The sequence below is a fragment of the Coptis chinensis genome, chromosome 7, assembly GCF_015680905.1.
Source record: "Coptis chinensis isolate HL-2020 chromosome 7, ASM1568090v1, whole genome shotgun sequence".
Classification (NCBI taxonomy): Eukaryota; Viridiplantae; Streptophyta; class Magnoliopsida; order Ranunculales; family Ranunculaceae; genus Coptis; species Coptis chinensis.
The window spans coordinates 51,627,861-51,699,949 of NC_141462.1; the positions used below are offsets into that span (position 1 = coordinate 51,627,861).

Genomic DNA, 72,089 nt, shown 5'->3' on the forward strand with positions numbered 1-72,089 from the left:
GTCACTCACAAACCGTCCCCAACTCTAGGTGGTAGCAACCAAATGAAATAAAGAGTGGAACCCAATTTTATTTTATAATTATTTTTTGTTAAAAGTGGGCCCCAAGTTAGTTTTTTAATTATTTAAAAATTCTTTTGGCCAAAAAAGTGGCAATAATTTGTTGAAAGAAAACCCTCGCGACAGTCCCAAAGTCGCCCCTATAAGTTGAAAAGTCAAAAGAATACTCACACGACATTGCCAAAGTCGCGCCGTATCCGCAAACGAAATGTCAAATTTGCGAATACAAATGCGAATATAGTGGTTTGAGGCTAGATTTGTCTCTACCTAGATATGGAATTTTGGTAAAATCCGAATTGGTAGAGACAAACCCATGTATTTGCCTCCACCTAAAGACGCTAAGTACCTATATATAATTTGGAATGGCAAATACTTATATTACGCAATTTGTAATCACATAAGTACAATCTTTGTTAATGCCACACCAAGTTTGGTCTCATGACACTAAATTGAAAAAACAAGACACTAACATAATTTTGGTGTTATTTTTTCAGATGTTGATCCTCAACGCCTAGGGGTACAAATGGATAGCCGAATATCCAAATCCGATTCGTATTCGTATTCGAAAAATAGGATATTATCCGAAATTTTCGGATATCAGATTCGGATTCGGATAAATTTTCACATCCGAACAGATTTCGGATACGGATACGGATGCTGGTACTATCCATCGGATAATATCCGAATCCGATTTAATTAATATAAATATATTATTATATTAAAACTATAAAATACAAATACAAATTTAATTTAGTTTAGGGTTTTTTTTCTTTCTCAAAGACTCAAACCTAATCTCAACGCCGCAACCACCACTCCTCTTCTCAAATCCCAAATTTTCAAATCTCAAATTCTCAGCGCACCACTAGGCACCACCGCTCCTCTTCTTCTTCCTCAAAGCACCACCACGCAAAGGTATGTCAAATTCTCAAATCTTCTCAAATCTTCTTTCTTTTTAAAACAATATTCGCCTGTGTCTTTAATCACCCACACTTCGAAAGTTCGAATACACTCAAGTAAATGAAAAGCTGGACTATGCTCCCAAATCAAACATGTGGACCACTCCCAGATTTTGAGTTTTGACCCAACAAGTGCTTTCTTTACACGAAAGCATTAGTGCCCAGCCGCATAAGAGTATAAGACCACAATTTTCATCTATGGTTCCATCAATTTATGCTTTTCCTCTATGATTCGGTCTCTTCTTCAATAATATAAACTTATGAAGTCTGCAATTAGACAAAATTGTTGTTGTTAAATTTGACTACAAATTTGAGTATTTTCTGAATTCTCCAGACAAGGTAAACATACTCATAGTGGTAGTTCACCTTAAATGACAGATATTTGATGTGCTTCCCAGTTTTTTTTTTTTTTAAATTATACAAGAGTCCCGAATTGAATCGCAATCATGCACAATTAGGGACGTACTTATTCTGTGTTATGATCTACTCACATTTTTTTTAATCTGGAATGAGTCCAAGAATTATTAACCATGAGAGAAAGTGTTCAGTGTTCACTATCTCACAGTGTTAAGACATTTTCGAGTGATTTTTGTTTTGATGATGGTCCCTAGTAAGTTGGCTATATATATAAGACTATACACAATTATATCATCAGAAAAAGGGTATGCTACTGTTAGTAAACATATCATCCAATATGTGATATTGTTAGTCTTACAATATCAATAGGAAGGTCCACTCTAAATTGTATAAAGTTACTATCACAATATGCATTTGGTCAATTGTCGAAGATGGTTGTGCACTTGGGCTTCTTTAGCATTGTTCTGGAATTAGATGTGTTGATAGAATTGTCCCTAGGAGTTACCTACTTACCTCAACTTGTTTTATTAGTTGTCTGGTGCTAAAAAAAGTGAATGGCATTTTTGGCGATACTTCTGTAATATGTACAATGAACAGTTTTTTCTCAAGATGTTTCTAAAAGTGTTGTCTGTAAGTCTGTGTCTTTAATATTGACTCTATTTATTGTATTATGTAGGTGGAAATGGCTACCCCAACCCCAAGCAGTGATGCATCAGCTCCTTCACCTAGTGGTAGTGTGAGCCATACGCCTATCAACGAGCCTACGCCTATTGATGTCGATACTGCTGCTGCTAGTATATCGTCAGATGAAGAAATAGCTCTTGCTGAAAGTGCTGATCCATTGAAAGGTAAACGTTCAAAAGTGTGGCTAGAGTTTCAAATTAAAAAATTAGGAGATGGAACCTCTAAAGCTTATTGTAAACATTGCAAAAAGAGTTTTGATCCTAGTAGTAAGTTGGGTACTACGCATTTGAGAAATCATTTGAAAGCTTGCAAGATAAAGAAACGTTCTACTTCGGGTCAAAAGCTTTTGTGTAATTCATTTAGCACAAATGAAGCTCCAAAATTAGCAAGTTGGAAATATGACCCACGTACAAGTAGACTTGACTTTGCACGTATGGTTGCTAAGCATAATTACCCTTTTCTTATGGCTGAGCATGAATACTTTAGAGTTTTCATAAATGGTATTTGTCCTATGTTCAAATGGGTCTCAAGAACCACTATTCGAGAGGATGTCATGCAACTTTACAATGAGTCAAGAACTGAGTTACAAGATTTTTTTGATAAGTTGCCATCAAAAGTTAGTTTTACAACTGATATGTGGACCCCTGACTATCAAAATATTGGTTATTGTTATGTTACTTGTCATTATATTGATGATGAGTGGGTGTTGCGAAAAAAAATCATTGCTTATCTTACTGTCCCTACACCACATAGTGGTGTTGTTCTTAGTGAGGTTATCAAGGCTCAAGCGTTGGCATGGAATGTTGATAGAAAGTTATTTGCCATAACCATTGATAATGCTTCTAACAATAATATGTCTTGATGGTAGTTTGTTTCATATAAGATGTAGTGCCCATATTTTAAATCTTATTGTGCAAGATGGATTGAATGTGATTTCTCCTTTTATTGTTAAGATTCGAGAGAGTGCTAGGTATGGCAAGAATTCTCAGAGTAGGCATGAAAAGTTTTTGAATGCATTAGCTCAAACAAGGTTAACTGGGAAAGGGGTTTCTATGGATGTTCTTACAAGATGGAACTCTACTTATGACATGCTCTGTAGTGCCATCCGAGTGCGTAGAGCCTTTGAGCGCTTGGTAGAGTTAGCTTCCGACTATAAGCATTTACCTTCTCCTGAAGAGTGGGAAATGGGAACTAAAATTTGTGAGTGTTTGAAAGTTTTCAATGATGCTACACTTCATTTCTCCTGCGTCCAATACCCAACTGCAAATTTGCATTTTAAATATGTTTGTGATATTCATCATGATATTCTTGAGTGGTTAGACTCTGATTTTTATTATATCCGTGATATGGCAAAGGCTATGAAAGAAAATTTTGATAAATATTGGAGCGAATGTAATTTATTGGTGAGTTTTGGTGTTATACTTGATTCTTGCTATAAGATGGAGTTTATTGAGTATGCTTTTACTATGATTTATGGTAAGGAGTCTAAAGAAGAAGAAGATGTGAAAAAATCTTTGAATGAGTTGTACACCATGTATGCAATGTCCGATTCTTCTATGGTTGATGTCAGATCATCTTCTAGTATGTTGAATTCATTTTCTGGTGACCAAGGGAGTTCTAAGATGGATGAAGGTTTCCAAAATTTCACGAAACAACATTCGGAAAGTTCAAAAGTTCCGAAAACAGAGTTGGAGAAGTATCTAGAAGAAGATTTATTTCCATTTGATGCTAATGGGAAAGGTTGTGACATATTGGTTTGGTGGAAAAACAATGGTCCGAAGTTTCCTATATTAGCAAGGATGGCACATGACATTCTAGCAGTTCCTGTGTCGAGTGTTGCTTCAGAATCTGCATTTAGTTCTGTGGTAAAATAATTACCGACTCTCGTTCATCATTGGGTGTTGATTCTGTGGAGGCGTTGGTATGTTTGAAGGATTGGTTGCCTAAACTTAATGGTAACTTCCTTCTCTTAAACTTTATTTAAGAATATATTTATATTCAAGAATTACATCATGTCTAACTTTCTTTATATCTTAATTCATTTATGCATTAGTACCGATTGTTGTTGGCTTGGATGCTTGACTTGTGATAGAACAACTTTTAGTCTCGACACTATGAAACAAGGTAAGAATAAGACTAGTAAGGTTAATTTATATCTTGTCTACCTTTTTAAGTAATTAGTGATACATATGTTTCTTTATGTTTTCGTGAAGTATTTAATTATTTATTTTCAAATATAATCTCTAAATGAGTTGGTCGTGATTTTACCTCTATGCAGGTGTTAATGTGTTAATTGATTGGAACCGTTTTGGATGCGAAAAGTGTTGTATGGGCAAGGGCCAGATTTCTATGTTTATGTAATAGAGATGATCACTAGTTTGTAATAGATTTCTATGTTTGTAATAGGTTATGAGTGTATTTTCTTTAGTTAGAAGTATTTTCTTAATTAAGAGGTTGAACTATTGAAGTTTGTTTAACAGGTTGATTTTGTGAATGAACTCAATGAAGCATGAACTGATAAACTGCTGCTATGTTAATGTTAATTTAGCTTTTGACAGGTGGTTTGTTACTTTGTTTAACAGGTTAATTTAGAGCATGATTTGGACCTTATCAGGTGATAAGGTCCATGAAATTACGAAAGGCCATCACGAAATCATGAAAGCCCAGAAAGCCCATGTTTAGTGATCGGATCGGATATTATCCGATATCCGAATCATATATTATTTTATACATCTGGTCGGATTCGGATGTAGGCATATCCGAATCCGAAACTATCCGTCTACATCCCTATCAACGCCCTAGCTTTTCCTTCCTATTTTAATGCCACATCAAGTTTTCTTTAGCAAAAAAAAACATATAATGCAACAAAAATGGGCATATTCTAATGTCAACTGCCCTTATTGCTATATGACGCATAATAAATAAATTATTTTACCAAGAAAAAATCAATCTAAGTATAATTGATAATATTGAGATTATAAATATCACCTTACATATCTACATCCAACTTATGACAATATATTCATCATACTTTAAGTTACGCTAGTTATTTTCTCATAAACTTAAGTATGTCATATGAAATGACATTAGAATTTGGGCATGTATGAATAAAAACTACACCAATGTATGCTACATGTTCTGTCATAACCACAACATATTAAGAGGAATTGTCTTCACTCCAAACGTGAGCTTAAGGGCCATTAGCTTCCTGGTTCTTGCCCCATCTAGGCTTAATATTAAGGCTAATTTATGATGGTTCTTGCCCCATCATATTAAGAGGAATTGAAAGATGTAATTGTAGCATGTTGAGTCTTCTTTTGAAGCTTTTGAGTCTTCCTGGTGTAACTCTTCTTTTGAAGCTTTCTCCACAATAAATTAGCCTCGAAATACGCCACTTGTCCTCGCCCAGTTGTTGAAACACTCACAATAGTTAAATCCTTATATTTGTAAATAAAGCCAAATCCACCTCCACCACATCGAGATACACAGTTAAACCAAATAAGTTACCTAACCTATAGTAAACATCGAAACTCTATATAACCAATCCACATTCTTTTAAGGGTTAGTTAGTTAGACTTACCCCCCATTACTAGTTGCAGTTAGTATTAAACCCAACCCAACCCCAACCCCTCCCCAGTTGCAAAATCCAACAGCTACGAGATGACCCTTTTTTTTTTTTTTTTCGGATGAAAAACATTTTTTTGTTGGATACCAATCATAATAATTATTAAGGTATGCAGCTTCAATCCATAACGGATTTGTAAATAAAATCCTTAGAATATGGTTATACAAATATTTGAACTAACATCATCAAGAGTAGAGGAGTAATTGCATTCAATAAAAAATAGTTCAGTAGAAACACAAAGATCTAAAATAACCAAATTAATCACCACAATAAAACAGTAATTAGAAATACTACACAAAATGTGCTATTGATAAAAATGTGTTCATAACATGTACTAACATTAGATGCCTCAAACTGCTATAAGAAAAAACACACCAAATTAAACTGTAAAAGGATGAAAAAAAACAACACATCTTTAATTTTTAAAATCGTCGACTAAAAATCAATGGCACAATCTATAAAGTGTTATATTTACAAAGAAGAACACAAAAGACCATTAAATCTTGAGCTTCTAGTGATGAAGATGTAGGCTAGGAAATTTAACCTGCCAACAACTCGACTAGCCCCGAGAGTTAACATACGTTCATCAACAAAAACATGATGCCTTGATATATGCAACCAATAAATAATCCCCATGCCAGATCAATATATACAACAATTTAACAAGTATTATGTCGTGAACATAAGTATGTCTTATGTAATGACATAAGTTTCTTGTATGATTCAAGATTATAAAAAACTATGAATAGTCACATGACGCATTTAACAATATAATAAACTGCTTCCGCTACAATTATAATTGAAATAAGCAACCCAAGAAAGTACTACCACAATATCATAGGAAGCTTTAGTTCAATATTTTTTTGGGTTAAATTTAGACACCTCCCCCCTTTTGATTAGCCCTCCCCACTACAAGAAAAAAAATTATCCCTCATATTTCAACTCTCACATTTTTGTTTATCTTTTTGTATTTCAATCATTGTGATTAGCAATGTCTCATGTAGTCTTCCAAAAACATAGGTTGAAAAAAGAGTGAAATTAGTTGCAGAAAAACATAGAACTAGAGGGAAAAGAAAATCACAATGAATTACAAGCCATCTTCAAAAAGAATCTGTCACGCCCCAAATTTTGTAATGCCTGAATACCAAAGACACATAGCATTTACAGTTATTACGAAACTCAGAACGTGATATGAGACAACCAAGCAAAACCCAAACTAAACAAAAACAAAAGAATCCTACAAAAATTTCGACAAAATCTCTTCTGTATTTTTTACATTTCATAAACTTAAATCTTGTCATAACCTGGAAATCATAACAATATATATTTTATTGCTCAACCTAACTACTTAACCGTCTCAACGAATACCAGAACAGTTAAATAACTCTCACGCCTCAAAACAATTTAGTTCCTTCTCTCGAAAGGCATTAGTTTCTCTAGCGCATCTAAAATCTACTAAAAGCATTATATAACTTACATCAGGACAGTTAGTTCCTCTACACAGTGTGAGACGTCATTTTTTTTCAAAATTAATCAGCAAATAAAATAGATTTACCTTGTTCAAAAATCTGTATATGGTACACCCCTACAAGAAAGTTAGTATACTTACCATTCTACAAAACATATTTTAAACAAGTGAAACTAGTTAACATTTATAATAATTCACACTTAACTACATATCTGAATTCATTATAATATTACACACAAATATCCCTAGTCGTGACCACAATAGTCACCTCTACACACTGCTATGACTGACACATATATCCATTTGTGTCTTCACCATAACCGACTCCCACTCTCAAGAATGAGGAAACCATCTCGGTAGGGATATCGACTCGGGCTCCGCGAGCGCTAAGAATTTGGATCTATGCATTCGCGTGCTAAATCATATCATAAATATCACAACAGCCACTCTTGGGCTAACAACCACACTTGAGCTAATATATATAATCACACCTCAGGGAATACAGCTAAGGAATTTCGTGATCAAGCAAGCTAAGAATTTTACCATGTTAACTACACCCCCAGAAAATTCACCCGAGGAATTTTCATACAATAAAATCAGTCATTACATGACTTTCATATCAAACGAGTCGTAGCGGACTAGGGATTTACACACAAGCATACTATTATTCTCAAGGAACCAATGAATCATATCAAAATAAAACTAAAGTGAAACCAATATCACTACAAGCTCCAAGAGGGTATATTGTTTAATACCCAATAATCAATATATCAAATAATACAAACTTCATTATGGTATACCATTCAATACCCATTGTTCAATATCCATATAAGCTTTATCTATTTCAATTTTCGTATCTTGGAACCTAGAGGTTTCCGTTGTAACACCACCACTAATAAATATTAAATTTCCACAAAATCCAAGTGTGATCGCCATCACATATAAATATAATACCACATGACCACCGTTTAGTTTAAACAGTTTAAAAGCATACAACAATACTATTTAACCCTACATCAAGACCAGTAGTTCCTCTTACTTTTCGAGACTCACGTGATAATTTCTCGTTTAAGTAGAAACATATAGTTTCTTGACTTATACGTAAAATACAAATTTATTTACAAATACTACATCCATTGCACACATATATTGGTCGCAAAAACTAAATATATAAAATGTACTATAGCGGCTACACTTTCACATAAGGCTGCCTACGTACAGTGTTCTAAAAAACAGTCTAGGCGGCCGTCTAGGTGGCGCCTAGCCGTACTGATTTTCACCCTAAACGGTTGATAAAATGGTGGACCGTTTAATCGGGACTAGGCGGCGGATTAATCGGTCTAGGCGGAGCTGGACGATTTAGAAAGTCCAGTTTGTTTTTTTAGCCCAATTTGTTACAAGCCCAATTAAATTTAAAATCCTACAGGCCCAATTTAAATTTAGTTAAAAAAAAGCCCAATAGGGCATTTAGAAACAAACAATTGGGTTCTCTTCTTCAACAAAAAATCAACTGCTGCTCTTCTTCTTCTTCTTCTCGGTGCTGCTGTTGCTGCTCTTCTTCTTCAACAAACAATTCTGTCGGTATGTATTTCTTCTCTGAGTTCTCTCCAATTCTGCTCTCTTTTTTTCTTCTCTTTTTTTTTTCTTCTCTTAAAATAGCTGAGGTCAAATTAAACAATCCTCACAAGTAAACCATAGTGCGACTAACGAATCTGTACCCACTATTCCATAATTGTTGATGGAACAGTGCGTTGTGCGCCACTATTCATTGTTTTTAGCAAGTGTACGTACTACACTACTACTGTGTTTGTTTGCTTCTATTTGTCACTTGTCCTTTTCTCATGTCTTATATTTAAATTCCAACAACTTTGATATCAAGCTAAGCCTTGAGGTCTTGTCACATATCAAATAACCTGTTCTATCCAGAGAGAAAAAATAAATAAATAAATAAATAAATTATATATATATATTTAAAAAATTAATTAAAACCGTCTAGGCGCTCTCCTACTGACAACTACCGCCTAGCGTTTTTTAGAACATTACCTACGTATCCAATCTTTCAAGATTATAATCAAGCCTTACGTAGCTCTTAACCAAAAGCATAATTGCCCTACAGAACCGTGCTCAAAATAATCATTATTCACACTTTAGATAATATTCATATTCAAAACATCATATATAATCCCCAGGGCATATCCAACACTAGCACAATGAAAACATTTTCAACAAGTTCAACAAACATTCGTTATGATATAATTGTCCCATTTCAGTAAGAGAACTTATCTAGAACTCACCTTGGAACTCTATAGCACAAAACAGTCTCCACGACATCCAAGCATAAAATTCCTCCAACAATAAAGAGAATCCGAAAACAATAATGTATAAATCTCATTATGTTTACAAATAAGGAAACCAACTGCTTAAATCATTTAAAAATAGGTACAACAAGTTCCAAATATCAGCCCTAGTGATGCACAATAAACCTATAAGTCATAATTGCTCAAAAACTGATTTTACTATACTTTCAGGCCTCCAAAAACTATCTTAAGATTCATGTCAGTTCCAAACAAAACCACCATCTAAAAGTATGTTACAAACGTTATATAAAACACCCAAGAAATTTTTAAGAAACTCTTTGTTCATTACTAGACATATTTCCCAAAACAAGTTCATGCACATAAAAAGATAACACGATAGTTTTCTAGCTAACTTGTCAATGCTATAGTTTTTTCTACATTTATCCAAATGAGACATGACTTGATTATTTCGAAACTAGGATATGTTTGAGCTGTGAATTCTCTCTAAAATGACATACTTCTTTGCTATCAAAAAGAAGACTAGAAGTTTTGGTTAAGAAATAAATGAAAAATGCGCAATAAGTAACCAGCAGCTACCTTTTCTAAGTTGATTATGGAAACCATCCACTAGTGTAATGAAATCAGACTAAAGTTAAATAGGTAGATGGAATTACCTCTATTATTAGATCTAGCAAATTGTGTTCCCCTTCTACATTGGTATTAGTTCATATTTCTTTACTTGGTCGGCTGGTGAGAACTGTAAGAGGGCAACCAATATCCCAACCGCCACAGTCACAATGTCCACCAGACCGCCATCTCTCAGTAAGACTAGATGGGCCGCCATTTCTGGTTCCGGGACCACCGTGAGCACCAGCTGGAATTATAACATTCATGCTTGTAGAGCAATCACCCATATCTCTAAGTCTACTTTCCTGTGAAGGCTCAGAAGAAACAGGTGCTACTTGAGAAGTATTAGCACATCCAACCCGTGCTTTCTGAAGAAATTTCAATCCCCAACCTCCAACTACTGTTTCTTGATGACTGCCATGGGCTTCTTCTCTTAGAACAATGGCAGCAAGCTCAACATTAGGTGGGCCTGCTTGAAATATCTTGGCACCCAACCTACCAACATTGCTTGATGTATCTGCCTCCCAAGAAAAATGCTCACGCACATAGCTTTCTGTACCAAATTGAGTGCACGATTTATGCTTGGGCAAATGCTTTGGCCTGAACACATCTACCATTTTGCTTACTGACACTTTAGTTTTGCCAAGGATATGATTTGAACATGCAATGTTCCCAAACTCTTTTGCATCAGCACCAAATAAAACCCATTGGGTTTCCATCACTTTCGAATTGTCAGAGTCTGCGCAGAGGGTCAAAGAACTTGTTACATTCATCTTTCCAACAAGATCCAATGACTTATCACAAATTCCCTTTTCCTTTCCACCAACCTTTTTCTTATAGAATAAATATACACAATCAAGAGGCATATTTTCAGAAAATTCAGACTCCACAGTTTTAGAAACATAAACTACTCTTTGATCATCTACCGAGTACTTAAAGTACGGAACTCCATTCTCCCACTCATGCTGAAGTGTACCTTGAGAAAAAGTGGCTGAGGAAGACAATGACTGGTCTGAAGATGTAGAGACACCATTTGAGATAGCAAAAATGTGTTTATTTAATGATTTCGATCCACTTCTTGGATTCTCAACATACACTGTTCCTGTCTCTGGCTTCTGCAGTGACCTAAGACTGGGTCTAGAAGGAAAGCTCATAAAACCGGAGTCTTTTGTTCCTTTAACATCAATCAGTCCCACTCTCCCCATCACATTACTACCTAAAGCCCCCAAATGGCAAAGTAATGAATCGTTCAATACGTTTTTCCCACACTCATTCTCATTAACAGTTTTCAAAATCCACTGTCCACTCCGGGTTGCTGATGGGCAATGAACAACAAAATTACCCAAATCACTTCTATTTCTTCTCATGTTTCGATGTGGCTCCAAATGGTTGTCATAGAAAACCTGTTTTGAAGACCTCAGGTTCACAGCAACATTGCACGGTACTGCTGGACTACAGATCATACTTAAAGAGTTGGCTGCTCTAAATTCTACCAAATCCAAGCAATGCTGGAGAAATTTCTCATCCAGACTTACAAAACGTAGATATTTGGGGATTCTATGGTCTGCTACGTGTTCACTTTGAAGTAATGACTGCTGTATGCATCTTTTACTGATAAGTTGTTGCTTGGAATCAGATGGCAATTGTTTTTCTGCTTTTACCCTTCCTAGCAAAAATTTGAATTTAGACGAAGCAGTCTCTGAAATAAGCTTTTCTGCTAATTCTTTGTCATTGTTCAAGCTACAGTGTGGCTCCTCCCCTTCTCCTGTTTTCGTGTCCATAAATGCCTCTTCAATCTATAGTGATGAGCATATGAAAACACTGGGTAAGTTCAATCACATCTGGAAATGAATCGGAAAAGAAATTGTAAGAATTATCAAACATCCATAAAGAACTGCAGTAACACTCTAAGATTTGAAAATTACACACCATTGAATAAAGAGAAGATCGATTTTTCAATCCACAACAAAAAGAAAGAAAAAAGAAGAAAAATAATCCGTAACCAGGAAGAAACACACTTAGAAATTAATGCAAAGATTGCAAACCCGTGAGAGCTACTCGCTTTATTTATAACCTTTATAGAGAAAACTATAGTAGTCTGCCAATATGTTCAAAAGTACACGCAAATTTTTTAATGTGAACAGTTTAATGTAAGGAAACTTATAATGTATCTTCTTTAAAATTCCTCAGTAGTGGTAATGTGGTACACTGTTTCAATTTGTGGCCCCATAAATCAAATCTTGTAAAGTTTGGTTTGGATCAACATATTTGGTTCTTGGCTCGGATTTGGATCTATCGTGAATTTGTGATCCATTCATTAAGGGATCAAATTCAAATCAACCTTAATCCACTCCGTACTGACCCATTCTCTTTAGTAAACTAAATATGTAAAAAATTGGTTCAGAGCTATGCTTATCTGTAGATTTTGATCCTGTTTTGATGATTGTATTTGGATTGTACAAACTACAAGTTCTTATTGTGTTAGGATCAGAGTGTATCTTAGATCACCCTCACTATGATCCAGGGAATCCATTGACAGCCCTAGTTTTGAGAGTAGTTGTCTTGTTGATGGACAACAATTTTTTTTATGGGACCTTGTTACTGGTTTTTCATTTCAATTCTGGACAACTTTGTAATTTAACTAATATCAGGATTCAGGAGTTATAATCTAGTCATTTTGCACCGTGACGTAAGGGACGTTTTTACTTTATTCCAGTTGGAAATTCACTGGTTTATGATTCCAGTTGCAAATTCACTGATTTATGATTCCAGTTTCTAAGCTGAGGGAGCTAGAACGCAGAGACTGGGGTTTGGGTCATAGGTGTTATCTCGTTGATTTGTACTGGTTACTGCACTTGTAGTATTGTGGGTGGGGGTGGTTATGAGGCCTTGGGGAAGGACTGTAATCTTTTTTGGTTTTAAGAATTAATATCTTTTGCTTATTAGGAAAAACATGAATAAGCAATATACTGATTTTCTTTTAACAGTTTTCTAGCTTTACCTTAAGGGGTAGCACGGTTGGTTTGGCCTTGGGTTTGCTCTCCAATGGTCACCAGTTCGATTCCCCTCAAGGCCACTGGTGAGGCAGTATCTGGTCGAATTTCCAACCAGGGCCCCGGGATTAGTCGAGGTGCATGTAAGCTAGCCCGGACACCCAGTTCGAAAAAAAAATGAGGGAAGAATTTCCTTCACTTTGAAAAGTTGAATTGATCTATATTTGAGGATGTGCACTCACTTCTTTTCTTTATATAATAAATGAGTAGTGTTTCCAATTATCTAATTCTAAATAAAAAATATCATATAAAATGGTCTCAACAAACCAAAAAAATGGGACGATGGGAGCAATGGATTGGGGGTTACTAGTAAGTTTCGAGCTGAGGTCGTGGCTATACTTGAAAATATTGAACTTGCTATAGAGAAAGGGCGTGTATCAGTGTGGGTAGAGTCTGACTCTTTGTTTGTGCATTCGGTTCAATTATGATCCCTTAGGAACTAGAGATTGCTACACGGTGAAAGCAATGTCGGATGAAACTCAAGTTTTGTATGATATACATACATGGAGAAGCCAACTTTGCTGCAAAACAGGTAGCAAAATTGCAAAAAGATGTGTTTGTTTTGTATGAAGAGAAACCCCTACAAATCTATATGTGGGAGGACCCTAATGTTGTTTACTCAAGATTTTCCTGAATGCCTAAGAAATTAAATGTCTTGTAGTCTACTTATTGTTACACTAAACTTGGGAATCATTCTAGGAAACCTTGTAATCTTCTCTTATCTTAATCCATTCTATAATATAGAAAGCAACTTAACTAGCAAAAAAAATACACAACAAGACAAGAAATAAAACTTTTAGTCCCACTAAAGCACGTATCATATCATTTCTGGAAAAGAACATAACAACATGGAACAATATATATTCAAAAAGTACTTTCGCGTTGTTCTTAACATGAAAATGGACAATAAACCAGAAGAATTAAGAAGACATGTAATTTTATGTTTACACATAAGACCCATAAGTATAGCATAATAGATGCTAATATAATATCAAATATAGATGCTTCACAACCACCAAAGAGAGTGTATATGTTAATCAACTCTTCAATCATTTGAAGGACCCTTATAGTGCAAAGTGCAAACGTCAAAAATGGAGTTTTGATACACATGCAATAACTTTTTTTCTTTCATAAGTTGAAAGGAACAAAAACAATCAATCCCCACCATGTGATTTTTGAAAATCTGAATTTCAATCTCTGAACCACCCACCTTGAATTTTAAGCCCTTGGGATGCCTCAACGAAGCTTCTTGTCTCCCATAACACTCATTTGACTCTCGGGATTCTAATCATGAGTACTATCTATCACATTTCTCAAGTTTGTTGCATACCAAAAGAAATATGTTTTCCTTTTACCAAATATCCAACCCAATTCAAAAACAAATTTTAAAAACTTCATCAGAAGAAATAAACAAAATTTATTAAAAAGTGTAGAAGAATAACTTACCTAATTTAAAGAGCAAAAACCATACAATCTCTGTCGTATGATGGGTAAGTCTATGCAGCACATCGTCCAAAAAATTTGTTTCCACAATCTATGGCTTCCGGCTCTCTAAAACAAAAAAACCCCCCATCACTATGATGAAAGCATGCATAAACATATTTTATTCCCGAAACATGCATATAGCATCTATAATTCTATAGAAATGATAGCCTATACATCATGGACTCATGGTGCATGTTCCGAACAAAATATCAATCGTGCCATTACTTTATATAGCTAGAGAGGCGAAAAATATCCATTCAATAAGATATGATCATTTAGCAAAAAAAAAAAAAAAAAAAAAGATGCATTTCAATTCTCATTGCTATGAGAGTAAGACTTGAACTTTGAAACTTAGAACCATCGCTAGCGCCCTCATGTATGGCCATATCAATTACCATTCCAACTATGTATAAAGTCGATTATCATATTGACATTCTTGAGACCACAAAATCGTGAACGATGAAACCAAAACCAAGTCGTGAATAGAAAATCGTGAATCTGGAACAAAACAAAGAACACTTAAAATTATCTCTATTTTCCTTGAAAACTAGAGCGCCTTCTTAACTATTACAATCCTTTTTATTTCTTTTTTAAGCACCCGATCCAAGAGATTTTAGGACTTCTCTACCCGACCGTGCCCTAATGCTATTACATCCATTTCGACTACAATTACCGACTTGTCCCTATTAAACTGGTAAAACTACTTGTGGTGGGAAGAGAAAATGAAGCATGAGATTACCTCAATGAAGTCCCTAGTATAGCCTCAGTGTAATCAATGCTAATCTTGGAGTAAAGATTAAGACCCTCCCTCCCAACTCCATGTTTTTCTTTGACATTAACGAACAAATAAAGGTCACCTGCTATGCCCATAGAACAAGAAAATCATGTGACCAGCGTTCATCAGCAAATAAGTGGTTACATTGACTATCATTCAATTATTACAATCAACAACCCTAAACCCTAAACGGCAAAGAGTCATAAAAAGGCATTGAGTGCACCCTTTACTAACACTTCAGATAATAGAGGGTATACATAAAAATATATAGGTCCATGAAAAATCTAATATGATAAATGTTTATTTTGCAATGAAATAATTGATAAATGACAGGGCAATAGAGAAGGTATTAGAAGTACCAATACTATTGGAGTTAGTGTTATTATATGTAGTTGCACTTTACGTGTACAGCATGTAATAGCACAAAGGGCACTCGTGCAATTTCAGAATACACTTAATATATAATGTGGTATTCTCTCATTTCAGAGAACCCGGTACTTATCACAATCCTCAAGTAAAGGGAAGAAGGTCACTCTGAAGATTTTTGAATTGGATCGCATGAAGTTAATAAGATCATTAGGAAAAATTGACACCGTTAGAACTTTCGGGTAGCAAATCCGTACTTGTGATCAGAACTTAAGAATCTAAATCCTCAATAATTTTCTTTCGGTCCACTTCTAAGAAGGGTAGAATGTCGCTCTGGGTGATTTCTACTAATTATTTCATTTGCATGATGATGATGATGTGAATCATAGAATAGGACTCAAATGCAAGCCTTTCTTTATCAATGTTCCCTTCTCCTTGAACTTTCATTGTTGCTCCATCATTAACACCAGGTGGGATAACTACTTTGATACTTCGCTTCAATTGCACTTTTCCTTGCCCATCACATCTTCAACAATAATCAGTTATTATTTTTCCATCACCACCACATTTTGAACAAGTGGACACCTAGATAACACATGACATATACGAGAAAGTTGAGTAAATAACATAAATTTTCAATGTTGTGAATAACATCACATATTAACTATATTGGGAGTACATTTAGAGTAGAAAAACAAGATATCCTTTATAGCACAGCAAGAGTTTAATAAGGTTCAATAACACGAATAACAACATCGAATAAAGTGAAAATTGATTTGGACATATTTAAGAAACAGTTGTGTTGGAACTTTTATCTTATAGGAGAAAAACCTGTAACTGCATAGTTACTCGACTAGTCTTTTCCAATCACCTACTCGTGTATTAGACTGTGGTATGAAGGCTGCCTTTTTATATGTTTATACTGCTTCTACCAATATTACCCACCAGCAGAGAGAGTAACCATCAAAGTCTAATTAATCTTATTTCCTTATGTGTCTTTACTTTTTCGACAGGCATATGTTATACAGTCTAATTACTGATACTCCTATGTTTGTCTCTTATGGTCTCTGTTTGTCCCTTCATTTTGCGCAACTCAAGCCAGTTTCAGTGATGGGACCACAGGAACAAACTTCAGCATCCTTACGAAAAAAATAAACGAGAAAAATCTGCATATTACAACTCTCATAAGTTACCTGTGACATCACACCAAATGGTGTCCTCTGACTTTTCATTACCCCTCCTCTACCCCCACAATCCACACAAGATTTTACACAACTGCTGGATTTTGCACCACTCCCATTGCAATGATCACAAGTTTCAAAACAGGAAACTTCAATGTTCTTCTGTCCTCTGAAAATTGACTCTTCGAAGCTCAAAGACAGATCATACCTATAACATTTCAAGATGAATTAGAGAGGAATTAAAATACCTGTTAAAAGATGAAGGTTCGATAAATGATAAGTGAAGGGTTACCGGATATCAGGACTTTGGTTGGGATTGTTTCTGAAACTGCTTCCTCCAAAAAATGAACCAGATTCTCCAAAGTATGTATCAAAGACATCAAAAGGGTCCACCTGATTGTAATTTTATAATACATGGATATGAAAGTTGTTTACCTTCCAGTGTACCATAACGAAGTTGAGTATGAAAAGAATTTATTACCGTAATTTATAAATTTAGGTATTGGGGAAAGTACAGAGTGGTTTTTGAATGGGCTCTTACCCCCTGTGAATTGAAATCAGATCCATCATGCTATCCCTGTACACCAGGCTCACCAAAGCGGTCATACAAAGATCTCTTTTCATCGTCTGATAAAACCTACATAAAGGCTTCATTACAATATACGAAAAACAAAGGAAATGAAAGTAGTATGAGTAAAACTTAAGACATGACACAAAAAAATAATAATTAGTACTTGAGTGAGTTGGAAGAGAGTATATGAGTCTGAGTTAAAGGATGAATTTTGAGTAGAACAATGAAAAGTGTAAAGAAGAAGAAAGAGCACCACGTAAGCAACACTGATCTCCTTAAGCTTATCTTCGGAGCCAGGGCTCTTGTTCATATCTGGATGATACTGTGTTCAACAAAGCAAAAGACATAATAGTAAAGGAAGCTTAATAGTGATGCAAAGAGTAAAACAACAGAAGGAATGCAAGCGGAGATAGTACAAAGTAGTAAACATATTGGGACATAAACACAAACACGTAGAGATCATGACGCATGGCAGCAAAGAAAAAATGATTGTTAATTAATTGTACCTGACGAGCGAGTTTTCGGTAAGAGGACTTGAATTCCCGCAGTGTTGCATTTCTACTGACATTCAATGAGTAGTAGTAATTCTTGTTGCCACTTGCGGCTCTTATTGTGCTGCTTCTTCGACGACAACAAGCACCATGGATTGAAGGAAAGTAGTAGGAAGGGCCAACTTGCTATAAAGCAAGTTGACCAGAATGAAAGCTCAATTACACCGTAACAGAATTGGTCCCCATCCATGACCAACTTGCTCTAAAGCAAGTTAACCAAAATGAAATCTGAATTACACCGTAACAGAATTGGTCCCCATCCATGACATTGGGAATTAACTAACAGTGCATTATTCCTGCATCGAAATGATGCACAAGAATGGATTTGAAAGATTGCTACGCAAAATGTGTGTCTATTCTAGATAAATCAAAATTCACATCAAATTAAAACACACCCAAAGCTCAAAAAAAAAAGAGGTAAGCTTACTCGGTCCCTTTTGCCCTCAAAAGCCGAAATTGCTCAGGAGACAAAATAGCCGGCCACTCTTCTTATGATTTCTGCACAGCTATAACAACACCACTTGTTCTTTCACTACACAAACTTCTCATCATGAAAACGAAAAAATATCAAACACCCCAAGTTCTAAAACTATCAAAAAACATCAAGTATCACTAAAATAATTATACCCCATCACTGGATACTTCAATGCAAAGAACTCCAACTTATTAAATTAACTCAGTAATCAGTACACTGAATTGAAGAGTTTGTAAGAGGAATAAAACTTACACAAAATCTGCCTTCTTCTTTTTTGTGTTTTCTAGGTCTGTGTTGATTAATTTGGAGTGGGTTAGAGAGACGAGAGTGAGAGATTAGTCCGTGATGAGAATGAGAGAGAGGAGTTGATGGAGAAGTTGAGAGACAGAGAAGGTATCGGCAGGACAGAGAGGAGAGATTGGGAGATGTTGGAGGCGAAGAGAGGGAAAAAACCAGAAAAGAGGGGGGTACAGACAGACAAAGGGGAGGGTGACACGAACCAAGTGGTTTTTTGGGAGACTTTTGTAAATCGAACTCAAGAGTTCGCAGATTACGGTCTCTAAATTTTGAGTGGGAAACTGGAATTTCGGCGGCATTCTTAAATTTTTCACCGAGATACCAGCGGGAAAAAATTAGTTGGCAACAATTAGGGGGTGTCACAAAACCATTTAACCGGAACAAACCGAACCGCATGAGTTGGGTTGGTTCGGATCGGTTTAAAAAAATAGAATACCAATAGGATTGGTTCGGTCAACGGTTTTTAGAATTATAAATCGAAAATAACCGAACTAAACCATATTACTACCAAAATTACTAAAAGTTGATATATATATCTACTTAAAAGCTATTTGATTATTCTTCCATAATGTTGGTTTGGTTACGGTTAAAGACAGTTAACCATAAAATTATTAGTTCGGGTTAATTTTTGGTTTTGTAAAATATATTGGTTTAGTTGCAGATTGGTTAACCATAAGGTGTTGGTCTGGTTGTAAGTCGGTTAACCATAAGATGTAGGGTTGGTTTGGTTCTTGTAATACCTAAACCAATTAGAGCGATTCGGATAACAGTTTTAATCCAAAACTGAACCGAACCGACCCATGCCACACCTTTCTTGGAAACAATGTATGAGGGGCACAACAGTCAACACTCCTATTAAGGCTACTATTCCTACACACTCACACTTTGTTCGAAGTCTTGAGTTTTACGTTGAAATTATGGTTTGGCAAAAGATAGCTTTAAGATTGTCAAAGGTATGCTAAGTTGAGAGACTTGATGCTAATTGATACGGATCTCAATATTTTTGCCAACTTGGTCTATATGAAAATGATATTACGTGCCTTCTAGCTTAGTTGGTAGGTAACACCTCTGGATGATGATACTAGAGGTCTGGAGTTCGAACCCCGCTACACACTATTGAGTTACTAATCTCTTTAAAAACAGATTTGCCCACATATTTTGTTAATGCCTTCTAGCTTAGTTGGTAAAACATTTGGGTGATGATACTAGAGCTATGGGGTTCGAATCCCGCTACACACTATTGAGTTACTGATCTCTTTAAAAATAGGCTTGCCCATGCATTTTTTCGTAAAGTGCCTTCTAGCTTAGTTGGTAAAATATTTGGGTGATGATACCAGAGGTCTAGGGTTTGAACCCTGCTACACGCTATTGAGTTGCTGATATCTTTAAAAACAGGCATGCCTACACATTTCTTTTGTAGGTGCCGACTAGCAAAGTCAGTAAAACCTTTGGGTGATGATACCAGAGATCTAGGGCTCGAACCCCGCCAGCATCAAAGAGTTACTGATCTCATTTAAAACAGGTTTGCCAAAAAAAAAAAAAAAATATATATATATATATATATATATATATATGTGTGTGTGTGTGTGTGTGTGTGTGTGTGTGTGTGTGTGTGTGTGGCTTTTAGATGATTAAACATGACAAAAACATTAAGTTTGCATTGGAATACATGATGCCATCTCAAAGTGTAATAAATATACAGGGAGTGACTCTCAAGGACAAAACTGCCGAAAACGTAAGTCTCAATGACACATTTTTTTTTTTTCCGTAACTCACAAGGACCGGGTAGATGAAAGGTCAAGTATACCCTTGACGCGAAATAAAAAACGGATCGGGTGGATAAAATGTCAAGTATACCCCTGACGCGAAATAATTAACGGCCCGGCCTAGACGAAACGACCTAATGTACTTAGTATGAACAATCATTGTTCATACCTTTAAGCAGGTGTGAACACTCATTGTTCATACCCCCAATTACAAACATTAGCTATGAACAATGAGTGTTCATACCTATTGGAGCTATGAACAATGATCCAATAGGTATGAACATTGATCCAGTTATGAACATGGATTGTTCATACCTATTCGGGAGTATGAAAAATCATTGTTCATACATAAAAAATGTTCATACATCAAACATGAACAATCATTGTTCATGACTACTTTTAAATTTTGTTCAATTGGTAGGTATGAATATTGATTGCTCATAGTCCTTAGGTATGAACATTGATTGGGTATGAACATTCAATGTTCATAGTCCTTTGGGTATGAACATTGATTGGGTATGAACATTCGATGTTCATAGTCCTTGGATATGAACATTCAACGTTCATAGTCCTTTGGGTATGAACATTCAATGTTCGGTTTGTTCGGTTCGATGTTCATAGTCCTTGGGTATAAACATTGATTGGGTATGAACATTCAATGTTCGGTTCGATGTTCATAGTCCTTGGGTATAAACATTGATTGGGTATGAACATTCAATGTTTACAGTCCTTTGGGTATGAACATTCGATGTTCATAGTCCTTGGTCCTTTGGGTATGAACATTCAATATTCATAGTCTTTAGGTATGAACATTGATTGGGTATGAATATTCAATGTTCATAGTCCTTTGGGTATGAACATCAATATATTGTATAAGGTACATTCACCTATTTGGATATGAACAATCATTGTTCATACACTATCAGAAGGTATGAACACTCATTGTTCATAGTAAAATGACAGAAAGGGTAAAATCGGAAAATATTTATTTTAAATTCGGGCCATTTGTCCTTGAGGGTTATTTTCACAGAAGGGTATAACTGGTATTTAAAAAAATGTAAAAAAGTGGGGCCAACTTATTTTGTCCTTGAGGGTTACTAATTTTGAAATAGTGGGTTTGTAAGTTACTTTTCCCCAAAAAATGTCCTTGTGAGTTACTCACAAAAAACCGTGTCCTCTAGACTTCATTTTCCCTAAAATTGGGCCTTGGGACCAATTTATTGATAAATATAACCTCACATTGACTTTTGCGTGAATGCTTTATTTGAATCTTGATTCCCTAGTTATAAAGTATGTAAAACGTGGGGGGTTAGCTAAGCAATATTTATCTAGAAATGGCCACAAACGTTAAGTGCAATAAACCACATTACATACACCGAATGGTATCTTCACCATTATCATATTTAGATTATTCATCCCTTTTCAAGCTATATAAGCATCAACAAAACCTTGATTGCATAAATAATCCATCAATTTTATTCTCCCTCTATATACACATGCATGACAACACAGACAATCCATTATTCTATTTCCTTAGATCATATGACAATTTTCAACATGCTTAAATTTGATCAAATTGTATTGCTAATATGATTCAATTGATAGGTTAAAATATAGGCAATAATAAAACCAATAAATGTATAAATCATAATATAATCATATATTTGAACGAAAAACCATTAATTGTAATGATAAACCTATGTATCTCGCACAACTCCATAATAATTATTATTAGGCTAAGGAGATCCTCAATTCCCTTTCGTTAGATGATTATGAATATTGAAGTTGCATGCAATGAGAAGCCAAGATCCATCTTCATGAGCCTCCAAACTTTTATTGATTATTGATTAAAGGATTAATAGGTGAATCTTTATTACACCTTATATAAGAACAAAAGATAATGCCAATTCATTGATGACTCAGCCTATTCTCTCGTTAACTAAATTTCAGATTTTTACGAGAGGATAATCAGTGGAAAGTAAAGAGTTCATTGAATGAGATAAACTCTAAATGAAAAGTATCTCGAAACAAATCATATTAGACGAATACTACATCTCAAAACAAATCATTCCTTTCAAAATTTCGACATAATCTCCTTTGTATTTTTATAATCTCCTTTGTATTTTTAGCATTTTTTAGCGTTTTCAAGAATGGGAAACTTGTCATAATGTACTTTCATCCAAATCCAACCATTTTCCAATCAATCTAACAAAGAAACCATAATAGTTTACAAAGAAGATAACAATGTTCACCAAGAAGACATTATTACATATAGAAATTACACGAAAAGTTATACACAGGTTACACTATGTTCCAATCTTAATATACACGATGCAAATAACATAGTATATGTCGAATCACATACCAAAATCCATTTGTAAAGCACGATCCAAATAAACACATTTTATTTCTTCTCCATTTAAATCATATACAAACGCATTCCCCACAGATTTAACTAATTAACATTAACATTAACATGTGAGGTAAAAATTATGTATTAAGCGACTTCAACGTTTATGTATCATCTCATTAAAGGTAGTAGTCCTGGAATTCACAATTTAATAAAGAGAGATTAGCATGTTAAAGATGTAGAAAATGTTCATGCTCCAGAAAATCCAAGTCATTAAAAGAATTTTAAAGACATTCATATTAATATTACACGAATATATGCAAATGCTAATTTAAATGTAAAAGTGTTGTGTAGCAAATATATGGAGACACATTCTTAAAACTAACACTAATAAAATTCAAGTTCATGCAAACACTATAACAGAAATAAAAGACCAAACTAATTATTTCACTAGCAACAAACTCAACCATACCAAGTACTAACATGTAATTTTGATCTCGTGAGTGTTGTAATAATCTTGCGGCTTAAACAAGAAAAAACACCACAAATGGTCGGGGATGGTAACAAAGAGAAACTTAAGAACTAAAATTCAAAACTCATGGCTAGCGTATATTTTAAGTTGTACAAGTATATAAGATGTGTTGCTGCTTTAATGCTAAACATTGTCCATGTTCATGCAAATTGTCCCCCCTCCCGCAACCCAACCCAAACTTCATCACAAATAGTTTCAAACCTCTCATCATATCAAATTCTCAACCAACATAAATAACACAACCAACGACATCATAACATATGGTTTAATCTCAAAATACCTATAAGGGCATACCTTAATTGGTTCAAATGTGTAAATAAGGCTTTCATCTTCCCCAGTTCAGCTACACTCTCTTTTACTTGTATTTATATGGTATTTGGCTCTAACTATAAATTAGATTTTGTTTTCAGAAATAAAATAGCTCAAACAACATTTAGGTGAGAATTATTGAGATTAATATGGTTAAATGGATAGATTGACAATTTTGAGAAACACACTCATAAGTCATAATTCTCAAATATTGATGACGCAATCATAATCCACAATCATCCATACATAATTTTTAACTGGTTTTTCAATCTGAACAACTCAATTTTATATTTTCAGATCCATGAACATAGAATAGACTACATTATAAGTGAATTCTCTTATGTAACCAGAATCCTCAAAATAAAAAAGAACCAAAACTAATTAATAAACACTCCAAACCAACTCCGACAACTCCGAGTATAGTAATAGAAATAAGAACACTACATATGTGCTAGGTTTTATGTTTTTAACCAATAAAATTCTTAAGTCAAACAATTCACCACCAAAGTAATCCAATTAATACCCCCACCCCACTAGTATACCAAATACCCAGTACCACCAATGGCTTTCAAAATTTTGTAGTGTTGTATTGTCATTGCCATGTGTAATAGAGGCGGATATAGAAGGAAAAATATTGGGGAACACCCCAACTTTCCCACGAAAAAAATGAGTCTCCTCGGAAAAAAAAATTGGAAAAAAGAAGAAATACCAGTAACAAATAGTCAAATTATATACATACATGTTAGAGAAAAAGATTGTCGTGGTTTCTATATGTTAATATGATAGCTAAACTAGTCAAATTCCACAAAAACCTGGCGTGAATACATCCCAGCAGAAAATGCTTACTTGTGCAAACACATATGGTAAAGCAGAATACATCCCAGCAGCTCCTTCTCTGTAAAACACTGTCCGTTACACAGCCACAACTGGTTGCACGGTTGAAACATTTTGAGTCCCAATGAACAGAACTGTTGTAAAGATGGAACCCATTGCACTGAACTTGCTTCCTGAACCTGCAAGTTTCCCAAGAAGAATAGACATATACACATGTTGTGGTGAATTTCTGAGATGCACCTTGAAGTCAAGGGATTTGAATCTATGTCGTGTGCACCCCCTTCCAAGTGGGTTCCTGAACGACGGAAGTGGAAAGACACTAAGGGAGAGGGATATACTCCTTTCTTTTTGTAATAGCCGAAATTGTACGACGAACCTTCTTGTTCTAGGCGTACGACCCCGATACAAAACTTTTTTTTTCCTCTTTCTTGCCTGCTTGAAGCTTTCTAGATAGTGGAGTTTAGGGAGGCTGGTCGAGCTCGCTATCGCTTCCTCTCCCTTTGGTGCTGATTCAACAAGATCAACAGACTCAACCCCCAAAAGGAGATCTTCTGGAAACAATGATCGTCAGCGGAGATCGCAATACAAAGTTTTTTCAACCAACCAAAGTTCTCTAGATCTTCTTCGGGTGAAAATCGATTCTGACGAAACAACCTTTAAGAGCTCCTATTTAGGCCCTGGGCATAAACCGATTCACTTTTAATAGGTGTCGGGCATATCCCGCTCCGGCACCTATTAATTTCGCTTCCTTTAACTTTAACATTTCTAACAAAAAGAAAAAAAAAATCTTTATTTATTAAACACTCCTAGAGGTAAGAAAAGATATTTCATTTTCTTCTTCCAAGCCCCTCTTAGTTAGAAAGCACTCACTGAGTCCAATGGGAACTCATATTTGCCATTCCCTGCCACTCTTCTTAAGTTCTAACGAGCAATCCTTTTCTTCTTCTTATTGAGATGAGAAGCTTGGCGCGAACAGACAATGAGATTATTCAAGAATACACATTGAATGCTGAGATTACGCATTGAATTTCTGGTAGTAAATCCATAATCAAAAAAGTGGTGAGTGAGTCCTCACTGACCTGAGCTATTTCGATCACCTAGCAGCAGATTCTTATCATCTCAGCTTTTGTCCATCATGGAAAATCAAAAGAAAGTTCCTCTTTTACAGATCTTTTACTGGAGAATTAGACCTCCTTTTTCATTTCTCATTACCAATCCATACGAAAAAGGAAGCGACTCATAAAATGGCAGAGGCAAATAGAGCTTTTGCACATTTTCGTTAATCCATGAGCTCTAGGAAAGATCATCGGACTCATTGGATTGGTATCTGGATTTGAAGAGGGTTGAAATTGAAGTTGGTTCAAAATAGCCATCTAGAGTGGAGGGGAAGGCACCATAGGCAGGGGTTAAGAAAGCAGTCAAAGCAAATCCTAAAACATAGCCAGTAGGAGAGCCAGTCGTTGGCACGGGAGAATGAGAAGGCCAGCACCAGCATTAGACCCTGCTGCTGCTACAGCTGCTGGTCAATACGCTGCCTCCCCTTCCCGTGTTGAGGGGCTCGCTGACTCTCCAGCCTCGCCTAGCCGGCCGGCACTTGCTTTCGTCCCAGGGCTTGCAGAAGAACTTCTTTCTCTTTTTCGCTGAGCACCTACCAGAAAGCGGATCTCCCGGATGCATGGTACTGGCATTTTGTAGATGTGGTTCGGTTATTCCCATTTGTCTCTATCTATTGGTGGGGAGGTATATGATGGAGCGAATGAGCAAGTAGGGGGCGGCAACTAAAGAGGTAGCAAGACTGACCGCTAACGCGTGAAACACTCCGCCTGGGGAGTACGGTCGCAAGACCGAAACTCAAAGGAATTGACGGGCAAAAAAAAGCCTCTGGAAAGCTGCAGGGATGACAAAAAGAAGGCGCTTTCCTTTCCTGTGTTGCACTGAAAAAAAGGAGCCGTGTAGGCAACCATTTCGCGGTTCGGGGTCTCTCCGAACCGAGGCTAGCCCCACCAGTCCAAGGCAAAAGAAGATTTCTAGAGAGTCAATTAGAAAATTTTGCAATGGAGTCAAAAAGCGGATTTGTTGGGTTGACGACTAATGGGCATCTTGAGGAGATTGGGTAGGAATTGGTGGGGCTGCAGCAGCTTGAAAGTAATTGATCAAGGAAGGGCGACTAGAAGTTACAAGCTAGTTCAGGAAGAGTTGCTTTACCGAGAGTTAAGGACTAAAGCGTGGACGTTAAAGGAAGGGTTTTATTCCAGCTGAATCTATAGGAAAGTCTGAAACAAAAGGCTGCAAACCCAAACCAGACAATGAGGCCAGCCAAAGCACGAAAGGCATTTGTCCTCATGCCTCAGCCGACCGAAGAATATAAAGACCTAGCGACCCTTTTCTCCTTAGTTTCTAAACTAGTGAACTAAGCCGGAACCGAAGGGATACATTATCACCAATTTTGATCTTTTCCTATCCTTACCAGACTTCTTCACTTTGAAATCCTTCGCGTGACCAATTTCGTGTCCATCAAAATGGATGGATCTAATTACCTTGCTATGGCAAATTCAGATGTTACTGCTATGGATCTCTCAGGATCTAGTCGGCTACATTGATGGAACTATCGTTCCACCACCCCAATACGTGACAGACAAATCGGGGTCAGAATCGATCAATCCAGACTATCAACAATGGTGCAGAACAGATCAATTCATCTTCGGATGGATCAATGCGACCCATCTCTTTTGTGCTATACTCGCTTTCCCATCGACTTTCTGTGTAGGATTTCCATCACAAGCGCTTACCTTACCACCTACCATTCTATAAGAATAAAAAAGAAGGGTTAACTAGTATTATCCCGCCCCACTAGATGAGCCAATTAAGATTTACCCCTCAGATGGGAAATTAGGGTCTTCTCCCTAAATAAACAAAAAAAAAAAAGTCAAAATGGGTTGACCGAATTTTTTTTGTGTGTATTTAGGAGAGAGACCCTAATTTCCTCTAGTGGGGGAGAAATCCTAATTGGCTCATCTAGTAGGAGGTAACACTCGTTCCCCCAAAAAAGAAAAAGAATAATAAAAAAGTAAAAGAAAGACTTGGTCCCTCTCCTAAAACTACTCAATTGAATCTCTTTCGTCATGAATTCGTCCCCGGTAATCCATTTCTGCTTCTGGCTCTATTCTTCCAAATCCTCTCCAACCCCGTTGTTGTTTTTCTTATTTATTTATTGAAAAAACGGAGAAGGCAACATTTCCAGCCACGGGGCCGGAATGCGCTTCCCAATTGTGGAGCGGGAAGGTAGCTCTTTCCATGCTAGTGAACTAAGTGTTGTTCTTAAGTCCCTTCTAATCTTCTTTTATGCCCGGGCTGTTAGCCTGCCCGCCCTTCTTGAAGTGCTGGAAAGGGCGCCGTTGTTCGCCTGCCGAACTGCAAAGAAAGGAGCAGCGGGTTCATCTGAAGAAGCACCGAATGCTGGAGAAAGGGTGGAGGATGTTGGAGAAAGAAGGGACTCACCCAACCAGTAAGTGATTGTTAATATCCCCTCGAGCCAAGTGGAGCATGCATGAAGGAGTCAGATGCTTCTTCTATTCCCTGGCGTAGCTGGGCCATCCTAGACTTGAACCAGAGACCTCGCCCAAATTGGAGTAACCATGCAATTAATAATATAGGCAGAAGTAGACGATGGCTGAAGCCCAAAATAGCGAAAGAAGGGAAGACTCTGAGTGTACGAAAAGAGCTTAAAGCACTTACTCAAATTTGGAAGTTATGCAAGAAGTTCAGAAGAGCAGGCCTTTCTACTGCAGTATATGCTGGATCACGCCAGTAGGACAAGTGTTGTTTCCACAAGCAAGCCATGCACTGGGTAAGTATGGGTTGGGAGTATTGAGTGCTAAAGTAGAGATCCTTGGAACTTGGAGGAGGGACACTAAGTTACTTTATCAAGAGCTTGTTTCTCCTGAAAAGATATTTATAGACAGGCTAGAACCAGAAGAATTGATGTTAATCTCAAGCAGAAACTTTACTCTACTCAGTGAAAGAGATCTGAACCCTTATATATTTCAGCAAATCTAATTCTGAGATTCTCTTCCTGGGCTGCAGTAATCACCTCCAACATCCATGTCGTTGGGTTATATTTGCCTCGCCTTTTTGGGACTCCTTTTATACCCTTGAAATAGCAATATCTAGTTTTAAGTACATATTTGTGAGAGGAAAAAGTCACATGATCAGATTTGGGTTAGGACTCACTTCAAAGTACTTAATTAGATGGCAAGAATTGTGTCCCAGTGGGCCAACATATATTTCTTCTCCTCCTCGCTTCATTAGGAAAAGCTGCAATTATGCATATAAGACTAAAATATCAGCCAAGTTATAGTGGCAAAAGGACAAGAAAATGAGTTTAGCTCAACTCTTGAGAATCTCATACCTCGTCAAACACCTCAAATATGTCAATGATAGGCTGGTGAATGGTACACACCATAGTTTTCCCTGTATCCACTGTGTTCCTCACTGTTCTCATCACTATAGCAGTTGCTCTCGCATCAAGTCCAGAGGTTGGCTCGTCCATGAAAGTAATAGAGGGATTGGCGACTAGCTCAACTGCAATGGTAAGTCACTTACTCTGCTCAGTTGAGAGTCCACTGACTCCAGGCAACCCTACTAGTGTTCCCCTTAGTGAGTTTAGCTCCACGAGTTCTATGACTTCTTTAATAAACATCTAGAACATTAGATTAACACCAAATAACCAAAAGAGCACAAGAAAGAGAGTAAACTGTCCAATGAACCTTTCTAGCAGCTGAGTCGACTTCAGTGGGTAGCCGAAGCCGTGTGGAATAGAGTAGAGATTCGTAGACTGTAAAAAAAAAGGATAGTGAAAAAATATTGAAAAAGTATGATACTACTATCAAAGGCATTATAGACACAACTTAGACCTGGCTATAAAGTACCACTAATGAATGAATGAAATGCATACCAATAATTTGATGCTCTTGTTATAAGAATCATACGGTATTTTAGCCGACCCTTTTGCATTATGTAACAGTGGTGCACAATGGCTTCTTCGCCGGTATGGGATGTGGTTTTGGATGGCTCACGTGTTGGAGTTATCCCTCACATGAGGAGAGAACCGGAGTCGATGAAACGGCAAACTCGACATCGTAGAGTCGAGTCAGCGCCAGCCAAGGCCAGATAGCGACTTCGCTCGAGTTCCAAGAGAACATAGGGCGACCAGCCAAAAAGTGGCTAGCCTCAGCTTCCAGGTCTTCAGTAGCGACTTCGCGCCAGAGTGAGCCAGCGCCCGAGCTCAGTCTATTTTTCGTGGGCTTTGCTTCTGATTCGCGAATTTGGTTTTGGAGATAAAACCAAAATCAAGGTTTTGGAAAACCTAACCTAATGTAACCAAACAAGTCGGAAGGATTGGAATCCGGACTAAAACAAAAAGAGAGAACCTTTTACGAGAGACAACCCAGAAAGAGATAAGAGTGATCTAGTAAGGTGAGAGACTGAAAAGGAGAGATTGTAATCTTCCTTCCCATTTTATTAAGAACGGCTCTTGTGGAAGTAGGCATCATTGGCGAACCACGGTAAAATTTTGTGTTGTGGTTTGCTTTAACCGCTTTACATTATTATCCGTTGTTAATAGTTGTTTAAATGAGTTGGGCATGTTAGTATAGGTTGTAGTTGATATTTAGATTTTGTCCGGAGTTGAATTGAGTTCATATACAAGTTATCTGTGTAGTGGGGAACCGATTGGTATTGGTATAATCCCCAACAAGTGGTATCAGAGCCTTGGTTAGAATAGCCTAGGGTGTTATCCGAATCTTGGTCAGAAGGTGTTTGACGAAATTCCTGAGAGAAGATTTGAGGTTAAATAACTTGTAGAGATGGACCATTCCGTGAACACTCGTATGATGAGTCTGAATAGGAAGAACTACACCATCTGGAAAGCCAAGATGGAAGACTTGCTATACTGCAAGGACTTGGCACTTCCCATTGAGAATGAGGGAGTAAAACCAGAAAAGACTGATGAGGCTGAATGGAAAAAGCTTGACAGAAAAGCTATTGGGTACATTCGACAATGGATAGACGACAGTGTCTTTCACCATGTGGCCCAAGAGACTACGACCTTCACCTATGGAAGAAACTCAAGACCTTTATGAGAGGAAGTCGGTGGAAACAAAGTGCTAGTCGTTAAGAAGTTTGCAGCCACGAAGTACCAAGAAGGTTCTTCAATGTCTGAGCATCTTAATGAAGTACAGAATATCATCAATCAGATGCATTTGATGAAGATCAATTTGGGAGACGAAGTTGAGGCTTTGTTTCTATTAGGCTCTCTACCCGAAAAGAAAGTTGGGAGACATTAGCGTTTCTACATGGAGCAGCCAAGGATGGAATTGTTACCATGGAGATGGCTACCACGCCTTTGTTGAATGAGGAGACTAGAAGGAGTGCAAGAAGCAGCTCTTCTAACTTCGTGAGGTCCTTTTCACGAGAAACGGGGAGAGGTCGGGCGTAAAACCATCTCGCTCTAGAGGTGATGACAGAATAAATCTAGGGGTGAAGCTAGAACTCCTAAGGCGAGAGGCAATGTTACTATTGTGCCACCAAAGGCCACTTCAGATATGAAAGTAACAATCAAGAGGGATGAGAAGAATAACGCGGTACATGAAGACATGGTGCGAGGAACGGAAAACAGGCAGAGATACTACCGCGACTAGTCAATCCACCTAGTGGGAATTGTGTCGATTGTGGTGTGTGGCCGCCTTAGTACCTCATGTCGATACGAGTGGGTGATAGATATACAGAGCATCCTATCACGCCATTAATCGCGCGGGGGATTCTTCACTACCTACATTTGTGGTGAATATGGTGAAGTAAGGATGGGTAAAGTGGAGTCTCAAGATTATAGGCGTGGAGATGTTCATGTAGAAACCAATGTCGGCTACACCTTGACACTCAAGGATGTAAGACATGTCCCCCGACATACGCTAAGCCTAATTTCGGCCGGAAATTAGATGATGATGGCTTTGTAAACTCGTTTGGTAACGGGTATGGAAACCCACTGCAGGTTCCATTGAAGCAGCCGAGAGGAAAGAAAACTTGCTCTCTTTACAAAACAAAGGCTAGTTTGTGTAAAGCGTAGTTTAACGCGTGAGAAGAAGAAGCTTCATCCGAAGCGCGGGCACAAGAGACTATGTCACATGGGCATAAAAGGGATGGAAGTTCTTGCTAAGCAAAAGGCCATGCCAGACATTAAAGGTACACATTTAAATACATGTACTCACTGTTTGGTAGGAAAGCAACACAGGGTGTCTTTCCAAAGATTCCCGTCTCACGCCGAAAAGGACACCGCCCTTGAGCTAGTGCAATACGGACTTATGTGGTCCTATGAGAGTGAAGTCCCACCGGGAGTTTCGTGACTTTTGACATTCATTGATGATCGCCAAGAAAGATATGGGCCTATAGTCGAAGACCAAGGATGAAGTACTTGGCGTGGTTGAGAAATTCCACAAAGATGGTGGAAAGAGAGATGGGAAGTTGTTGAAGTGTATTCGCCGATAATGGGGGTGAGTACATTGGGCCATTTGAAGAGTATTGCCGAGTCATGGGATTCGGCCATGAGCGCACCGCTCCCAAGACACCGCAAATGTAATGGAATAGCAGAGAGAATGAACCGTACCATTGTAGAGAGGATAAGATGCATGCTATCTCACTCTAAGCTACCTAGAAGCTACTGGGTAGAAGCAATGCGTACAGCCGTGCATGTGATCAACCTGTCACCAGCAAAGCCTCTGAATAGTGATTATCCAGAGAGAGTATGGTCAGGCAGAGATGTTGATTATGGATACTTGAGGGTATTTGGGTGCAGGGCATTTGTGCATATTCCGAAGGATGAGAGATCCAAGCTTGATGACAAAGCCAAGCAGTGCATTTTTCTGGGTTATGGAGATGAAAAGTTTGGTTACAAACTCTATGATCCGATCAACAAGAAGGTAATCCGAAGTCGAGATGTTGTGTTCTTAGAAGACCAAACCATAGCAGACTTTGAGGAGGGTGAGAAGCTACAAGCTTTCACCAATGATCTTGTTGATTCAGAACCAGAAGTTCCTACTGTGGAACGTGCAGAAGGCATTGAGAATGCAGAGAACCATGAGTTTGAAGCTCATGATGAGAATCCTATTGCTCATGATGGGATAGAACCTATTGGAATAGAAGATGCGAGATGAGATGCATGAACCACCACCGAGCAAAGGAGTGCATCCTCCCCGAGGCACCGCCAGATGGGGCAAGGAGGTCCGACAGAGAGAGACTAGCTTCAACCAGGTATCCACCACATAATGCGTGCTACCATCGGATGGTGGAGAACCTATGTACCATCAAGAGGCACTTGAAGCGTACGCACAAAGAAAAGTGGTCAAGGCTATGCATGACGAGATGGATTCTTTTGCATAAGAATCACACTTATGAAGTTAGTTGAGAAAACCCGGGGATAAAAGTTCTCAAGAATAAGTGGATATACAAAGTCAAGCATGAGGAGAACAATCCTCACCCAAGGCACTTCGCTTTGTTGTGGAAGCGGATTCGGTCAAAGGAAAGGAATTGACTTTGATGAGATTTTCTCTCCTGTAGTGAAGATGACTTCTATTCGGGTGGTATTGGGTATGGCCGCAAGTATGAACCTAGAGGTTGAGCAGCTAGATGTTAAGACAGCTTTTCTTCATGGAGACCTTGAAGAAGATGTCTACATGGACCAGCCAGAGGGGTTTGAGGTCAAAGGCAAGGAGCACCTAGTATGCAAGCTAATAAAGAGCTTGTATGGGTTGAAGCAAGCACCGAGACAGTGGTACATAAAGTTTGACTCCTTTATGGTGAAGCAAGGATACAAGAAGTCTGCTTCCGATCATTGTGCGTTTGTTCAGAGATTTCCAGATGGAGATTTCATTGTGCTATCTTTGTATGTGGATGATATGTTGATAGTTGGCCCAAACATCAACAAGATATCCAAGTGAAGAAAGACTTGAGTAAGTCCTTTGAGATGAAGGATTTGGGTCAAGCAAAGCAGATACTTGGGATGGATCACCGTGACGAAAAGAGTGGAAAGTTGTGGCTTTCTCAAGAAAGCTACATCGAAAGGTGTTGAAGAGATTCAACATGGATCAAGCCGGCGGCCGGGTTTGTCCGCTTGGTGGCCAGCCCGCATGACCAAAGAGATGTGTCCTAAGGGTGAGCATGAGCAGAGCCGGATGGAAAAGATTCCTTATGCATCCGCAGATGGGCGTTTTGATGTATGCCATGGTGTGTACTAGACCGGATATTGCTTTTCGCCGTTGGGGTGGTAAGCAGATTGGCCAAACCGGGTAAAGAACATTGGGAAGGTGTTAAGTGGATATTGAGATATCTCAAAGGCACTTCCAAATCATGTTTGTGCTTTGGTGGAAGTAAGCCCTTACTTGAAGGCTACACCGACGCAGACATGGGGCGGTGATGTTATTTCGATGAAGTCCACCTCCGGTTATCTGGTTACTTTTGCAGGGGGAGCAGTTTCTTGGCAATCTAAGTTGCAAAAGTGTGTTGCCCTCTCCACTACAGAAGCCGAGTATATTGCAGCCACTGAGTGTTGCAAAGAGTTGCTATGGATGAAGAGGTTCTTCGACTAACTAGGGCTAAAGCGTAAACAGTTTGTAGTTCTATGTGACCGATCGAGGCGCCATCCACTTGAGCAAGAACCGAAGTTTTCATTCTAGATCCAAGCACATACACGTGCGTTATCATTGGATTAGAGAAGTACTCGAAGACAAGCATTTGTGTATCGAGAAGATCCATACCGACAAGAACGGGTCGGATATGATGACCAAAGTCTTACCGAAAGGTAAGTTTGATGTTTGTTGTGCTATTGCCGGAATGGCAAAGACACTCCTCCCCGCTGATTTGGCAATTGCATGGAGGTAGCCCCCTCACCGCTCGAGGGGAGATTGTTGAGTTATCCCTCACATGAGGAGAGAAACCGAGCCGACGTAAACGGGCAAAACTCGACATCGAGAAGTCGAGCGCCCCGCCAGATAGGCGAGCGACTCGCCAGCTCGAGTTCCAAGAACATAGGCGACCCGCTTCGCCTCCAGTCTTCAGCGACAAGGCCAGAGTGAGCCTTTCGCCAGTCTATTTTTCGTGGGCTTTGCTACAGTACCCGCGAATTTGGTTTTTGGAGATAAAACCAAAATCAAGGTTTTGGAAAACCTAACCTAACAGAACCAAACAAGTCAGAAGGATTGGAATCCAGACTAAAACAAAGAGAGAGAACCTTTACAGAGAGACAACCCTGTAAAGAGATAAGAGTGATCTAGTAAGGTGAGAGACTGAAAAGGAGAGATTGTAATCTTCCTTCCCATTTTATTAAGAACTGGCTCTTGTGGAAGTAGGCATCATTGGCCGAACCACGGTAAATTTTTGTGTTGTGGTTTGCTTTAACTGCTTTACATTATTATCTATTGTTAATAGTTGTTTAGCGAGTTGGGCATGTTAGTATAGGTTGTAGTTGATATTTAGATTTTGTCCGGAGTTGAATTGAGTTCATATACAAGTTATCTGTGTAGTGGGGAACCGATTGGTATTGGTATAATCCCCAACATCACGATATCCATGGGTATTGTAAAATGAGTCATGTTTGGATTGACACCACCAGTTCCAGTTCCACTATCAACTGAGATAACCTACGTATATTAGTAATGTCATAAAAAAGTTAGACACGGTCCGCAAACGCATTTGTACCTAAAGATTGAGATATTATCTTTTTTAAATGTGTAACACTTTTAAACTTTGGTACATCATCTCAATTAACTACCCCATAAGCAAGACTGGATCTCACAAGGCTTTGTGAGCACCACGGAAGATAAAGCATCAGTATATACTAGAAGACTTTGTTTTTTATGTAGAGGCTCTGCTCATACTGATGCCACTCTATGAGACGAAGTTTTGTAGCAACACTCTTGCCACAATTTGTCCAAAATGTGGGAAGCTCAAACATAAAGTTCGATGGTGGAACAAAATGTGGAACCAGCACATCCGTCATAAATTTACTGCTACAAGAAGGAAATCCAAACTTAGCGACAACATGAAAACCTGGTTGCTAAAAGTGGAGATGTCACATTAGCATTAAGCTGAGATGGCCTTGTTGCTAGCAATATATGGAGCCTCTAGTGGGAGTGCAAATTTGCTAGTGAAATGAGAGAATGACTAATGAATTGGTTAAGGATCATGCAATATTTATGAGGCTATATACCTAGAACTAAACTATGAGAAGATGTCTTTCATTAAAATGTGGTGCCATGGCAGTGTAAGGATTCAGTTATTCAAAATTAAGAATTAATCTTCAACTGAGTTTTTTGTAGTTAAGGGGCATTCCAATAACTTTCTTAAACACTGAGCTGTGTCACGGCTTGAGTAATATTTGGAGAGCTAGTAGAGCACCTAGGCTCAAAAAATTGTTACTGGTTGCCTCTAGGGCAGGGAACGGGTCGGGGTTGGGTTGGATATGGCTATATATGAATCCGTATCCGAATCCAAATCCAAATGTTTCAAAAAAATTCTATCCGAATTCGAACCTGAATCCGAAGTGGATAACTGATTGGATAACACTAAAAATTTGAAAATTTACCCAAAACCCTTATCTGAACCCCGTATACGTATCCGACCCGAATACAAAATCAAATATGAAAATAGACCCAAACCCGACCCGAATTCATCGGGTTCGGAATCTCGGATTTGAATTCGGGTCTACCTGACCTGATTCCTTGCCCTAGTTGCCTCCAACCCAATGACAATTTAAGGTAAACTTAGATGGTGTATCAAGGAGAATCTTTGAATTGTTGGTTATGGTATATATGAGTTAGAGTCTTAGAGATTAGGGGTGTGCATAAAACCATATAAACCGTCCAAACCGACCGAAGCGAAACAAACCACGTGAGTTGGGTCGGTTATCGTAGGGTGACGGTTTGGTTCGGTTTAATAAAATACAAAACCAATAGGATTGGTTCGGTTAGTGGTTTTTAGAATAAGAATTTATATATAACCGAACCGAACCATATTATTACCAATATTACTAAAGTAGATTTTTTTTACTTATAACCTACTCTATTATTCATCAATAATTTTTGGTTCGGTTACAGTTAAGGTTGGTTAACCGACAAAATAATGGTTTGGATTGGTTTTTGGCTATGCAGAAATAGGACGGTTTGGTTTTGGGTTATGGTTAAGTTTGGTTTTCGTAACACCTAAACCGATAAGGTCGTTTACATTGTCGACAAAATTATGATCTTATCTTTTAAAAAAAAATTCTTCCAGTTCTACCCTCCTTTTCTTCCGATTCTACCCCTCCCATTGTGTGGTTAGGAATCGTGTGCACCAAAAAACTTTCGGTACATCTCGCGCACCATGGATTTAGCATTATATATGGGCAAAAAAATATTGTCAGACTTAAGAACACATTATTCTTCAACTAAAGTTTCAATACGGTGTGCATATTAATGAAGTAGCAAAAAAAAACAAAATGATGATTGAGAAATGCTATGAAATATCACTTTGAAGAATTCATAAAGACCGCTCCAGTGTCCTAATTTCTTTTATAGGAGAGCAAGTTAACTTGGCAAATTCTTAGTGATATCTTGTCAAGCAAAACAGTCCAATCCAAGTTTTTGAATTCCTTCCCTCTGCACATTCTCATTGCCTTATCTTTCCTCTGTTTCCGTCTCTCACTCTTCTCTCACTTCTATAATGTTTGCACCAATTAATTCTCCTTCAACCCCTTGTCTAATTACTTCACTCAAACATGGTGACCAAGTTCGGGGTTGCACTCACTTCTCCTCGTTTACTCTTTTCTCCTCCCTCCAAACCCTTCTCCTCCTTTTCATCATCATCTTATTCTTCACCAACTTGTTCAAATATTCACTTTAATCCATCTGTCCAACTTATTAATCACAAACTATCACCTCGGCATCGGGTTTTCATTATTTCCCCTAAAGCCACTGAGCAACAACAAGGTTAGTTTCTTATGTTGTCTAATATATATAATATATCATCTCGGTAATTTGATATATTTACTTCGACTGTGGATATTATTTTCAGGTTAGGTAAAAGAAGATGAGATTTTTGACAATAACATCAAGCCATATTGTAGCATTGAGAAACAGAAGAAATCATTGGGGGAGCTTGAGCAAGAGTTTCTTCTAGCACTACAAGTACTCACTCTAATAGTTCTTTTAATTTCTCTTATGATTATTATTGTCTGTACTTGGCTTCGGTTTTCATAGATTCTAGACATAGAAATTTGAAGAACGAGATTTCGACAAACATAAATACAATCTCATGCTACATTAACATCAATTAAAATCAATACACATGATCTTCTGTTTAAATGTTGTCAAAATCATATTTCATAAATATGAATGTATATAATTAAGTACCATTTTTTACAACTAGCCATTACTAGGCCAATTAACTGCCTAAGATTCACAAACCTGTCGAATCTTGTTTGTTCCACCCCTGATTCCCTAAATCCTGCTTTCTGCATGACCCAATCACCTCACGAGCGTGAATACTGAAACCCAAAGACACATCACAGGAAAAAAAAAAAAAAGATTCAACTCTAGTTCTTTTTAGTTTCCATGGTGTAAAGTTCAACTCAAATAATAAATGTAACTAACCAAAAAGTAAAATATAGTCCAAGTTACCATTTTCGTGATCAAAACAACCAATCAAATAACATAATCAATCAACAACCCAAGAATGTAATGTATGATAAAAAACAAAAACTAGCAAAAACTCCCTAGAAAAAAGAATCATTTGTTCAAGAGTACCGTTGATGGGTGTGCGAAGACAGAGTCGAAAATCCCAGTTGCAGAGTTATTCTTTGAAGAAGAAGAAGAACCACCCTTTGGTCCAAAAACCTCACTAGATATTTTACTCCAACGACGAGTAAAAAATGTTTTACAAAGAATATGTGAGATATACTGTGGACTAAGGCTCCGACACTTACAACCACACCCTCTAAGTGGAGAGGCCCGGTTACCTTATTGATGTATCCCCTTAAAGATAAAGATGGAATGGAATGGGAAATGAATACACCGGAAAAGAGGAGTCAATCCTCGTAGATGAGATAATTAAGAAAGAATTTTTAACGCTCCAGCTTTGTTCACGTCACTTGTTGCTTCAGTTCACATGACTAGATAGGACGACGTTCTCTCTTACATGAGTAAGTTTTATGCTCGCTATAAACTAATAATCTAAACAGTTGGGGATCAACCCATAAAAACATATAAAAACATACACCCCCAACAGAATGAGATGATGCATATGGAGAGTAAGATGCATAATGATAAGACAATGTCTGTGTAACCCATAATGGAACTTATGCAATAACTTGTGATGTTTGAATTGTCCAAAAGAGTGAGATGCTGGTAGTAGATGTTCTTCTTGAGGCTCAATTGATGGGGAATAGGACATATTAGGTTTCTCAACTACTGAAATGATGGACTCTTGTGTTTGCATATTGGCCAAAGTCTCTTTACTGGAAAGGTTTAGAAAATTATGAATGATCTCAAAGGCAATTGGCTTAAGTGCGAATATGAGGTTTCTTTGAAATGGTTTCGTGGTGCAGTCCTCAGAAATCGGTAGATTTTTTATGAATGGAGGATGAATTTCAAGAGGTGTTAAATTGGGGCGGTGATGGTTGGGTGGTGGTTCTTCACATGATCTCGATGACTCAGAGAATTTTTTATTTAGTTTTGGCGTTTCCATAAGATTGTGGTTCATATCTGCAATAGTAAGGATGTCACAAATTTACTCAATCGATAAGTCTTTAACGGCCAAACTAAATTGAAATTCACTTTCCACCATAGATTTTACTCCCTCTTTTCCAAACACTTCATTTTCTTTGTCTTCTCTGCCTAGATCTTCATAAATTTTTTCAATGCCATTTTCTAAATGTGTTGAGTCCAATATATACTATTGAGTTTCTTCTGCTAGAGTTTTCTCATTTATGGGTGATGATGCATTAAGGCATGTGAGAGAAACTGTGACTTCAGGCATATAATCATCATCATAAGATCTGGAATTCTCACGATAGTCAGGTGGAGGATGATAGGTTTTTAACTGGTCATGAGTATTAGGATGGGCTTTAGCAATTGGCTTTGTTATAGTAACACCTTGTTTCTCTTTTTGGTTGGGTTCTAGACTGGTGGGAAGAATATTAGTTTCAGATGTGGCATTATTTGAATTGGATTGGAAAAAATATAAGGTAGTTGCTATTTGCTGAGTTAGTATTTTTTGCTTGGCCATTTCCTAGTAGAGTTGGTCTGTGATGGATGGTATAGTGGGATATAAATTTGATATGGATGGTGATGTAAATGGTAATGGGTTTTGGGTGAAACCGTACTCTGACTGACCATGTGGATAGATGAATGGTGTTTGACTATTTGTGGTGGAACTCCATGAATTGTCGACATGACTAGAAACTCTTGAGTGTATTGGGTACTCAGGAAGTTTGAATATTGAGGTTCATACTCATAAGGATTTCCCGTAGTAGACTCAAATTCGGTATATGATGGACAATGGGATAACCAGTGATAAAAACTATCACAAAAAGAACAAGGTTCTGGGTTTGCATTGTAATCCCATGACGGTTGCGATGCATATTGATAAGACATGAATGTTCAATCAATGATGATACACAAACAGTAGAAATTCATTTTTTTGGATTTTTGAAAACTTTGTTTTGGACTATATTTTACTATGCCCTGTTCAGGGGAACAATTGGGCGTGATACTAGGATGGCTCTACTACACGTCTCATAAGAGTAGGCAATCACTTTACCAAGTGGTGTGCTACGAAGAATCTCACTCACGATGAATCTAGGGGAGGGGAGTGAGGAAGGTAGTTGGTCCACCGGAATCTGGTAACTGATTACTCTAAATCCTCGTGGCTATATTTTTGTCTTTTTCTGGAGGAGCGTGACTACTTTGGGCTCTAGTTGACTAATTTTAATTTATTTTTTTGGTCTAGGGCTTTCAAGAATCAAGCAACGTCCAATTTACCTATATTGTGTAATGACTTCCCAATGGTTGTTATGTGGCTTAGGTTCAGCCTTATGCACGAATGTAAATTGCAGTGCGGAAAGTAAATTTCAAACAATTACGTAAGCATGCTTGAATACACAAGGTATCCTCTTACTTGGGCTTCGAGGAGATTTAGAATTTACCTATCAAGACGTGCTTACACGCTGCTTTAAGAGAAGGCGACATCGGTTGGCGTGTGATCTGAGAATCAGGCCTAACCTTTTGAGCTTTACCCTGTTTTAAGTTACAATAAAGGCCCATTTAAAAAGCCCACAAGTTGGGTTTTTGATAATTTATACAACTTTGCCTTCAAGGGCCCAAACTTAAAACTAAACTAATATTATAGTAATCTAATAAATTAACTAGTTTTAGATTGATAAACTATATTAACTAGAGTCAAATTGACTTAGAGTGTTGATTACCAAGTTAATCCATAGTGTGTGAGCTATGATCCACAACTTGCCTCACACACTTGAACTTCCCAAGACAATTAAAACTCTAATCCCTTGGTAAGTATATAACTTAAACCAAGTTTAACTCCTGTTCATCATAAGAAATCAATCAAAAACCAATTTTTCCTAATTTTTTTCGTTTTTCTTTTTATCTCTAACTATTACAAACAAATTCCACTGGTTTATCCTACTTTATTACAAAATCTAGTCCCAGAGTGCAACTATTCATCAAAAACCAACTGAGCTTCCAAAAAACTGGACCCACGTCTTTGGAGGTGACTGGGCGGTCGCCCCCTAGCCAACTCGCTGTCGGCTCCTCTCTAGCTTCGTTGTCCCAAACCCTGATTTGCAAGAAAGTAAATCAGTACTGAAAAACAATAAAATAAAATGACGAAAAATTGAAAAAAATATAAATGGAAAGTTGAGAATGATGCTCCCTTCTTAGATTCTCAACCAAGCACTTTTACTCCTTCAATCCATGATGGTGGCGCCATTTGAAGCTTTAGATAGTGGTGGTAACTTCAAAAGAGTTTGTTTAGAAGTGAGGTTCATCCTAAATTATTTAGAGTTTGAGTGTGGGAGTTGTGAAGAAGAAAGGTAGACTCTTGGTATAGATTAGATTCGTTTTAAGCTAATGAAAATATGAAAGCTTTAGTTGTTTGTATTGAAATGACTTGAAACATTGAAAGAAAGATTTGTTTGAAACTTGAAAGAAGAACAACAAGATAAGATTGAATATTGAAATAAGAACAAAGAAAAATAACAAGTTTTTATTAAAAGGAAATGAAGAACAATAAAGTAAAAACTTGAATTGAAAAACTAGACAAGAAATTAAACAAACCAAATGGTTTGGATCCTAAAACAATGGATGGTTTCTCTCTCCCTTACTTTTGGATTATATACCCCTACTTTTGCCTTTTATAGATTTGCCCTTCTCCATTACAAATGAGACACCTCACACTTCACTTTTGCTTTTATTTTTGCTTTTGCTTTTTTATTTCTTCTTGACAAAGGTAGGTTTTGGGAGAATGTCATATTTTGAGATAAGGGCCTCAATCTCTGGTCTTCTAAGTTGAGGGCTTTGACTTTTGACCTTGACATTTGACTTTGACCATTGACTTTGACTTTTTCAGCACTTTTCCATAGTAGCTTTTATGATAAATGGTCTGAAATACTCCATAACCTGAAAAAGGCAATAAAAGCTATGAGTTGTATTTTCGTTAAGCTTAAGAAAGGCTGTAATGCAGCAATATAAGGGTAATAAAACGCACATTTAGGAGTTGATCAAGTAGGTTGTTACAAACACACGTATTGCTATCAGATAAACATATATTAAACATAGTATAATTATAACACCAAACATGAATAGCAACTATACTCATAATATGCCATTCATATCCATGCAAGTAAGGTATAATGTGACCAACACAGGCTCTTTTGTAAGTTGTTGTAGAGAAATAAGAGCTACAATACCTAAAGCAACACATATGAAGGTATGAGTCACTAGTTAAGTCAAGACATAAATGATTATACTTAATCAACATTACTAAATGATCTTACTCAATCCATGGTTGCCTCCTTGGCTAAATGACAGCTACAACATGAAGACAAGGAATGTCACTGACTTGTTATTCATGACAATCACATGTGTCTCTTTAAGTCCACATTCCACCATTTTCTAGTAAAGGTATGAGTCACTAAAAATGTGCCTTCAATTGTTGAACCACTCACAGGAAGATTTCCAATTTTGTTACTACGTTCAATGATAAATGTAAAAATGAATAGTTTACTCAGGAATAAATGATAAAATTCAAACGAAAGTAAAACTAAACTAAACTTGTACTATATTTATCAAAGATTTCTATTCTTGAATCTATCGAAATAGAATTGGAGTAAAAGATTAGTTCCACTCCTAGTTCTTTAGCATTCAATGTTTTCTATGACTATCGATCTATCCAAAGTTAGTGAGAATAATGGTGGGAATTTTATACTACGATGCAAATTTAACTAACAAGATATGACTAACTCAACTATGAAATGCTAAGGTTTGAATCTAGATAAAGAATTAGGGAATTTGATTCCACCTTGAATCCAACTTAATAAACTAGTATAGATTGTTGTAATCCAATTCTTACGTTATTACGGTAAGAATTAGTCGTTCTAATCCCTAATCAATCGTGACAATCTCTACCAAATAATGACTAGCATGTAAGGAAGTCCAACCCATTCTCATGGCGAATCAACAACCTTCTAGAGTGGAATAGACTCTTACAACTAGTTCTACACTACACAATCAAGTTTTCATCAAACCCCTCTAATGGAGGTTTAGCCTTGATTCTTCAAACTATCATTTCCAATTGAATTTAAACAAGACATCATATAAGAATTGTAAATTTACTAATTTGATCTAAACAATAATTCAAATTTAAATTAATAACTAAGAAATGATTAACAACTAAGAATTGAAATTAGATCTAAGTAATTTTAAATAACAAAAACTAAAATTATGAAGAACTCACTACTTTTATTAATTTAATGAAGGAATAACAGTGATTCACTAATCTAAATTAAAACAAGGTATGAAAACTAATTAATGGAAAGAAAACTAAATCTAGAACTCTGCTCTAATGGCTAATTGCTACCTAAACTAAGTATCCCTTAAGAGTTAAGTCTTGTCTATTCAAATGGAGGAGACAAGATCCACATTTTCGTGCATGGGCTGAGGAGTCATATTTTGGGACGGAAAATCGAGCCCAAAACATAATTTCTTCAGTCCATAGAGGCTTTTTCAGCTGGATTTTGCTTTAACAGACTTTTTGTCTACTTTTGCTCCTCTAATTGGATCAAGGTTTAGACCATTGGAAATCTCTTTCCGAACCGGTCATTTTGACATAAGGTACGTCCAATTCCGAGGTCTGAGTCCAAAGATACGGTCTTCAGAAGTTCTGCTGACTTTTGTGCATTGTTTCTGCTCGCGTTGACTTTGACTTTTCATCTTTGACCGAGCTTTTTATAGGCTTTTTCTCCTTGAATCTTGGCCTTTAATCACAGAACTCCTTAGCAACCAACCCTTGCTCCTTTATCTCGCCAAAGTGACACATTTCTACACATAATTGACTCCATTGCCTGAAATACATAAAAGCACATAATCAGCATTAACTCTTATTTATTACTTGCATAATTGGTCTAAAGGTATTATTGTTAAAGGGTTAAAACTACAGTTTTTGGCTCTTATCAAACCACCCCCAAACAACATTTTGCTTGTCCTCAAGCAAATATGAGAAATTAGCATAAGTGACTAAAAATAGAGTTCTAACTAATCTCGTTTCGTCGAGTGCGATTGCATTGACCATATGCAACAAGGCCTTAAACCACTAGAAATTCCCTAGTGGACGAGTTATAGCCTCATGAGAGTTTTCCATTGAAGGTACTCACAAACTTCATCTATACTACAACGACTAAGAAATAAAACTATTATTTCCTTCTTTATTGTCTCAGTTATCTATACATCTCACTAGCAATGAATACAGAATAATGAAGTCAAAACCTAAGCTAATATATGCATAATAATTAATCATCTATGAATAAACATATATACAATAAGTAATACTATGAAATGCACTAACAGGCCCGTTTCTGAAACTTTGGAATAGCGTCCTTAAGTAGGTCCTCACATAAATGTCAAGACAAAAACACTCTGATTTTTCCGCTCAAGTTTCGCTACTCCAGTGTGCAGTGGGCACACTTTACCTTACAATCTCAATGACACACAAGGAAGCTGGAGTCGATCAAACACATCTGCCACTTACTATCACACTAATATATTCCTAATTGAGCTAGAGGTCTTTATTAGGTGTTGCAGGGATTAGGAGATGGTTTAAGAAGGAAGAAAATGGATATTCAAAAAAGACAAGTCTGAGATAATAGAGTCTTCATAATATGTAACTAGAAAAAATACTGTTCTTTACTTTTGCTTCTACACTTTGTTTCCATCCTTAGCTATATATTTTTTCTTTTTTCTTTGGCCTTTGACTCCTTTGATTCTATTTTTTTTGGAGTTCTAACTCTTTATTTTCTTTTATTTATTTTGATGGAAACTTTCTTTTCTTACTTGAAGCGACTAACAAATTCTTGATTTCAAAAGTCTTTCTCTTTTCTAATCTTCATCTCTATTCTCAGACTCATTCAAAGAATGGGTAGGCTGATTTTTTTTTTTTTTTTTTTTGTAACATGGTAAAGGATTTGCGGTTATGAAAGGCTAAAGAAAGGCTCAAAAGGGTGACTAGCATAAAATAATTCATAAGTTTGAATTTATGGCTATATCGATCCAAAGAGGGCCTAAATTCTCGCTTAGGATATGGTATAGTGATCAACCAAGTGGACGTGTGATTTCTCTATCCGGATTTTACTTCTCCCTTGTGTCATTTCTCTAACGTTTCACTCATATAAGGCTTTAGGCTATATTCTCACAGGATTTGTAGAATAAGTACTCTAGCCTATATTTCAGAAACTTACTACTAAACAATCATAGATACTCATACAATATATTTATAGAAAGATACACAGATTATTATATACATATTAATCTAAGTTTCTAAAAATTATTCTAATGCAAAATTTACGTGAGACTTCTAGATTATTTAGAGCATAAAGAAAGAAAACAATACCAATATTCCTAAGTGTATAACATAACTTTTTATTTATTTTTTTAAAAATTTTGAATTTTTACTAGAAAACAAGTGCATACTGTACATATCTTGATAGGGTTATATACTAAAAGCATTATTTTTGTATTAACTCTAATTCTTTATATTTTGAATGAGAATCATATGGGCAAATGTTATGCATATTATATATGTTATTAATTATATGCATGTGTCTAATACTTTATGTTGCAGATGATATGGTGTGGACACACAGAAGATCATATCATCAGTACCTTATAAAGTATAAGTAATCGTTCACAACCTAGATGGATTTGGACAAACTATTTGGTACGGTTGTAGTATAATCTGGCATTAGTCTATCTTGACTATAGGATTACACTAGTACACTTTGTGTGTATTGAACAGGACCAAGTGAGGTTGTTTCTCCTTATACTGACTATATAAGAGAACAAATGTCTCTGTTATTATGGATGCTTGTCATCCTAATCCGGATATAATAACGAGCACTTACGTGCATTGTACATTACTGTAAATCATCAATGAGTGAGATTCATTGGTGAATCAACAAACTCGATAGATTGGGTAACGACATTGTATGTAAGGTGTCTTTGTTAATTATAGAAGGAATCGGTCCCAAGAAGAAGTCCGGTTGATGATGTCCCTCGAGGAGCTCAAAAAGATTGTCATGAAAACCCTGCCAGTGGATTTATTCCGACATGACAATGAGGTTGAGTGGTACTACTCAAGGACATAAGAAGTTGATTAATGTAGTTGTCAGTAACTTGACTTAATCAACGGACATTCGATATCTTAAACATGGGGAGATCAACGAGCATATAATATGGAGCCCATAAATGCTGACACGTAATTTAGGATTAGGGCAGTAATGCAACAATGGCCTTTAGTGGAATAAGCCATTTGTTGACGGACTTGGACCGTGTGATCGTGGCAAACATGGGAAGCCCAAGCCCATCAGAAGGCCCAACCCTAATTTCTCCTCATGGTCCCTGTTGTAGCCTATAAATAGAATACTCTTTCTCTCTAGCCAAAATTGACTATTCACTGGTTCTGAAAAAGAGGCAAGAAAAGTAGATCTGAATTCGTTTATGATCTTGAGAGAAAGAAGGGGATTGGTAGATCATTGTCCACACAACGTCCAATCTATTCTAAAGGAATACAACAGGAGATCAAGGGCTTGATTGTTGATTTCAGATTTGATAAAGCTTGGATTCTCAGAGTTATCTAAATCGGATTCAAAGGTATGTTTTCCAATCACAAATCATGGACACCCCCATTAATTCCGCTGCGCATGGTTTACGCGGTTTGTAGAAATAGTCATTCTGAAATAATAGTTCCTACATATCTATCCTAACAGATGCCTTAATTACACGTGTTTCTATGCCCCCCCCCCAAACAAGAAGCATGCTTTGTCCTCAAAGTATTTAAATAAAAAGGGTAGAGAAATACCATGGAAACGCGTGAAATTCTGGAACATCTGCAAAACAAGGTTAAAACATACTAATATAGAAAAAGAAAGAAAAACAGACGCAACTCTATAGGAGTTCCACCCGTTATGGGGTTAACAAGAATTAAATTGCTTGGGACATAAGTAGACACTAACTGAAACTAAAAACTTACCTTGACTCCCGTTTAAGCGTCATCCTCCTCATCTTCAATAAAGAAATAAGGTTCCTTTGCATCCTGCCACGCCATGGTAATTTGCCAGGCATCACGCCACTTATCGTCTACTATAGCTAACCTGTCAAGTGCCACTTGGTCGGATGGGGTGTAAGGTGCAACCTGATGAGGTTGTATCCTCCACCCTTTGCCAAGTCATTGCACGGAACGATCGAATAATACAACTGGTGGGTCTCACAATGTCGACCCCAACCCAATCCGTGAAATGGGCACAAAAAACAAGGAAGAAACATAGCATAATACGGCAAATTAAAACCGGCATAAGAAGGTACTAATGCCTCTTGCTATGGGCTCGGGCTAAACTAGACATTAGGGTCTGGGGAATATCATAGAGTGTACGTCCCCCAGCTAAAGCAAGAAAAATATCACAAGTTTCATCATTCACAGAAGAATAACGTCATTCCCCTCTAATGTTTAATATGATCCAAAACATAACAGTGCCCACGTTCATGGACATGCTACCAAGGGCGACGTTATAATCCCCTTGGTCTTCTATCCTAAAGATTCCTGCCCCGTAATGCTCATGCAAATCCTCATAGTTATACATGTACATATTATCTACCAAATAGGCCCATGAGTCTTGTATTTCGGCGGGCATAGCAAGTCCAAGCACAAATGCTAGCAAAAACTTGGAAATTTCCATTGGTTCATCCCCGATGGTGATGGAGAACACTTGTTCTCCATCTGGTCTATCAAAGAACTTACAATTATCATAAAACTAAGATGTAAGTGCGGAAGAATAAAGTTCATCAGGACTTACCAATAGTGGCTCCCAGCCTGCTAGAATGACCACTTCGCGAAACCACGCACCATAGGTATCACTTTGGAACAAGTCTTCAAAATATTGTTTTGGTATGATACAAGGGGATGTCATCACCAATCTACTCGCTGGAACAGCTGTAAACGATCCTGGAACAACCCACAAAAAATCGGAATTTTTCGTGCCCACGGGGGTCAGGGCACAGGGTGCGCTCAACCTATGCCTGGGTAGGGCGCGGAATCCACCTTGGCTTTTTGCTTGAGATGGGCGCGGGTCGCGCTCCGGTAAAAACTCGAGTTCCTGGCACTTCAGTGCGGGCGCTCACTTTTTGCCTGGGATGGGTGCGGATCGCGTTCAGGTGATTTTCGAGTTCCAGGTGGTTCAAGCGTAGGTGGCGCACAACTGAGGCGCAGACGTGCTCTGAGCTGCTGACTGCTATAGTGAGAAGGAAATAAGAAGGAAAACATGGGAGTGAAAGGTGAGAGATGAAAGTGGGATGTAGTGTGGGTTGTGAGTGTAGAATGAAGGAAGTTTATATAGGTTGTGAGCTTCCAAAACAAATAGGCAAGTTTAAGGCAATTGTCGGAAACAAAATATTTCCGAAACCAAAAACAGAAACAACCAATATTCTCTATTCCAAAACAAACCTAATATCTTTTAAGTTGAATTTAGGATAGTAACTGCCTAACTCATCGAGATTTCATCCTACCACAATATCTACTCATAGCCATGCCCATATCGGCAGCCTTCCCAACAATCATCGCAAAATTATATAATAAATTTTGGATCATATAAAAATCATGCTAGACTAAATAATACCACCCCCAAACAATTCGGGAAGGTAGGATTAACAATAAAATTGAAACACAATTTGAAAAGAACCAAATTATATTAAAATTAAAATTCAAATACAATTAACTACCAAATTCAAATTTAACTACAGAATTCAAAATTAACATCCGAACTAATAAAAACAAATAAAAACAACTAAATAACATCGACCAACAACTTTTTCTAAACAACTAGCCACGTGATGAAGATGAACCCTGAGATGGAGATTGGGCCTGGGATTGTGATGGGGCCTGAGATGAAGAAGGGCCCGAGCCATCGGTCCTTTGACGACGACGCGCATGCCTCTCAGACTCATCTGAAATAGAAACCTCCAGGGGTGGCATGCATCGTAGAATCTCTACTTGGAACAGGCATTGTGCTTCCATTGCTGCTTTCATCTCGGCCTTCATCTCTGTATAATGCGCATTGTGACGCTGAAGAAGTGTCTCCATGTTATACAAGAGATCATCTTGACCCTTTTCGGGGATTTCAAAACTCGTCTGAAGGTTCTTTTGTTTATTTCGAATTATAATTTCCCTATCCCGTACATCTTCACAAATAGCATAAATGCAACACATGCCAGTATGCAACACTGACATGCGTTCTGAATCAGACGTACACCTCTCCAAGGCATCTTCATCCAAACATGTCATGTCCTCCATTTCCTCATCCGAATCAACCACCCTATCCTACAACAACATCCAAGTCTTTTGGATACACTCCGTATAAATAATTTCATTTGAATGCAATTTCAACATAGTCTGCTCAGTTCTTGGTTTCCTCCCCCCCACCCAAGACGACATTATCTTCGTAATTAAAGCATGAAATGGTGTGATACTCTTCCCAACTCCTCTAATCATATTTATCAAAAACTCGAGGATACAGAATTCATACCTCTTCTTTTGCAATATCCAGAGAACGTGTAGACATGTCAAACCAATGTCGCTCACTTTTTCCTTCCCAATGACGTTCTTACCAATCCACTGAGCTACAGCCAGTTGGTTGGTTCGCAAAGATGATTGTCGAGCACAATGAGAATTCGGATTGTATTGACCCTCCATGATATTGTCGTTCATCAATGCAGAAACTCCAGTATACTGGGATTCCTGCACAGTGGCTTCAAGGTGGCGTTCAGGTGTAATGCCTAAAATCTCAGCCAACTTCTCTCTCGATAATTCTCTCCTAGTCCCAGCCACCTTCATGAATTTTTTTTGACCATCCAACTCTCTCTTCTTATAGAATTGTTCGACCAAATCAGAGTGGTAGAAATCATCTGTCGAGTACCACAACCTATTCCAATTCCTCCTAATCATCTCGTCACGAAAAAATGGCATAAAGTGGCGACAGTAAAAGCCATTGAAGTTTTGGGTGGATTTGTGGGTTTGAATAAGGTGGGGAATGGAGTTAAAATCAAACTCACTTAAAAGAATGGGAGGAGGCGCGGTGGTGGTCGTAGTTCGAAATTCTTGGTTTTTTGGATCTTTTTGGTGGTTGAAATTGTTTGAAATTGGTGTGGGAGAGGTTTGGAGAAGATTTGAGATGTTTTAAACTTTAGGCGTGGGTTTAGTTAGGTTTTCTTTTATTTTTTTTTTATTTTTTTTTATTTGGTTTCTAGGGTTTAAAGCTTGTTAATCGTGGTGGTGAAAAGGTAACTCGCGAACTATTGGTTTGAAGGAAAGGGACGCACGTGCACGCGAGATTGGGCCCAAGCCCAATTTAATTTTTCGAAATTTGTCGATTTTCCCGCGCAACTTCAAACTAAAATTGTCGCTTCGTTACCGGTCTGATTTTTGCGAATGAGCTATGGAAATGATCAGGAGAGAATTTCCAATCCAATGATCCATAAAACACTCTATTCCGACTGTGCGTGACATATAAGAAGATGGAAAATGCCTCAAAGTACGTGCATGACGTAAGTTAGGTGAACAAATGAAATCTAAATTCATAGATAATGTTAACCCGAATTGAAATATGATTGAACGGCCTAAACAACACAAATGTAAAGTTTAACAATCCCAGACAGAAAAACGAATACCCCACCCCCAAACAAATTTTTGGCAATGAAGTTTGAAAATTTGTTTTAACGTGGGTCTTTTAAGGTCAGATTCCCGAAACTTCCTAGATTACTATTTTTATGGTTTTGATATTTTTTACTTTTTATGAATAAGATTTAGTATAAGAAAAATGAAAAACAATAAATACATAATTCACACCATAGAAGAACATGACTGAAAAACCAGGAAAACATGCAAGAGTGGAAAACGAGAATTATGTTAAACGTGGACTTAGGATCCGGTACTTACAGCCACACACTCCATAAGGAGGGCCCGGTTACCTGAATGGTGCACTTACCAATATATAGAATTGTAAGGAAGTACACCAACCAACAAAATGAGTCGTTTATAGTCGGATACTCGAGACTTTAACAAATAATCTGTATATATATATATATATATATATATATATATATATATATATATATATATATATATATATATATATACCCGCAGATTTTCCATAAATCAACAACCTAAAGAGTTGTGGGTCTTCCCATAAATAAATAACATAGAATGCACCCCCAAATAGAATCAAGCACCAAGATTTTCTACGATGCAACTTATTAAAATGAAAGCGAAGTCTGATAGAACTAAAATATAACCGAGCATGCACCTTCTTTTTCATCTTTGAACGAGAGGGTGTCCAAGTGAATGATCGTGAGAAAAAGGATGTTTGTGGAAGATATGTTGGATATGGATAAGTTTTAGAAGTAAGGATTGGAAAAAATGAGAATGTGGGTTTAGCATAAAACTCATTCATGGTGTAAGTGGGAACTGTCTCAATTCTGAAAATGAAGTGTCAAGTGCCTTTCTCTTGGGAATTATTTCTGTATTAAGAGGATTTAGAAAATCATTAAGCACAGAAGAAACAAGAGGGTCAAGCGCAAACTCCAGGTTCCTTTGAAAAGGTGGAAGGTGGGGAAAGTTGATGATGGAAGATAAATGAGTGTCAGCTAGAGCTCTCAGGTCTAGATCAGTTGAAGCCTTGAGATATGCCAGACATTCCTCAATAGGTGGGTCAAAAGAATCACTGGGATAGAGGGTGAAAAATTCATCTTCCGTCATAGCGTCAAGGGATGAATAGATGTTGGCAGGGTGGGACTCGCGAGGTGGCAAGGAAGAGTTGCAAAAAAGTTGAAGAAAGTCTTCCTCAATTTCATCTACGTCCAAGGAGTCCTTATCGAAGTTGAAACTTCCAAAGGAAAGGAATTTGTGCATCTGGTCATCCGAAAACGTGGTTTTGAAATAATCATGAGCTAAACTCTCGATCATGCTAACCTCTCCATAGATATTCGTATCAGGAAACTGTATGACCGTTTTAAAAATATTGACCTCAACAGAAAGATGGTGAAAGGACAAGGACATCGAACCATCGCGGCAGTTTATAAGCGCGTTGGCAGTTGCCAAGAAAGGGCACCCTAAAATGATCGGAACAAAGTCGTTAGCGACTTTTGTATCGAGGATAACAAAATCCGCAAGATAGTAGAAATCCTGAACCTTAACCAACATGTTTTCCACTACACCCTTAGGATACTTGATAGACCTATCAGCTAATTGCAACGTCATTGTTGTAGGTTGCATTTCCTGTAGACCTATTTGTTTATATAAATAATAATAAGGGAGTAAGCTAACACTTGCCCCCAGGTCTAATAAAGCAGTGGACGTGTGAGTATCCCCTAAAGTGCATTATACAGTAGGACGACCAGGGTCCTTGTACTTAATGATTCCATTGTGTTCCGTTAAAGTTAGAAAGTGTTCAGTTAAAAAGGCGTCTTTAAGATCTTTGTCTTACGCCTAGTAGTACACAACTCTTTGAGAAACTTAGCATGGTGAGGTAACTTTTTAATTGCTTCAAGAAAAGGTAAGTTTATCATTAGATTTTTAAAAACTTCTCTAATCTCGTCAAAATTTGTATCATTGTTTAACATAGCTAATCTCTGACGAAACGGTGGTTTCTATCTATATTTAGCATATGGATCAACAGAATGGTTAACCTTGCTTTTATGTTTCTTAGGCTGTGGTTTAACTGGTACCTCTACAGGGGTAGGATATTCAATTTCTGTTTCGGTATCTAGTTCAATATCTGGTGTAGGGACTACTAGTGGAGTAACTATAGACATAGTTACTTTGTTATCAACCACTCTGCCTGAACGGAGAGTGGTGATGGAATTTAGCTCACCTACATTTGTATTTTTCGTACTAGTATTACAGTTCACCTTAAATGCTGTGTTTGTTGTTTTAGGATTAGTTATTGCTTGACCTGGAAACACACCTTTGGGTTGTACTTTCTCTTGAGCTAACTGCTGTAAGGAAAGTTGGATAACTTGTAAAATCTGTTGTTGAGATTGCATAAAGGTATCGAAACGATCTGGTTGTGGAGTAGTATTTGCTACTGGTTGTGTGACATGAACTATGTTACGTTGATTATTAATGGGTGGGTTGTGATAGTTATTATTATTAACCAGAATGATACCTCTATTAAAATTATAATTATTATTGTTATAATTATTATAATTTCCCTGACCTTGTCGTGGTGGAGCTTGGTTATAATTGTTTGCTTGCCTAACATTTTGATTATTAAACCCTGGAGGTGTTACTTGTTGATTATTTCTCCAACTGAAGTTGGGGTGTTGTCTCCAAGGGACGCTAGGAATAGAATAACTATTAATTGAGCAAACCTTATTTGGTTGTAATGTTTGTTGTTCGTAAGCGAGAGGACAATAGGAGTCGGAATGCTCTGGACTCAAATAGAAATTACATGGATTGGAGTTGACATTCATGACAAGAATAGGCTTTTGTTGAACAAAAATAGCCTCTACCTTTTTAGTGAGAGATTCGATTAAATTTTTAAGTTCAGGATCGAGTTTCATCTCAAACATACTGGTAGCCTTAACTGTTGTAGAAAAACTAGCGGAGCGGGAGATATCATTACTACCTAGTTATTATTCCACTTTGTTTGATCTTATAAAGATTTATAAGCCTCTAAGGCTCCTTTACTGAGGAAACTACCCCCATTCATTATGTCAAGCACCTCTTTGTGGTGGTGTAACAGTCCCTTGAAAAAGGCATGAACTAATCTGTCTTTTGTGAGGTTGTAGTGTGGACACTCTATAAGAAGATTGGTGAAACGATTCCAAGCCTCTGAAAATGATTCATGAGGATTCTGTCAAAAGAAATGAATCTTGGAAAGCATTTCATCTGTCTTCAGGGGTGGGTAAAAATGTTCCATAAATAGTTGAACAAGTTTAGCCCACGAGTCCACAGAATTAGGCGCTTGGGCAGTTAACCAAGACGCCGCCTTATCAGCTAAGGTGAAAGGAAATACCCTCAGTTTAATTTGTTCAGCACCAACTGTAGGATGGTGGAATGTAGTAAGGACTTGGTCAATCCTACGCATGTGCTGATAAGGTTTTTCATGGTCTAACCCATGAAAAATGGGTAACAAATTTAATATATTTGGGAGGATTCATAAATCCCCCACTGGGTCTGATAGATAATGCAAGATTTCGGGCTATCGTTCATGGCTTTGTAAAAGTCAGAGAGAGGAGACTTTTTCTTCAGCCATTTTATAAGGTGTGGTGTGTGGTATGCTAGCTAGAGGTGTAGTGAGTGGTATACTAAAAAGGCGTGTTTGTTGACGTTGCCGGTTGATTACGTTAGGCGTTTTTCTTTGGCCTGACCTTAATCTCATGCAAGGCTAAGACCAATCTTAACGAAACACGACAACACTCCAAACAATCCTGATATGCTAGTATGAACCTCTAACAGGAGATGCGAGGTGTGGAAGTAAGAAGTACCTGAATGCCTCCTTGCTTTGCTTATAAATAGCGTCTTGTATCTGGCGTGCTTTCGGTGTGTATAACGAAGTTAGAAACACTGAATAACTTGAAGTAATGGAAGTTTGAACTAACTTTGTGGAAATCGGGTTTCATAGTAGAACGCAGTCGCTTCAGAATCATCCTAGGTAGGCGCGGTGGCGCTTTCAGTCTAACTTCGAGCTCGAGCACTTCAGCTGGGAAATTTCGAGCTTTGCCTTGGTAGGGCGCGGGTCGCGCTCAGGCAAAAACTCAAGTTCCAGGCGCTTCAGCGTGGGGGGTGCTCGATTTTTGCCTTGGTAAGGCGCGGGTCGTGCTCAGGTAAAACCTCAAGTTCCAGGCACTTGGCTAAATTTCGAGTTTTTTAGTAGGCGAATTCAGCTCGTGTATTCCTGCAAGGAAAAATTCAATTATAAAACAAACAACCACAGTTAGAATCAAACAAGGGTGGGTGGGTTATAGGACTTTGGAAGACTAACAATACTAAAGAAAACAATACTAAAGGGAACTAAGATGGCAGCAACACCATTTGATAAACGTAAAATGAATAATTTTACCTACGAATAAAAGATTGAACTCTAAACGCAAGTAAAATTTAAACTACTTTCATGTAATATCAAAGATTTCTACTATCGAATCTATCAAAATAGAGTTGGAGTAAAAGATTCGTTCCACTCCTAGATCTTTAGTATTCAATGTTTTCTAATATTATCGGTCCTAGCCAAAGTTAGTGAGTAATGGTGGGAAATTATACTACGATGTGAATTCAAATAACAAGATACGCTAATTCAAACTACGGAATTTCTAAATTGACTATATGATAAACGTAAAAATGAATAGTTTACTCACGAATAAATGATAAAATTCAAACGGAAGTAAAACTAAACTGAACTTGTATTATATTTATCAAAAATTTCTACTCTCGAATCTATCGAAATAGAGTTGGAGTAAAAGATTCGTTCCACTCCTAGTTCTTTAGCATTCAATGTTTTCTACGACTATCGATCTATCCAAAGTTAGTGAGAGTAATGGTGGGAATTTTATACTACGATGCAAATTTACCTAACAAGATATGAATAACTCAACTATGAAATGCTAAGGTTTGAATCTAGATAAAGAATTAGAGGAATTTGATTCCACCTTGAATCCAACTTAATAAACTAGTATAGATTGTTGTAATCCAATTCTTACGTTCTTACGATAAGAATTGGTCGTTCTAATCCCTAATCAATCATGACAATCTCTACCAAATAATAACTAGCATGTGAGGAAGTCCAACCCATTCTCATGGCGAATCAACAACCTTCTAGAGTGGAATAGACTCTTACAACTAGTTCTACACTACACAATCAAGTTTTCATCAAGGCTTCATCAAACCCCTCTAATGGAGATATAGCCTTGATTCATCAAACTATCATTTCCAATTGAATTTAAACAATACATCATATAAGAATTGTAAATTTACTAATTTGGTATAAACAATAATTCAAATCTAAATTAACAACTAAGAAATGATTAATAACTAAGGATCAAAATTATATCTAAGTAATTTTAAATAACAAAAATTGAAATTATGAAGAACTCACTACTTTTATTAATCTAATGAAGGAATAACAGTGATTCAATAATCTAAATTAAAACAAGGTATGAAAACTAATTAATGAAAAGAAAACTAGATCTAGAACTCTGCTCTAATGGCTACTTGCTACCTAAACTAAGTATCCCTTAAGAGTTAAGTCTTGTCTATTCAAATGGAGGAGACAAGATCCATATTTTCGTGCATGGGATGAGGAGCCATGTTTTGGGCCGGAAAATCGAGCCCAAAACCCAATTTATTCAGTCCATAGAGGCCTTTTTAGCTAGATTTTGCTTCAACAGAATTTTTGCCCACTTGTGCTCCTCTGATTGGATCAAGGTTTGGACCATTGGAAATCTGTTTCCGAGCCGGTCTTTTTGACATAAGGTACACCCAATTCCGATGTATGAGTCCAAAGATACGGTCTTCGGAAGTTCTACTGACTTTTGTGCGATGTTTCTACCCGTGTTGACTTTGACTTTTCAGCCTTGACCGGGCTTTTTATAGGCATTTTCTCCTTGAATCTTGGCCTTTAATCACAAAACTCCTTAGCAACCAACTCTTGCTCCTTTATCTCGCTAAAGTGACACATTTCGCACATAATTGACTCTATTGCCTGAAATACATAAAAACACATAATCAGCATTAACTCTTATTTATTACTCGCAAAATTGGTCTAAAGGTATTATTGTTAAGGGGTTAAAACTATAATTTTGGGCTCTTATCATTCAATAATAATATCTTTAACCCTTGGCACTAAATCATTGTCATTTCATAACTCACATTTCTCTTTCCTATCATATAATAACTTCATTTGCAAGATCACCACCTGTGAAATCATTTTCACAATGAGTTTGTCCCTAATGTCTAATATATGACTATTCCATGTTTTTGAAAAGTTGGTAGACAAATGGTCAAACTTACACACTTCATCAAAGTATGATGTTGCCCACATCTTTGGGTCTTTACCCATCAGATAATCTTTTGCTCCACTGTCAAGCTTTTCTAGCTCATCCATCAGTTTTTCAAACTCTGATTGTGAAAATGTTTTGGTAGCACTCCAGGCATCAAGGTCAACTCCTCTGTACTTAGTTCTCATGTTCTTGATTATGTGTCTGAAACAAAACCTCTAGTTACAATCAGGAAAAAAAAGTTGCAACTGCATAACACAATCCTTTCTGAATATTAGAGATAATATATAGTCAACTTCTCAAGGTGCTTATTCGCTCAAGTATCACTATACCATAATCCTGAAATTGCAACATATAGGAAAATTGATTGCTTACACTTATTCATCCGTTACTATGTTTGTCACACATGAGTCCCTTAAAAATGTTACCAACCATTACATATCTCGTAGGCAAATACTTGATTTATTTAGTAACATATACTCAATATTATGTGATGGATGATGAAGTGTTACCTCTGTGAAAAAAAATTAAAGAAAAAATGCAAACAAATGAAAAGGGTTAAAACATTGGGTGGGAATGTTTTCATTCTCGCGCTCATCTCTCACCCTTTTCAATAACAAAACCAAAAGCCGAAGAGTTATGCATAGAGAAAACTACTGCCGCCGCTTCTAGTGTTGCCCACTGGGGGAAGTCGCCATCTTCTCCTTCCTTTTCTTCGTATTATCTTCTTTCTCCTTTGTAACAGTTTACAAAGTCAACTACTCAATCTAGGGTTTTTTTTTGCTAGGGTTTTACATTTACACAATCAATTGGTCAATCTACTGAAGGAAGCTTCTTCGTTGGCCTGCAAGGTAACGTTTTATTAAGTGCATCCTCTTTTATTTGAGTTTTTTAGTGTTTATATTTTTCGAAAAAAATGAATTAGTTTTTGGGTTTGTGTAGACATAGGATTATTAGGGTGTATGTTAATAATAAATAAATATAAATTGTCAACCATGGCAAAAGGTTGCATCTTTATATGACGTACTCAGTTTATCTAATGATCTAATGTTGTATTCTGTGTATCAATATATTGTCTTGCGTTGTATGAGTTACAATGACGGAGCTGGATTGTTACATGCTTATATTTTCTAGAATCGGTGTTTGATTTGTAGCTCCTCATTTAAACGGGTTATGCGCTAAAGCTTTTTGCTCGATTGGTCTAAGCTCTACTTATAGGGTCTTTGATTCTGTCCCACATGAAAAAGCGGTTTACTGAGGTTTGGCTTTTGACATTCTGAACATTTGTTGCTGGAACTGGTTGTATATATGTTATAGTTTTAAGAATGCAAAATTGAAATATAAAATGGTTCTATTTAACAGGTTTTACAGAATATCGTGATTTCAGAAAAAACCATGTTTTGACCTGAGTTCTGACCTCAAGGTTACTTTTTATCCTCAATTTCATTCCTTAGGTTCAACGGTATATGTCAATGAGTTTATTCAGTTAGCATTTTCACGACAATATAAAGCTTGAACCTAGAGTTGTATTGATGAAAGAAAATAGTGCACCTACTACTTGTGTTGAAATATCCTTGAAGTGCCTTCCCCTGTATGATCCTGCTACCAGCTGGAATGCTGATTCCTCCCCATTTATCTACTAAAAGATACGTGATTTTGCACTTGCTTATCAATCCAACCTCTTCACTCCTTTGATGGTAACACATTGTGAAAGATCATTTATATATATGAGTTAGTTACTTACACATGAAGATATTAACTTTGAACATATATACAGGTGGCAAATTATATTATCTCAGGCTTTCAGTTGTGGATGAGTTCAACAATAAGAAGCTACCAATGCAACTGTTGATCTCTTTCAGTGCTGAAGATGTGAGGAATCAAGCTGCAACTTCTACAGAAAGGTTAAAAGAAGGTTGTTCTGGTTTTACATATTTATTCATTGTTTATCCTTTTATATTGTATGTTGTTGTTCAGTCTGATGTCGATGACTGTGTGATTAGAAATCTGGATACTACCAGAGGCGCAGAAGCTATTGATGCTTCATTGAGCCAGAAAAATAGACCTAGTGATGCTAAAAAAGTAGTCTACAAAATAGAGTTACAGGAGAAATTCCAAAACTTTTTCCTCAATCAACTGTAAGTAAGGCCTCACTCATGGTACAATGTTCCATACCTAGGCGCTTCTTCTACATGTCCACTTTCCCTGTCTGTTCAGAGTTCATACATGTCAAACCTAATACTTAGAAGCATTTGTTCTTGTTATTTTTCTTATGATTATATTTTTTTTTCCTGATTTTGTAGTCACTAGATCTAGTTGATGCTTCACCAAAGATATTGCAAGAGCTTACATGGGTACTCGAACATCAGAGGTAGGTGTTGCTTCCCAAAGTAGAGAGGAATCAACTCCCCTACCTGCTAATGCTTTTCTATTAAAGAAATCTATTCCGGAACTTACCCTAAAGTCATCAATATGTTGATCAGGTGCTATGGTTCAGCCAAGTATTTCTTATTTAACACCAAAAACTGATGGATGCAGAGTTGGGCTTCAAATTTTCCGTCCAAGTGTCCAACTCCTTATTCTAGAGATGTTCATTCAAGATGTACTTCTAAGGTATGGTGAGTTTTATTCATGCCATTTTGGTCATTAAACGGAAGTTACACCTTGTGCAATCTTACATACTCTTGCTTAATTATGTGGCCAGTTGGAAGGTGGTTGGGGCAAATCTTGGAGTCCATCTCCACTGAGTTTGTTAGTTATTTAGATTTCCTGTTAGATAAACCCTTTTTATGGCATAGAAAAAGTTACAATTGAAACAACATTTACTCTCTCCGCATAATGTTTACATTCTTTTTCATAAAAAACTAAGTGTAAAACCCCATTTTTGGGCTTCATGGCTAGCAAGTGGGCTTTGGACTTTGAGGACATTTGAATGGATTTTATTAGTAGGGAGCCCATTTGGACTATGGTACTACCCAATTACTCGGTTTGTAAGTTGATCCCCAATAACAAAAAGGATAGAACTAGTACGTAGAAGCCCTTAGATTCTACTCTCTTTCTCTTTTGGGATAAGGATGCCAATAGTGGGCGGTGCTTGAGCAGGTGGTGAACACAAGCCTAGTGAATAGAGGTCTATCTTCATCAATCGATTATTTCTTGCGGTTCCTTTTGTCTCCCAATAATTTATAATCCATATTCATATTCAATATATTAGAAAGAAGAAATAAAAGAGAGAAACCAGTTTTTGAACAGTTTTAGCACCTACTACAGAAACAATTGTAGTTTTCTCCTTAGTGATAGGTTTAGCATGTCGTTTGTTTCCCTATAAACTAGATTCGATAGGTTGTTAGATGGCATAAGGCTTAATAGCAGGTTTCAAGTAAAAAGCTCCAGAAATTCAGTTCATTGGAGTGTTTGAAACATGGACGATAACTGACGAGTTTTGGAGGAACTTGGAAAAATTTGATCAGGTCATTGGAGACACTAAATATTTGGTTTTTGCTAATTTCAGGCAAGTCTTCTCTACTTGTATGCCTTGGATTCTAACTTGGGTGTACTGTTTGTGATTCAATATACATTTGGGTGCATTCCGTATTTCATATTGACTTGTTGTATTCCCATGATTAAGGGTAATATGTTGATTAAGTGATGAATTATGTGTAGTTCAGGTCTAAGTTTTGGTTATACATGCTGGAATATATATATGACCTGTGATGCATATATGTAGATTTTGTTATTTACTTGATTTTATATGATGTCGACTTTGGTGTGTTAGTCGTTCAACTCTATCTATTGCTATGGTTTATTACTTTGAAATGTATTGTTTGTGATGATTCTTTTATGAATAGTTTGTCTCCTTCATTGTGTTGTTATATTGATATCGTTGATTGTTATGCTTATGTGGGTTTGCTATTTATTATTCGATTTGTGCTTTGTACTATGGTGTATGAGTAGTCCATCGTATGCTTGTGTGAACTGATGTCAAGAAACTCCTATATAAGAGAATTTGTACCTGTGTTGCGTGGGTACTTCAAAATGGAAGCCATTACCTTGATACCTGTTGATAAGAGCCCAAAACTGTAGTTTTAACCCTGTAACAGTCATACTTTTAGACCAATTATGTGAGTAATAATTAAGAGTTAATACTTATTACGTGTTTTTATGCGTTTCAGGCTTCAAAGTCAATTATGTGCAGAAATATGCCACTTTGATGAGATAAAGGAGCAATGGTTGGTTGCTAAGGAGTTCGGTGATTAAAGGCCAAGATTCAAGAAGACAAAGCCTCTGTAAAGCCCGGTCAAAAGATGAAAAGTCAAAGTCCACGCGGGCAAAAACAGTACACAAAGTCAACAGAATTTCCGAAGACCATATCTTTGGACTTAGACCTCGGAATTGGGCCTACCTTACGTCAAAACGATTGGCTCGGAAAGAGCTTTCCAATGGTCTAAGCCTTGACCCAATCAGAGGAGTAAAAGTGGATGAAAAGTCTGTTGAAGCCAACTACAGCTGAATAGGCCTTTTTGGACTGAAAGAATTGGGTTTTGGGCCTGATTCTCTGGCCCAAAACATGGATCCAAGCCCATGCACGATTTTTGGATCTGAACATATAAAAACCAAAGCTTAGCTCTTTGTTAATGGTAGCTAGTTAGACCTAAAATAATAGATAATTCTAGATCTAGTTTTCATTAATTAAATTAAGTTTAGTTTAAATTCAATTCTTGTTTTAGATTAAACTCTTAGAATCATTGTTCTTAATTAGTTTGATAAATAAAATAGCTATTTGTTAAATTTCGATTTTGTCATTTCAAATCATAGATCTAGTTTTAATTCTTGTTGATTATCATTTCTGAGTTGTTAAATTAGATTGAAGTATTGTTAGTTAAATTAGTCAAGTTATAATTTTGATATGATGTTTAGTTATAATAATATGATAAATGATGGGTTGATGAATCAAGGCTAAACCTCCATTAGAGGGGTTGATGAAGCCTTGATGAAAACTTAGTTGTATAAGTGTAGAATCGTTGTAGAGTCTATTCCATTATAGAATGTCGTGTTTTGCCATGAGAATGGGTAAACGACCTCACATGCTAGTTATAATTGGTAGAAATGCCATGTTAATTAGGGATTAGAACGAGCAATTCTTACAGTAAGAACGTAAGGATTGGATTACAACGGTCTATGCTAGGTGATTAAGTTGGATTCGAGGTGGAATCAATTCCCCTCTAATTCTTTATCTAGATTCACATTCAGTATTCAGTATCATTTCGTTATTCGTAACTTGTTAATTTCATTCACCTCGTAGTATAGAATTCCCCTCGTAAACCTCTCATTAGACTTAAGACCGATTAGTTAACTATGAATTCATTCCATGCTAGAGAACTAGGAGTGGAACGAATTTGTTACTCCACTATATCTCATAGGATTGAGAGTAGAAATCTTTGATAAATTTTAGGCACGTAAAATAGTTTTAGTTTACTTACGTTTTGAGTTTCATCGTTCATTTCGTAGGTAAACTAGCATTTTTTATGTTTATCAAATGGCGCCGTTGCCATCTTAGTTTCACTTTAGCATTGTTTTCATAGTATAATTAGTCATTTTTAAGTCCCATTAAACCCACCCACCCTTGTTTGATTCATACTGTGGTTGTCCATTTCAGCGTTGAAAAGTTCCGCGACAAATTACGAGGACTGGCGCGCCAGACGAGGCGCACCTGCACTAAGCACTGGAACCTTGAGCCAGACCAGACCCCCATATTGAAGCGCGACCCTTCCTAAAAACACTGTAACTTGAAGTTACACGGGCGCCGTGCCCTAAGCTAAATTTTTCGGTTTCTACTGAGGTTTGTTTTGAACCCGATTTTTTAAGTTTTTCAGTGTTATAACTTGTTATTTACACTGAACACGCGTAAACAAGACGCTATTCATAAGCGAAGCAAGGACGCTATTAGGTATTCCTTTCTTCCATACCTCGCATCTCCAGTTAGAGGTTTATACTAATATATCAAGATTGTTTGGAGTGTTGTAGTGTTTAGACTTAGACTTGCATGAGATTAAGGTCTGGTCGGAGAAAAACACCGAACGTAATTAACCGTCAACGTCAATAAACAAATCTATCAAGTATACCAATCACTACACCTCTAGCTACTATCCCACCAACCACACCTGACATAATAATGGCTGAAGAAAGAGAGACTCCTCTCTCCAACTTTTACAAAGCCTTGAGCGATAGCCCTAAATCTTGTATCGTTCTAGCGGACCGATGGGGATTTCGAATCCCCAAATATTTTAATTTGTTACCCGTTTTTCATGGTTTAGACCATGAAAAACCTTATACTTTATCGTAGGATTGAACAAGTCCTTACAACATTCCATCATCCTATGGTTGGTGCGGAACAAATTAAACTAAGGGTATTCCCTTTCACCTTAGCCCGATAAAGGCGGCGTCTTGGTTAAGCGCCCAAAGCGCCTAATTCGTGGACTCATGGGCTAAACTTGTTCATTTTTGTTTATGGAACATTTTACCCACCCCTAAAGACGGATGAGATGCTTTCCAAGATTCATTTTTTCGAACGAGAATCCTCATGAATCATTTCACGACGAGGCTTGGAATCGTTTCACCGATCGCTTATAGAGTGTCCACACCATAACCTAGCAAAAGACACGTTAGTTCGTGCCTTTTCAAAGGACTTCAACATCACCATAAAGAAGTCCTCGACATAATGAATGGGAGTAGTTTTCTAAGTAAAGGAGCTTGGGAGGCTTACAAAGTTTTTTCTAACTAAACTTAATAACAATTGGGGTAGTGATGATATCCCCGCTCGCTAGTTCTTCTTCAATGATTAAGGCCACGGTATGTTTGAGATGAAACCCGATCGAACTTAAAAATTTAATCGAATCTCTAACTAAAAGGTTGAGGCTATTTTACGTTCAACAAAAGCCTATCCCGTCATGAATGTAAACTCCAACCCATGTAATTTTGTTTGAGTCCCGAGCACCACGACTCCTATTGTCCTCTATGCCTATGAACAACAACAATTAGAGCAAGATAATGTTTGCTCCATTAATAGCTATCCTATTCCTAATGCCCTATGGAGACAACATCCCAACTTTAGTTGGCGAAACAATCAACAAGTTACACCTCCAGGGTTTAATAACCAAAATGTTAGGCAAGCAAACAACTATAACCAAGCTCCACCTAGACAAGGTCTAGCACAAGGTCAAGGCAATTATAATAGTTATAATACCAATAAAGGTATCGTTCCGGTTAACAATAGTAACTATCACAACCCACCCATAAATAATCAACATGAGATAGTTCCAGTCGCACCACCTGTGACTACTACACCTACACAACCAGATCGTATCGACGCCTTTATACAGGTTACCCAACAACTCTTCCAAACAATGACTCAATCAAACCAACGGATCTTACAATCCATAAATCGGGGCATACAATAATTAGCCCAAGAGAAAAATGACCAAAAGTGTTTTCGGGACAAGCAATAACAAACCCTAAAAGCGGCAAACCACGACCTTTGAGGTAAGCGGTAATACTAGTATGGAAACTACAATCGTAGGTGACCTTAATGCCATCACCACTCTCCGCTCACGGAAGAGTGGTTGATAACAAAGTAACTATGCCTATAGTTACCCCATCGTGATACTCCCACACGGATATCGATCTAGATACGAAATAGGACTGAAGAACCTACCCTTTGTAGAGGTACCGGTTAAACAACAAACTAACAAGCAGAAAGCCAAGGTCACACATCAAGTCGAGCCATACGCTAAATATAGAAGCGAAACCACCGTTCCCCTCGAAATTAGCCATGCTAACCGGGGATACAAACTTTGAGGAGATTAGGAGCGTTTTCAAAATCTAACGATAAACCTTCCTTTTTCGAAGCTATTAAAAGCTACCTAATCACGCTTAAGTTTCTTAAGGAGTTGTGCACTACAAAGTAAGACAAACATACCTAAAGGCGCCTTTCTAAGCTGAGCGGTCCCAACTTTATCCGAAAATAATGGAATTGTTAAGTACAAGGACCCTGGTCGTCCTACAATAAAATGCACCTTAGGAGATTCCCACACGACGACCGCTTTATTAGACCTGGGGGCGAGTGTTAACTTACTCCGTATTATTTGTATAAACAAATAGGTCTACCAGGAAATGCAACCTACAAAAATAACGTTGCAATTAGCGGACAGGTCAATTAAGTATCCTAAGGGTGTAGTAGAAAACGTGCTTGTTAAGGTTCAGGATTTCTACTATCCTGCTGATTTTGTTATCCTCGATACAGAAAGTAAGCTAACGACTCGCACCGATCATCTTAGAGCCCCTTCTTGGTTGCCCGCCAACGGCTTATAAATTGCCACGATGGTAAGATGTCCTTATCTTTTGGCCATCTTCTTGTTGAGGTAAATGTTTTAAAATGATGAAACAGTTACCCGGATTAGATACATAGATGGGGAGGTTAGCATGATCGAGAGCTTAGCTCAAGATTATTTTAACAACACGTTTCGAAAACAATATGTACAAATTCCTTTCTTTGGGAACTTCAGATTTTGTAAATGACTCTACTTAGAGGAAGTCAACACCATCCTTGAGTCCACACCAATTGTAGACCGCCCGGTTGCTCCATATATCGAGTATGAAGACTTGCTACCTAAGCAAGTATTCATTATGCAAAATGAGGACCACGTGAAACATCTATTGATTTTCCTTCCACCCTAGTGCTTAAACCTCTTCCCGGGTTAAAATATATTCAACTTGATCCGGATGGTAGTCATCCGGTAATTATATCTTCTCTGTTATCTAAGAATGAAGAGACCACGTTTAATCCGGGTGATTAGGGAACATCGGTCTGTGATTGGTTGGTCCCTAGCCGACATTAAAGGAATTGACCCTAATGTTTGCACTCATCATATCCATTTGGAGGATAACGCGAAGACTTCGTGAACCTCGCCGCTTGAACCCCGCCATGAAAAAGAGGTGGTTAGGGAAGAAGTCTTACGATTACTTCGATGTGGGTATCATATACCCAATCTCGATGGCGAATGGGTATGCCCCATTCATGTAGTTCCTAAGAAATCGGGAGTTACCATGGTGCGTAGCGGAAAGGGTGACTATGTTGTCACACAAGGTCCTATGAAATGGAGAATCGTATTGATTCTGAGGCGTTTAAATGCTATGACAAGGAAGGATCACTTTCCGTTACCTTTTATAGATCAAATGCTTTCGAGCGCCTCGCTGGTCGTACTTTTTATTGTTTTACGGATGGCTACTCGGGCTATTTTTAGATTATTATTGATATTGATGACCAAGAAAAGACTACCTTTACATGTCCCTTTGGAGCGTATGCCTATAAACAAATGCCTTTTGGCCTTTGTAATGCTCTGGTACCTTCAGTGTGTATGCTTCATATATTTAGTGACATGGTAGAAGCTTTATGAAGTTTTTCATGGATGATTTTTCTATCTATGGAGATTCCTTCACGAGATTTGTTTGTCTAACTTTGTCTAAGGTTTTGACGGTGTGAAGAAAAGAGCCTCGTTTTAAAGCTGGGAAAAGTGTCATTTCATGGTGAAAAGGGCATAGTACTAGGTCACATTGTATCTAGTGATGGCATCGAAGTAGATAAGGCCAAACTAGATAAGATAGCGACTCTACCTAAACCCGCTGATTTGTCAGTGATATTAGAGCCTTTCTAGGCCATGCGAGGTTTTATAGGCGATTTATTAAAGATTTCTCGAAAATAGCTAGGCCTTTAACTAATCTGCTTTTTAAAAGATACAATCTTTGATTTTAATTTTAACTGTAAGGGCTTTTTGAAACTTTAAAAGCTGCCCTAACCTCTGCACCAATTATCTGACCTCGATTGGTCTAAACCTTTCGAACTCATGTGTGATGCTAGTGACTATGCGGTTAGTGCGATCTTGGGACAAAAACTAGATAATAAGTCCACTTGTTATTTATTATGCTAGTAAAACCTTAAGCGATGCTCAATGGAATTATTCAACTACGAAAAGGAATTCTTAGCCGTCATTTATGCTTTAGATAAGTTTAGTCCTTATTTGGTTGGTTCTAAAACTTTAGTTTACACGGACCATGCACCGCTTAAGTACCTTCTTGCAAAGAAGGATGCTAGCAGAGATTAATCCGATGGATCCTTCTCCCGCAAGAGTTCACATTAGAAATAAAGGACAAAAGAGGTCAGAAAACGTTGCCAACCACTTATCTAGACTTACAAGCGGCGATAATAGTGATTCGAGTCCATACAGGACTCTTTTCACGATAAGCATCGTATGCTATTTTTTCAAGCACCATGGTATCTCGACATTGTAAATTATTTAGCGGCTGATGTTATGCCTTATAATTGGTCAAGAAATGAGCGTAAGAAGTTCTTGGCGAGTTAAGTTATACTCTTGGGATGAGCCCTACCTTTTTAAGTATTGTGCGGTCGATTATTGCCGTTGTATTCCCGGTGGGAATACAATGAAGTCCTATCATTCTGCCATGACAAAGAGTGTGGTGGCCATTTTAGTGGGATGAAAACAGCCGCTAAAGTTCTTCAATGTGGATTTTATTGGCCTACCCTTTTTAAGGATGCCCAAGTGCATTGCAAGGCGTGTATTAGATTTGCCAACAACTTGGGCGAATCCTGGCGTAATATGATGCCATTAAATCCAATCTTGATAGTAGAAATTTTTGGCGTTTGGGGGATTGATTTCATGGGTCCCTTCCCTGTTTCCCACGGTTTCATTTATATTCTAGTTGTCGTGGACTACGTGTCTAAATGGATAGAGGCCCTAGCTTGCCGTAGCAATGACCATAAGACCGTTGTATTTTTGTTAAAGAATATATTTTAAATCGGTTTGGCATTCCTAAAGCCATCATTAGTGATGGTGGAACACATTTTGCAATGAGTTGTTGCATCCCTAGTGAAAAAGTATGGAGTTACACACAAAGTAGCAACTCCTTATCATCCACAAACTAGCGGACAAGTAGAAGTTTCTAATAGGAAATCAAAAGATTTTAGAAACAATGTAAACCACGATAGGAAAATTTGGTCGGCGTTTATCGGATGCCTTATGAAGTATATAGAACTGCTTTCAAAACTCCTATAGGTATGTCTCCCTTTAGACTTGTATTTGGGAAACCATGTCATTTGCCCGGATTGAATTAGAGCACCGTGCTCGTGGGCTATAAAAAGCCTTAACTTCAATATTGATGAGGGGGTGTCAAGCTTGAAGTTGCAATTGAATGAGCTTGAAGAAATCCGTGGCGATTCTTACGATCTCGCGAAGGATTATAAAGCTAACATGAAGCGTGTTCATGATAAGCAAATCTTGCGCCAAAGAGTTTGTGGTCGGTCAAAGGTCTTGCTTTACAACTCCGTCTACATATTTTCCGGGAAACTAAAACCCGTTAGTGCGGTCCTTTTACAGTTCTTGAAGTCACCCCTTACGGGGCAATCACCTTAGTAAATCCCACGGACAACGGTACCTTTCAAGTTAATGGTCAGCCCGGTTAAAACATTTTCACGAACCACGTCACGATGTAGAGGAAGTCCTTTCACAGGACCCTGTCTATGAGGATTGACCTTTGTCATTTGGTGTACTTCCTTTCACTTCCATATAGTGGTAAGTGCAACATTCAGGTAACCGGGCCCTCCCTATGGAGTGTGTGGCTGTAAGTATCGGATCCTAAGTCCACGGATAACATAATTCACGTTTTCCACTTTTGCATGTTTTCTCGGTTTTTGAGTCATGTTCCTCTATGGGGTGAATTATGTATTTATTGTTTTTCGTTTTTCTTATAATAAACTAATAAAAAAATAAAAAAATTCTAAATCGTAGAAATAGCAATCCAACAAGTCTTGGGAATTTGACTTTAAATGACCCACGTTAGAACAAATTTTGTGTTTAGAAATTTGTTTGGGGGTGGGCAGTCGGTATTTCCATCCGGATTGCTCGAAATTTCTATTTGTGTTGCTTAGGCCTAATAGTTGTAGTTCAATTGGGTTGACATAATCTAAAACTTAGATTTCCTTCGTTCGCATAACTTACGTCACACACGCACTTCGAGGTGTTTTTCCACCTTCCTATATGTCACCCATAGTTGGAATTAAGTGTTTTATGGATCATTGGATTGGAAATTCTCTACTGATCATTTCCATAACTCATTCACCAAAATCGGGCCAGTAACGAAGCGGCAAATTGAATTTGAAATTGCGCAAAAAATCAGAAAATTTTGAAATTCAAATTGGGCTTGGGCCCCAAACCCAGCAAGCGGGCACTGCGCCCCCTGTTTCCGCGAAACGAGATCAGCTAACAACCCACCACCGCCATTAACAAAATTTCAACCTTAAACACCAAAAATAAAAAAAATAAAAAAAAAAGAGAGAAGAAAACCTAACTACACCCACGCCAAGCATTTAAATCAAATTGAAATCTTCTCCAAACCATTACCACCACCAACCCCAACAATTTTAAAACTCTGAAAACAACCACCAATTCAAGTTCCAACCTGCCACCGTACCCACCACCACCACCACTGTTGTTTTTAGTTGTTTTTCATCAAACTCGCCTCCCCTACAGTCTACAAAACCATTGGTTGTTTCAAAAACTTCAATGGCGCTACGACGAAGAATTTTGCGGACACGCGTGTTTCTTGCCGACTTCGTGCCATTTTATGACACGGAGATGATGAGGAGGATTAGAAATTTGCGATGCGGTACTTTCGACCGAGGAATTCTATCACTATGATTTGGTAGAACAGTTTTATAAGAAGCGAGAATTGGAGGGGATAGGATTTTCATTAAGGTAGCGAGGAGCGAGGAGGGAAATAACGAGGCGGTTGTTGGTCGAGCTGTTAGGAATTACGCTTTGAAAGCAACCTAGAAATGACCATTCAGGAATCGATTATCTTTGGAGTTCCTTCTTTGATGAAAGATACTTTTCGTGGAGGGTGAATACAATCCGACATCTCATTCGTCCGCCCGATCGACCACGAGAACCAATCAATCCGGGTAGCTTCGGTGGATTGGTAGAAACGTCCTCGGGAAAGACAAAGTCGATGATATCGGTCTGCGCAATATCGCGCGTTCTCTGGATTTTGCAAGCGAATAAGTTAATTTCTGCATCCTCCGATTAATGTTTAATTTTAATTAGAGGAGTGGGAAAGAGCTTGGCGCCTCTTCCCGTATTGATCACTAAGATCATGCTCTCCTTTAGAGCTATCGCAAAATCTGCTCCTATTAAGATCAAATTGCATTCTAATGCAAGTATCTATCTGGATTACATCCAAGAGACTTGGGTTGTTATGCGAAGAAAATGTGGTTTAGTCGGAGGATGAGGGAGGATATGACATGTCACGGATGACAATGCATTAGATAGTTGTAGTTCTAATTTAGAACGCATGCAAGTGTTGCAAACTGGCTTGCGTTGCGTTTATGGTATTTGTGAAGATATCCGAGATAGACAGATTTGTAGTTGAAATAAGCAAAGCGAACCTTGAGACGAGACTTGAAATGCTCGAAAGGGGTCAGGACGATATCTTGTCTAACTTGGAGACTATCCACCAGCATCACCAAGCCCAGTATGCAGTACTCAGGACTAAGATGGAAGCACATCGCTTGTTCCGAATAGAGATGCTACGACGCATGCCACCCATGGAGGATTCTGTTTTAGCCGAGTCTGAGAGGCATGAGCATCGTCGCCGAAGGACAAATGGCTCAAGCCATTCTTCATCCCAGGACCAATCTCCATCTCAGGGTCCATCTTCATCACATGGCTAGGTGTTCACCAGCAGTTCGTGTTCGCTGTTATTTCATTGTTTTGATTTTTTTTAGTTGGATTTTAATTCAGTTGTTAAAATTAAATATTCATGCGTCTGTTTTATGTTGTTTGGTTTTAAATTTTAGTTTTAATATAATTGGTTATTTTCGAGTTCTGCTTGTTTTTATCATTAATCCCACCTTCCCGACTTGTTTGGGGGTGGTAATATTTATATCGAGCATAATTCATTATATGATCATCTGCTGTAAAAGTTATCTTGGAGGAAAGGTTGAGAATTTGGCCGATACCGGCATATCTATGATTTTGTGTGGTGGTAGCATGAAATCTAGGATAGTTTAGAAGTTACTATTCTAAATCCAGTATAAAAGATACCAGGATTTTTAGAAAATCAAGAAGATGGGTTGTTTCCGTTTTCGGGTTTGGAATTTTTCTATTTCCGGAAATTGCCTTAAAACAATTTGGCAACTTGCCGATTTGTTTTGGAAGCTCAGAACCTATTTAAACTCCCTTCATTCTACACTAACAAACCACACTACACCCCACCATCATCCTTCACCTTTCACTCCAAGCTTTTCCTTCTTTTTCCTCTAAACTACGCCCGGATTCTACGAGGCCGCGCGCTTCGGATTAAGCGCACTGCGCCCTGTACACTTCCAGAAATTTTACTCAGAGTGCAACCCGCGCCCAAGTTGAGCGCGACTCGCACCCAAACACTGTAACTCCAAAACCCCAGTAGCGACCGGCGCCCGCCCCTCTGTGAACGGAAAATTCCAAGTTTTTGGCCGGTCATTCAGGATTTTTTGGAACTGTTCAAAAGTCGTT

At 37.5% G+C, this 72,089-nt stretch overlaps 2 protein-coding genes, 1 long non-coding RNA gene and 1 pseudogene across 9 annotated transcripts; all 4 read right to left on the reverse strand.

The window, feature by feature from the left end:
• Nucleotides 1–7,548: 7,548 nt before the first annotated feature.
• Nucleotides 7,549–14,677, reverse strand: LOC147487856 (uncharacterized). 3 transcript variants are annotated; one of them, XR_015202094.1, is made up of 3 exons: nt 14,571–14,677; nt 10,119–11,867; nt 7,549–9,060 (listed from the first exon to the last, which is right to left on the reverse strand). XR_015202094.1 is itself a non-coding variant. In XM_086572604.1 (2 exons), the coding sequence occupies exon 2, from the start codon at nt 11,850–11,852 to the stop codon at nt 10,170–10,172; it is 1,683 nt and encodes a 560-aa protein (XP_086428730.1). In that variant the 5' UTR covers nt 11,853–11,867; nt 14,571–14,677; the 3' UTR covers nt 10,092–10,169. The 3 variants fall into 3 exon arrangements, 2 of the variants coding, with proteins under 2 accessions (XP_086428730.1, XP_086428731.1); XM_086572604.1 differs by lacking the exon at nt 7,549–9,060 and having other exon boundaries at nt 10,092–11,867; XM_086572605.1 differs by lacking the exon at nt 7,549–9,060 and having other exon boundaries at nt 10,092–11,912; nt 14,571–14,661.
• A 797-nt stretch (nt 14,678–15,474) lies between these two features.
• On the reverse strand, nt 15,475–18,317 carry LOC147487857 (uncharacterized; annotated as a pseudogene). The gene is made up of 7 exons (XR_015202803.1): nt 18,291–18,317; nt 18,009–18,179; nt 17,756–17,824; nt 17,473–17,568; nt 17,224–17,324; nt 16,944–17,139; nt 15,475–16,335 (listed from the first exon to the last, which is right to left on the reverse strand). The product of XR_015202803.1 is annotated as an uncharacterized LOC147487857 (transcript).
• A 4,665-nt stretch (nt 18,318–22,982) lies between these two features.
• Nucleotides 22,983–27,546, reverse strand: LOC147487858 (uncharacterized). Its single transcript, XR_015202710.1, has 2 exons — nt 24,629–27,546; nt 22,983–23,135 (listed from the first exon to the last, which is right to left on the reverse strand). It is a non-coding gene; the product is annotated as an uncharacterized LOC147487858 (long non-coding RNA).
• Nucleotides 27,547–27,671: 125 nt separating this feature from the next.
• LOC147487859 (ABC transporter G family member 39-like) lies at nt 27,672–29,645 on the reverse strand. 4 transcript variants are annotated; one of them, XM_086572607.1, is made up of 7 exons: nt 29,571–29,595; nt 29,383–29,450; nt 29,025–29,302; nt 28,847–28,930; nt 28,649–28,766; nt 28,115–28,556; nt 27,672–28,027 (listed from the first exon to the last, which is right to left on the reverse strand). In XM_086572607.1, exons 3-6 carry the CDS (start codon nt 29,163–29,165, stop codon nt 28,540–28,542), a joined length of 360 nt encoding a protein of 119 aa, XP_086428733.1. In that variant the 5' UTR covers nt 29,166–29,302; nt 29,383–29,450; nt 29,571–29,595; the 3' UTR covers nt 27,672–28,027; nt 28,115–28,539. The 4 variants fall into 4 exon arrangements, with proteins under 4 accessions (XP_086428733.1, XP_086428735.1, XP_086428732.1 ...); XM_086572609.1 differs by having other exon boundaries at nt 28,707–28,766; nt 29,025–29,450; nt 29,571–29,645; XM_086572606.1 differs by having other exon boundaries at nt 29,025–29,450; nt 29,571–29,645.
• Between the last annotated feature and the right edge of the window lie 42,444 nt (nt 29,646–72,089).

Coding starts and splice junctions, on each gene's coding strand:
- LOC147487856 (XM_086572604.1), bottom strand. CDS start 11,852: ATGGACACGAAAACAGGAGAAGGGGAGGAGCCACACTGTAGCTTGAAC.
- LOC147487859 (XM_086572606.1), bottom strand. CDS start 29,165: ATGGACGAGCCAACCTCTGGACTTGATGCGAGAGCAACTGCTATAGTG. Junction 28,931..29,024: donor TATTTGAGGTGTTTGACGAG/GTATGAGATTCT, acceptor GCATAATTGCAG/CTTTTCCTAATGAAGCGAGG. Junction 28,767..28,846: donor ATCTAATTAAGTACTTTGAA/GTGAGTCCTAAC, acceptor TGCTATTTCAAG/GGTATAAAAGGAGTCCCAAA.